This window comes from Arachis ipaensis, chromosome B3 (assembly GCF_059453495.1).
Source record: "Arachis ipaensis isolate K30076 ecotype BB chromosome B3, ASM5945349v1, whole genome shotgun sequence".
In the NCBI taxonomy this organism is placed as follows: Eukaryota; Viridiplantae; Streptophyta; class Magnoliopsida; order Fabales; family Fabaceae; genus Arachis; species Arachis ipaensis.
Window position 1 is genome coordinate 30,138,800 of NC_142438.1, and position 72,089 is coordinate 30,210,888.

The 72,089-nt window shown below is 33.3% G+C and overlaps 1 protein-coding gene across 1 annotated transcript; it reads right to left on the bottom strand.

Moving 5' to 3' along the window:
• Window positions 1–39,162: 39,162 nt before the first annotated feature.
• On the bottom strand, window positions 39,163–46,777 carry LOC107632775 (peptidyl-prolyl cis-trans isomerase FKBP62-like). Its single transcript, XM_088506880.1, has 12 exons — window positions 46,547–46,777; window positions 45,374–45,547; window positions 43,297–43,420; window positions 42,791–43,051; window positions 42,633–42,707; window positions 42,470–42,550; window positions 42,351–42,364; window positions 41,476–41,598; window positions 41,235–41,381; window positions 41,019–41,157; window positions 40,518–40,625; window positions 39,163–39,224 (listed from the first exon to the last, which is right to left on the bottom strand). Exons 1-12 carry the CDS (start codon window positions 46,775–46,777, stop codon window positions 39,163–39,165), a joined length of 1,539 nt encoding a protein of 512 aa, XP_088363006.1.
• Window positions 46,778–72,089: the final 25,312 nt, after the last annotated feature.

The following is a 72,089-nucleotide window of genomic DNA, read 5'->3' on the forward strand; positions in this document are numbered from 1 at the left end:
TGATTACTTGACTAACAAGAAACTAAAATATATGATTCTAAAATTTAAAGATTGAACCTTTCTTAATAGGCAAGTAGCAAACTTTAAAATTTTTGAATCAATCACATTAATTGTTAGTAAAGATTTTGAAATTATGAAATGTAATTAAGAAAAAGATTTTGAAAATCATTTTTAAAGTTTTCGAAAATCACAAGAGAAAAATGAAAAAGATTTGATTTTTGAAAAGGGTTTTGAAAAGATAGGATTTTTAAATTGAAAATTTGACTTGACTCATAAGAAACAACTAAATTTTAAAAATTTTTTGAATAAGTCAACTCAAATATTCGAAATTTATGAGAGAATAAGGGAAAGATATTTTTTTATTTTTGAATTTTTAATGAAGAAAGAGAAAAACACAAAAAAGACACAAGACATAAAAATTATGAATCAAAACAAGAAAAATAAGTAAGAACACTTTGAATGTCAAGATGAACATCAAGAACATGTTTTTTTGAAAATTTTTAAGAAAAGAAAAATATGCAAGACACCAAACTTACAAATTTTTATTCTCTAGACACTAATAATTCAAGAATGCATATGAAAACAAGAAAAGACACAAAACAAGAAAATGCAAAGATCAAACAAGGAAATTCATCAAGAACAACTTGAAGATCATGAAGAACATCATGCATGAGTTTTCGAAAATTTTTAAGGAAAATTAAAAAGATGCAATTGACACCAAACTTAAAAAATGACACTAGACTCAAACAAGAAACATCAAACTTTTGGTTTTTTTTTTTTATTTTATTAAATTTTTTTAGTATTTTTTGAAAATTAATTTTAAAAAAGAAAATAAGGATTTCAAAATTTCTAATGAGAATTCCAGGAATCATAATCATGCAAGGTTAGTCTAAAAACTCCGGTCCAGGAATTAGACATGGCTTACTAGCCATCCAAGCTTTCAGTGAAAACTCCGGTCCAAAGCACTAGACATGGCCAATAGCCAGCCAAGCTTTAGCAGAACATTACATACAAAAGATAAATTGCTGAGAAAGACAAAGAAGCTCTTCTAAGGATAGTTGAAACCTCGGTCCAAAAGGTTAGACATGGCTTAACAGCCAGCCAGGATTCAACATATCTCATGAAACTCTAGAATTCCTTCTTAAAAATTTTGAAGAACATAGAATAATTTATATTTTTTTGAAAATTTTTCGAAAACAAAAAGAATAAAAACAAAAACTTAAAATTAAAATAAAATTACCTAATCTGAGCAGCTAGATGAGCCGTCAGTTGTCCAAACTCGAACAATTCCCGGCAACGGTGCCAAAAACTTGGTGCACAAAATCGTGATTGTTCATTCCCCAGCAACGGCGCCAAAAACTTGGTACGCACGTTCATAATCTCAATTCTGTTTCACAACTCCGCACAACTAACCAGCAAGTGCAGTAGGTCGTCCAAGTAATAAACCTTACGTGAATAAGGGTCGATCCCACGGAGATTGTCGGCTTGAAGCAAGCTATGGTCATCTTATAAATTTCAGTGAGGCAGATTCAATTGGTTATGAGGTTTTGATAATTAAAATATAAATAAAATATAAAATAGGATAGAGATACTTATGCAATTCATTGGTAGAAATTTCAGATAAGCGTATGGAGATGCTTTGTTCCTTCTGAATCTCTGCTTTCCTACTGCTTCCATTCAATCATTCATACTCCTTTCTATGGCAAGCTGTATGTTGGCATCACCGTTGTCAATGGCTACTTCCCGTCCTCTCAGTAAAAATGGTCCAAATGCGCTGTCACCGCATGGCTAATCATTTGTCGAATCTCGATCATGTTGGAATAGGATCCATTGATCCTTTTGCGTCTGACACTACGCTCAACACTCGCGAGTTTGAAGCTCGTCACAGTCATCCCTTCCCAAATCCTACTCGGAATACCACAGACAAGGTTTAGACTTTTCGAATCTCAGGAATGACCGCCAATAATTCTAGCTTATACCACGAAGACTCCGATCTTTTGGAATGGAGGCTAAGAGATACACGCTCGATATAAGGTAGAACGGAAGTGGTTGTCAGGCACGCGTTCATAGGTTGAGAATAGTGATGAGTGTCACGGATCATCATATTCATTATGTTGAAGTGCAAACGAATATCTTAGAATAGGAATAAGCTTGAATTGAATAGAAAAACAATAGTACTTTGCATTAATTCATGAGGAGCAGCAGAGCTCCGCACCTTAATCTATGAAGTGTAGAAACTCCACCGTTAAAAATACATAAGTGATAGTGGTCCAGGCATGGCCGAATGGCCAGCCTCAAAGGTCTAGGGACTAAACGTCCAAAAGATGGTCAAAAAGACTTTCTAAAATAAATCACTAAAAGTTGTTTTTATACTAAACTAGTAGCTAGGGTTACAGAAGAAAAGTAATTGATGCAGAAATCCACTTCTGGGCCCACTTGGTGTGTGCTTGGGCTGAGCATTAAGCTTTCATGTGTAGAGACTCTTTTTGGAGTTAAACGCCAGGTTGTAGCTTGTTTCTGGCGTTTAACTCTGATTTGCAACTTGTTTCTGGCGTTTAACTTCAGAATAGGGCAGGAAGTTGGTGTTTGAACGCCAGTTTGCGTCGTCAAAACTCGGGCAAAATATGGACTATTATATATTGCTGAAAAGCCTTGGATGTCTACTTTCCAACGCAATTGAGAGCGCGCCAATTGAGTTTTTGTAGCTCTAGAAAATTTATTTCGACTGCAGGGAGGTCAGAATCCAACAGCATCTGCAATCCTTCTTCAACCTCTGAATCAGATTTTTGCTCAGGTCTCTCAATTTCAGCCAGAAAATACCTGAAATCACAGAAAAATACACAAACTCATAGTAAAGTCCAGAAATGTGATTTTTATTTAAAAACTAATTAAATCATACTAAAAACTACTTAAAAATAATGCCAAAAAGCGTATAAATTATCCGCTCATCAATATGCTTTGAATCACATTAAAAAAATTATAAATCTTGACTAACTCATGAATTATAATATGTGTAACAAGCTTATACTTATATACGTAATATAAAGTCTAGAGTCTCATAGGTCAACTGAATGATAATACCTGACAATTAGCATTAGTCATGACGTGTTGAGAATTAAGTCGTTACATAAAAGAGGTTGGTAGTGAGCAGTTTCCATGGTGGCTACAAGAAATAGAGGGATGGAAGATGACTCAAAAGACAACGGCAACAGTGGAAGAAGTGGTGGATCTAGTGATCAAATAGGGAAGGATGAATGTGTATATCTGTTGCTTTGTCTATGATCTGTATGTATTTTACAGAAAAGAAAAAAGGATAAAAGGAAAAGGTTGAGTGAAGAGGAGAGAGAATAGAGAAGGGAGAAGGAGGCATTGTTTGTCATTTTCATCAAGTCTGTTTGTCAACTTCTCATCACTTTTCATCAATGAAATGGAATCACTTGACGGTAGGTTATTTTTGTCAAATTTTAAAAATATTTTGTAATTATTTTATTATTAACATCTTTTTTAAAACTTTCTTTGTCGGTGTCTGAATTTTTTGGATATCATTTTGATAGTTAACTCAAAAAATGAAATCAGATTTTCTTTAGAGAGATAATATTATTTTAATGAAATACATGTTAAAATATAAAATATATATTAAAATTGAGTTGAACAATATATATATATATATATATATATATATATATATATATATATATATAAATATATATTAATTGATTTAGTGATTGATTTTTATATGTACGTGACGTGCTTTAAAAAATACTATAACAATCATTTTTATGTTTAATTTTTAATTTATTTTAATATTTATATTAAAGTAATTAAATTTGAGAATTCAATTAAACCCCTAATTTAGTTTAAGTAAACTAAAAGTCAGAATTATATATATATTAAAAAATGATCACAAATTAATTATTATGCAACTTTATTATCACTAATTCCGCAAATTTATTATTTCGCAAATTTATTATCACTAATTCCATTAAATTGAATAAATATTACATTCATGATTTATATATTAAATTTGTTGTTTTTTCATTAACAAAAATTTTTTATACCAATATTATGTAAATGTTATTATATTAAACATTGATAAGCAATTTAATATCAAATTCTTTTTTTTTTTTCTTTTGAAGAATGTAACCGCTATAATGTACAGCACATAGCAGCAAAGCATATGCTACATAATAATAAAAACATTTAACAAATGAGATCAAAGATACAAGATATAAGATACAACATACATATTCATCCAAGATTTTTTGTTGTGATTATACAATTTAAACCAGTAGTGTACTAAATTATCAAATTTTTTAATGCTAATTTCAAAACTAAAACTTTATGCACAGTTAGTTATTTTACTTGATAATAATATACCTTTTAGAATAGAATTCTATTCTAACACTTAAATAAATTACAAATTATTATCAAACAAAAGCAAAAATTATGTTGACACTGATTTTAAATTTAAACATTCTTATTTATTTGAATTGAATTTTTATGTGTAAAAAGAATTTCATCTTTTTTATTTTTAATAAATTAAAAATATGTAAAAACATAATTGATGATAATAAATTTGTTATTCTTTATACATTTAACTTTTTTGGTTTATATATATATATATATATATATATATATATATATATATATATATATGTCCCAGCAATAATTGTGAGAAGCTATATGACTCAATTCCAACATAATTACTCGAATATAACTGACTCTTTTGGATACTTGAATATTTTTCAACTCTTCTGATCTGTAATCAATCCTATTTTTGATAGGAGCAGTTGACAGTCAAATTCTATTTTTCTCATTATTTTTGTATATTCTTTTTAATAATCCATATTTGTAGTAATGAAATACTTTTGTTCCTCCCAAAAATAAAAAAGAGTAAAAGACAAATAGGTCCCTGACCTTTTAAAATGCGGACATTTTCGTCCCTCAAGATTGAAAAATATATTTCGATCCCCCACGTTTTAAAACGGCCGACAATTATACCCTTCCGTCCGTTTTGGGCCAAAAACAGCAACGGAGCCAGCTGACATGGAGGGGTAGTAAATGACGTGGCCGTTACACTTGTTGAAGTGGATTGGGACGAAATCTTAGTGGACAAATTTGTCCCTTATGTGCAAAACGATGCCGTTTCCACCAGTGAGCCCTATTTCATCTAAATGCTAGGTGGAAGTCATGGCCGCTGCTGGTGCGATCGTCCATGATGAGTGAGGGGGTTCTTCATGCACAAGACCTGGACGAGGATCTTCATGCGCTGTTGCAGGAGGATGTGATCGAGATGGGGTTGTGCCGAAGTGCTTCTGCGGCGTTTATGCCATTCTTTACAAGTCAAGAACAGCATCTAATCCCAAGAGGATATTTTTTGAGTGTCCATTCTTCAAGGTGAGCGATTATTTTGATAGTAGTTGGATGAGACTGTTCTGTGTCTAATTATGGCGTTATCTGAAAAATTGCTCTAGGTTAAAGAACGGTGTTGCCAGTACTTTGTCTGGCTTGATGAACACTTGAAAAAAATTAAGGCCATGGAGTCTGAAGCATTGGGTGCTGTGGATGATGTTGGAGGTGTAGACGTTGAAGATCAAGTGGTGCAAAGTCAGGAATTGAAAAAAAATTCAACTGGTGCAAAGTCAGGAACTGGAGAAAAAATGAAAGAGTTGGAGAGGAAACTGTTATGTATGGAGAATGAGAAAAAAATGAGTATGTGGCATATTGCTTGATTAGTGTAGTTGTTTTTGTTGTTTCTGTATGTTTTTTAAAGTGGTGAGGATGAATTGATGTACAATGTTGATGATGTAATGAAAATTGCCATTGTTGGCTATTTAATGAAAATTGCCATTGTTGAACAAGTAAAAAATACTGTGAATCAGCTATTATATAAGGTAGTACTTCTGCATAGATTATGACCAAAATGTAAATAACAATGTATCTGTCTTAATCCAAAACATAACAGCATAGGTTTGCCACAAAATAACAAAACATCTGGTTGGCATATAAACAAGTTTGCCAAACTACGATAAGTAGACAGTGTTGTTTAATTCATACTAAAGACTAGGACAAAAAAACAAAAATTCATTCAGTAGTGTTCAGTTCTTCTGATTGTTGGATCCAGGAGTTGGGATGAAATTCATTCCTATGGCCTCACTGCCAGCGACTTTCAAGGTCTCCTCTGATGTAGCGACACTGGCACTGGTGCTTTGAGTCTGGGTTGTATCTGGGGGTGGAGTTGGTGGTGAATTTGAAGGTGGATTTGCACTGTTCGGGGCCTTCTGATTGTCTGCTTGGGTCTGAATTTAGAGGCAGCAGCTGGAGTTTTGGGTTGCCCCATTCTTGGCAGCTGGGATGGAGGCCTAAATGGAGGTTGGACTAGAGCAGATGGTGTTGTTGCTGCAGCATTCTGGCTGATGACATCATTCTGCAAAAGTAACTGATGCGTGAGCATTTTGTCTATCTTTTCCTAGTGAATTTGCATCTAATTTGTTGAGTTTAATTAAGAATCAATTATATTTTAGCCACTATGGATGCTATTTTGAGTTTTGTGCAATTTTATTTAATTTAGGTAGCATTCGGATGGATTTGATGAAGTTTCTGCAGAGAAAGAGAAGAAGCCAAGGAGATGACCAGTGAATATCGACGCGGACACATGGCTCATGCGACCGCGCGGAATGGAGGAAATCGCAATGACACGATCGCGTGCCTGACGTGATCGCGTGGACTGAAATCTGCACAAATGACGCGAACGCGTGGACGACGCGGACACGTCATATGCGCCACGTGCAAAAAACGCAGAAAAACGCTGGGGGCAATTTCTGGGCTGTTTTAACTCAATTTTCAAGCCCAGAAAACACAGATTAGAAGCTGCAGAATGGACAGAACAAGTGGTCCCCACCCATCAACTGAAGATCTGTTAATTAATTCAAATTTAAATTCAAATCTTAAATTAGGAAAAGATATTATTTTAAGTTTAATTTTAAATATTAGATTTTAAATTTATTAGGATTAGTTATAAAAAGGGATCTGATGCCATCAGATTGGAGGTCTGTACATTTTACCTGAATCCTTATTTTCTCTTTTCCATGAGCAACTAAACCTCCACTGTTAAGGTTAGGAGCTCTGTCTATTTCTATGGATTAATTTTATTGTTTTTTCTATTTTATTTATGTATGGATTTATAATTTAAGAATTGTTTTCGCTCTTTATTTTATGAATTTGGGTGGAACGGAAGTATGACCCTCTTTCTATTTGAGTTCCTGTAAAACTTGGAAAAGCTCTTTACTTGAACAACAGCTTGAAAACATATTCTCCTAAATTTTAATTATTTGGACTTAACGGGATACGTGACATATAATCCTTTTATTTTTGGGTAATTAGAGTTTTTGTGGCATATAAACTGGAATTTGATTATCACCCTCTAATTGGAATTAATTGACCAAGGAATTGGCTGTTGATGAATTTTAGAGGAGACTAGAAAGGTCTAAGGAATTAAGGTCTAGTCACATATAGTTTGCCATAAATTAAATCCTACATGATTAAAATAGTTAGTTAGAAAAATTAATCCGAAAAAATAGATAACTCTGAAACCTTAACTATCTTCTCCATATTTTATTCCCAACTTATTTATCTGCCTATCTTTAATATTTTTTATATTGTTTAATGTCTTTTATACTGCATCTCAACACTATTTTCTGTTTGTCTAACTAATCCTATCAAATGTTATTGTTGTTTAATCCATCAATCCTCGTGGGATCGACCCTTACTCACGTAAGGTATTACTTGGTACGACCCGGTGCACTTGTCGGTTAGTAAGTGTGGTTGTAAATTACCGCACCAAGTTTTTGGCGTCGTTGCCGGGGATTAATTGTGATTAACAACTATTAGTTGTTTGATTGCTTAGATTAGGCATTTTAATTTTTATTTTAATTAAATTTTACTTTTAAATTTTCGAAAAAAAAAAATTTTTACGTTTATATTTTTTTCCGTTACACTTCCCTTTTTTTTTCTTCTTCTTTCGTTCCCCCCTCCCCTGTTACGTTGTCCTTTCTTTTTTTTCTTTTATTATTTAAATAAAAAAATATATATAAAATAAAAAAAATCTACAAATATTTTTTTTAATTTCTGAAATTAAGTTTGGTGTCCCCTTAGTTGTTTATTCTTCCTAGTTATTTTATTTATTGAGTTTAATTCTCCTCTATGTTCTTTCTTCTTTGCTTGCTTGTCAACCACATGGTGCGTTTAATCCTATTTGGTGTTTTGTGCTAAGGAAAAATAATGGAGAGAGATTATATGGGTTACTACTCACACCCGAGTAGTGATTCATATCATTATGAATGGGGAACTACCCAAATTTTGGTTGGCAAGGTCAAAACCAAAGAAACTTCAGTGCTCCATGTTCCAACTATCAAGAGCCACCACCTCCCTATTCATATCAAGAACCACCATCTCCATATACATACCAAGAACCATCATTTTTCTACCCATATCAAGAGCCACCATCTACATATTCTTCCCAAGAGCCATCCTCTTTTTACTCTTATCAAGAACCATCACCTCCTCCTTATTCATTTCAAATACCATCAGATATTGAGCTTCTCATGAAAGAATTCTTACATGATATAAAGACAAGTGTCAAAAATATAGAGAAGCATGTGCAGTCGATTATCAAGTCACAGGAAGAGGAGCAAGCAAATTCCTTCTCAAGAGATATAATGCAAGATCCTATAGAAGAAAGTGAGGAAATCAATCAAAGGAGTTCATACTCCAGTAAATTAGAGAACTTTCCACCCTCACATATGGAAGAAGAGGAAGATGCACAACCTCCCATGCCTTGGTAAGCAATGAAGAAGAGATTGAATTAGAAGAGAGCTACCAAGAAGAAGAGGTTGAAATTGAGGAAGCTTGCAAAGAGATGGTAGAATTCAAAGAAGAACACAAGGAAGTGGAGCTTGCAAGACCTCTTCCAAAGCCATCACCATCCAATACAATATTCAAGTGGGTAAAATTCCTATCCTTAACCTTTACGTTCCCACTTGAATATGGGCTACTAGAGACGGATGGTCAACTTAGAGCTCTTTGTGGCATTAAGAGTAAGAGGAAGATGGTTAGTGGTAAGAGTTGTCAAGCAAGGTTCAATATGGTTGCATGCTCCAAATTGAAGTGCAAGGATTGGTGTAGAACTCAATTGAATGGGTCTAGAAGGTTGTTTAGATGTCTCTGTGAGAATTCAGATCAATTGCCACCCGGTGGGAACAATGGTGATCCACAAGAAGACGGATGTAAGAGCAAGGTTTGGAACCCTGAGATTCATTCCCACAATCAACACTCTTGGGGTCTTGTCACTTGCTTTAACTTGCTCAAAGGCGTTATGCGCCTAGTTTGGGATCCCGGTAGCCATTGGAATTACAAACATTGGTGGAGATTTCTAGATCAGTACAAGCACAAGCCACCATGACAAGAAGCTCACAACAAGTCCAACTTAAGGACTTTAACTAAAAGTGCTTGGTGGGAGACAACCCACCGTGGTGTGATTATTCCTTTTCATTCTTAGCTTTATTTTGTTTTATTTTTATTAGTAGTAGTTTTCTTACCTATTTGATTTTTATTAAGTTCTTACTAATTTTCTGATCATGCAGCTATTTTATCACAGCAACCGAACACCTCAGGCTAAAAAAAAAAAGAAAGGCACACGACGCGCAAGCGTCATTGACGCGAACGCGTCAATCATGTGTGCGTAAAAAATAAAAATTGACAGAGAGTTGCGCAGGAGTGGCACCAGAATGAAGCCTTTCGCACACACAAGCCCATGCGGACGCGTACCCCACGCGTGCGTGTCATTCATGATTTTGCCACTTCACGCGACCGCGTCATCGACGCGGACGCGTGACATGAAGAATCGACGTAAAAGGTGTCTGGACAGAGAGTTGTGCTGGCTTGAGGCAAGATGTGTGCTAAAAGCACAAATTTGGTCACGCAGACGCGTGCCCAACGCGTCCACGTCATTTGCATAAATGGCCATGCACGCGAACGCGTGCATGACGCGAACGCGTCGTATGAGAATTTGGCTCCCAAGCCATGCGAACAGAAAGTCACGCGGGCGCGCGGCTGGCTTCGCGCGAATCGCACAAAATCCAGGGCACGCGGCCGCGTGCCTGACGCTAATGCGTCATTATGAAGAATGCACGACGTACGCGATCACGTGCTGCACGCGAACGCGTCGCTTGCGCCGCCCAGTTTTTTTTTCTCTCTCTCTCCCAATCCTAATTCTCTCTTATTTTCTTGTCCTTTTATTTTTTCTTTCATCTTAATATTTGTCTCTTCTATTTTTAGTTCTTATTTGCTTGAGGACAAGCAAACCTTTAAGTTTGGTGTTGACGCTGCGCTTATAGGTTTTCTAGTACAAAAGGGAGGTGAATCATCTTCGCAAAGGAGCACAACCTGAAAAATAAAGCGACCGCTAGGATAATTAAGGTGGTTGAGTTCCTTTCATTTTTTTATTCCTCCCCTCTTTTTCTATGTTATGTTCCGGTTTCCTGTTATTTTGCTTTGTTTGTTGCATGATCCTTTATTAGTTAGAATCCTAGGACTAGTTTAGTTTTCCTATTGCTTTAATTCTGAAAAGATGTCTCATGTATTACTCACTGAGCTTAAATCAAAAATAAAAAAATATAGGAGTGATATATTGCATGAGAAAGTGGGTCTATATTGAATAATAGTCTTATTTACTTAAATGTGGTGGTATTTTCTGTGATTCTGAATGCATGACATGAACAGTGCATATTTTTTTGATAGTGAAGTTTATGAATGTTAAAATTGTTGGCTCTTGAAAGAATGATGAAAAAGAAAAATGTTATTGATAATCTGAAAAATCATAAAATTGATTCTTGAAGCAAGAAAAAGTAGTGAAAAACACAAAGCTTGCAGGAAAAAAAAACAAAAGAAAAAAAAATTAAAATAAAATAAAGAAAAAAAACAAGTAGAAAAAGCCAATAACCCTTTAAACTAAAAGGCAAAGGGTAAAAAGGATCCAAGACTTTGAGCATTAATGGATAGGAGGGCCCAAAGGAATAAAATCCTGGCCTAAGCGGCTAAATCAAGCTGTCCCTAACCTTGTGCTTGTGGCGTGAAGGTGTCAAGTGGAAAGCTTGAGACTGAGCGGTTAAAGTCGTGATCCAAAGCAAAAAGAGTGTGCTTAAGAACTCTGGGCACCTCTAACTGGGGACTCTAGCAAAGCTGAGTCACAATCTGAAAAGGTTCACCCAGTTATGTGTCTGTGGCATTTATGTATCCGGTGTTAATACTGGAAAACAAAATGCTTAGGGTCACAGCCAAGACTCATAAAGTAGTTGTGTTCAAGAATCAACATATTGAACTAGGAGAATCAATAACACTATCTGAATTCTGAGTTCCTATGGATGCCAATCATTCTGAACTTCAGAGGATAAAGTGAGATGCCAAAACTGTTCAGGATTGCAGTTGTAAACCCCACTATAAGAAGAGACATGAGCTTAATAGAACTCTCATTCTCATGCAAATTCACATCCTAAGCTTATATTAGTGTTGGTTGCTTGAGGACAAGCAACAGTTTAAGTTTAGTGTTGTGATGCGTGAGCATCTTGTCTATCTTTTCCGAGTGAATTTGCATCTAATTTGTTGAGTTTAATTAAGAATCAATTATATTTTAGCCACTATGGATGCTATCTTGAGTTTTGTGCAATTTTATTTAATTTAGGTAGCATTCGGATGGATTTGATGAAGTTTCTGCAGAGAAAGAGAAGAAGCCAAGGAGATGACCAGCGAATACCGACGCGGACGCATGGCTCACGCGACCGCGCGGAATGGAGAAAATCGCAATGACGCGATCGCGTGCCTGACGCGATCGCGTGGACTGGAATCTGCACAAATGACGCGAACGCGTGGACGACGCGGACGCGTCATATGCGCCATGTGCAGAAAATGCAGAAAAATGCTGGGGGCAATTTCTGGGCTGTTTTAACTCAATTTTCAAGCCCAGAAAACACAGATTAGAAGCTGCAGAATGGACAGAACAAGTGGTCCCCACCCATTAACTGAAGATCTGTTAATTAATTCAAATTTAAATTCAAATCTTAAATTAGGAAAAGATATTATTTTAAGTTTAATTTTAAATATTAGATTTTAAATTATTAGGATTAGTTATAAAAAGGGATCTGATGCCATCAGATTGGAGGTCTGTACATTTTATCTAAATCATTATTTTCTCTTTTTCATGAGCAACTAAACCTCCACTGTTAAGGTTAGGAGCTCTGTCTATTTCTATGGATTAATTTTATTGCTTTTTCTATTTTATTTATGTATGGATTTATAATTTAAGAATTGTTTTCGCTCTTTATTTTATGAATTTGGGTGGAACGGAAGTATGACCCTCTTTCTATTTGAGTTCCTGTAAAACTTGGAAAAGCTCTTTACTTGAACAATAGCTTGAAAACATATTCTCCTAAATTTTAATTATTTGGACTTAACGGGATACGTGACATATAATCCTTTTATTTTTGGGTAATTAGAGTTTTTGTGGCATATAAACTGGAATTTGATTATCACCCTCTAATTGGAATTAATTAACCAAGGAATTGGCTATTGATGAATTTTAGAGGAGACTAGAAAGGTCTAAGGAATTAGGGTCTAGTCACATATAGTTTGCCATAAATTAAATCCTACATGATTAAAATAGTTAGTTAGAAAAATTAATCCGAAAAAATAGATAACTCTGAAACCTTAACTATCTTCTCCATATTTTATTCCCAACTTATTTATCTGCCTATCTTTAATATTTTTTATATTGTTTAATGTCTTTTATACTGCATCTCAACACTATTTTTTGTTTGTCTAACTAATCCTATCAAATGCTATTGTTGTTTAATCCATCAATCCTCGTGGGATCGACCCTTACTCACGTAAGGTATTACTTGGTACGACCCGGTGCACTTACCGGTTAGTAAGTGTGGTTGTAAATTACCGCACCAATAACCAAATTATTCAGTTGTTCAAATGCATGGACAAGAATAAAGTGATTGGCATTATGAGTGTATTATTTAGGGGGGCTTACTGGAGACTTGTCTTACACAGCACTATTCTCAGCCAAACTTTCAGTCTGTGTCTGGCTTTGATCCTATGCAACATAGATCCAGCAAGAAAACAACATGGACAAATTAGTCCTTAAAAAAAAGTTATAATGACATCGTAACCACTGACAAAATTTAAAATGTACAGATTGATCCTAAAGCATAGCAAGGATACCTCTGGTTGAGGGGCTGATTGTGAAAGAGGAAGCAGCACCAAGGCTTGTGTGTTTTCATCAGTCTTCTTAGCTATTTTCTTTTTTGGTTTCCAGTTTGGGTTGCTTGGTGCTCCCTTACAGGTCTTATAGTTATGGCCTTTCTCATTGCACTTGCTGCATGTCACTTGAAAGCTTCTCTTAAGCTTGTCACCCTGAATATGAGCCTCAGCAGGATCCTTGTTGCGATTGTGTACCTTAGGCCTCCCAATATGTCGCTTGATGGGTCGTGGAGCAGGCCTCAACTGGTCAGCGGTTATCCAAAATTTCTCACTTGGAACTGGTTTTATGCAATGTGCATATGTCTTGTGAATAGATTCCATACATAACCAGGGATGCACATAATCATCTACCTGGTCATGCCTCTTTCTAATTGCAGCAATACCGTGAATGCATGGCATGTCTGAATCAAAATCACATAACATATTACCTAGTATTATATTAGATCAGCCTTAAAATCATTCAAAACATATTACCTAGCATTATATTAGATCAGCCTTAAAGAAAATCATTCAAAATTAAAGATATACCGGTCAATTGCCAAACATTGCATGAACAAGTGTGTTTGATCAAATCCACATCTACTTTGGTCTGCTTTCTACTAACTTGAAATCTTTTTCGTTCGTTATCTCCCACCCACTCAGCAATCCACCTGCTGCTGGGTTTTATCCGCCTCTACAACCTTTTCTCCTGAACGGGTGCAAGCTTTCCACTATGGTGCTCTAACAGCCTAATATGCTTGGTCATTCTCCGTATTAGGTAGCACCTAATTTCCTCACACATAGTCAAAACTGGCTTCATTATGTACTTAACCACTTTTGCATTAAATACTTCGCACATGTTGTTAGTTAGGTTATCCACCTTGGGGCCATGACTGAAAAAAGCCTTAACCCAAGTAGCTGGTTCAAACCTCATCAGATACTCCCATGCCACCTTATTCACCCCCTTCAGCTTCTCCATGGTCTCTTTGAACTCTGGTTCAGTGGTGCACCTAGCACAGTCCTATACTATGTCTCTAATGTGCATATCTTTGAACCTATTTATGAAGTTGTTTCACATGTACATGACACAATTCCGATGATATGCTCTCGGCATTACCTCCTTTAAGGCTGGTAGTAGACCCTGCCAACATATAATATTGTAAACACATATATGCATCAGTTTAAATTGCATTCACTAATATACAATAACTTTAATTGCAAACACATATATGCAGTATTCAAAATTTTATACACTACTATGCAGTAATATCCATTTCAAACACATACATGCACTAAATTCTATTTCAAATACATACATGCAGTGATTTAATATACTACACTAATATGCAGAAATTTAATTTCTAACACATACATGCATTATATTAATATCCTACACTAATATGCAGTAATTTAACATGCTACACTAATATGCAGTAATGTAGAAGTCTAACCTTTTGTTGGTCGGACATAAAGTTCTAACCTTTTTTTCTCATCCTATCATCTTCCTCATCAACACTGAAACAGTCCTCATCTGAAATAGTCTCCGAGTCAGTCGGAGGAGGTTTATACATTTCATCCTCCTCACTTTCTTTCCCATCATCAGCTTCTATGGATGGTGATAGTTGGAGCTTTCTCATGATGCTATCCACATCAATAGGGTCATCAAACTCTTCCACCCCTGCTTCTGCTGCAACACCTTCTTCCACTATCTGTGGCTCATCAACGGGATGGTCGAAGTAAATGTAGAATTTATCCGTGGTTAAATTCTTCATCTTGTTCTCTCGAAGTTCATTGATGCTTGCATCTCCTCTCAGAATGTGCAGTCCAGCCTCAAGATCACTGCTAGTTGGGTCAAACCAATACACTGCCCTATATGATGCATACCCCAAACCCTTGAATAATGTTACCAAATCTCCAAAATTCATGAAGTCTAAGTCCATCTTCGAAAATTTTTCAACTTTTCCACCAATATACTCAAGAGTTCCACTGGGTTTTCTACCAAAACGGCCTCCGTGGTGAAAAATAGGTACCACATACATATCATCCATCTGCATTATCCACAAGTATATAAATCAGAGATTAAACTCTATCTAATCAGAATTTCGAAATCAGTTAACTTCACATACCTTTTCCTCATTCTTTTACCCCAAAACAAAAAAAAACATGTAGTCCCCCCATATCCCAACCCCATGCATTCTCAATTAAACAACATACATACTCTTCATTATCACCCTTACCTCTGTAGATGATGGCAGCTTCTTCTCCATGCAAAGCTTGCCGTAACCTTCAACAACAATCACGTCGACTGACCACACCACCCCTTTCAACTGTAGAAAGTCGTTCTTTTTTTACAGGGAGAAGGGCGTTCCTGTTCTGATAGGGTTTTCTGTAATATGTGGAGTAACTCTTGGGTGTTATGGGGATTGCGAAGCTTCAAATATGGGGGATGGTGGAAACGGCGTCGTTTTGCACATAAGAGACGAATTTGTCCACTAAGATTTTGTCCCAATCCACTTCAGCAAGTGTAACGACCACGTCATTCACTACCCCTCTATGTCAGTTGGCTCCGTTGCCGTTTTTGGCCCAAAACAGACGGAAGGGTATAATTGTCGGCCGTTTTAAAACGTGGGGGATCGAAATATATTTTTCAATCTTAAGGGACGAAAATGTCCACGTTTTAAAAGGTCAGGGACCTATTTGTCTTTTACTCAATAAAAAATGATTGATTAAAAATATCTAAGATCCATATTCTCTAGATAATAATATGAAGATTGCAATAGATAATAAAAAACAGAAGATAATAAAAAACAGAGGTTTGCAGTAATGATTTTTCAATTTTTACACTGCGAAAAGTTCTATTTTTTTATTATTGAGAATTCTAGGCATCGATTAATATATACATTCAAACATTTTTGTAAAGAGGAATATATAAATAAGAAAAAAATTTATAAAATAAAATAATGCATGTTAATTAATAATAATATTAATTAAGTTGTCGAAAAATCACTTTAAGGTGTCTTAAATATCTGAATGAAAAAGGTAACATCTCTTCCATTGATTGTTTTGATAGACTAAAGACTATTTTTTTTATAAGTTGGTCTAGGAACTAGGATCAGTCCCAAGTTACACATGGAAAAATATCTTGAGATCCACTGGGTTCTAGAAGGGGTAGGATTACAAAAAATTGGGAATGGCTAAAGTACCAAAACTTGATGTGCTCATGGTTAAAATCTATATCATAAAAGTGTATTATAGAATTGAATTAGCTATTTGATTCACTTAAAACTTATAAGTATGAGCATGATGCTATCTTGGAAGAGATTACTCAAAAGACAAGGTCTTTGACCCTGTAATCAAAAGGAAAAAGGCTTTGCTAGTAAAGAATGAATATGAGAAAGAACTCTCAGATGATGAGTCAGGAGGAGAAAGATGAGCTTCCATGTTTAGAGTGCCAAAAAAGATCCAACTTAAACAGTGTAGAGGCAACCTTGTCAGAGGTAACAAGAAATGGAAGAGAAAAGTGGAAGATGTCGTCAACTACATTTGTGGGACAAAGGACACATCAAACCTAAGTGTCCTAAGTTGGTTAAAACTCTAAAAAACAACAAGAAAAGCTTCAAAAAGAAGGTTGTGGCTACCACTCTTAGTGACTTAGATAAAGAATATGAGAATGATGGAGATCCTGATGATATCGCCAACATGTCTTTTATATGGTTGACAATGATTCAGACCAGGAGGTAATGACTTCTGAACCTGGTCTTTCTTTTCTAGAACTTGAGATCATGTACGAAGAGCTTTTGGAGAATTCTCAAATGTTGTCCAATGCATATCTTAAAATAAAGAAAGTTGAAAATTCTAAAACATTTAACATATGAGACCTTAGAACCAGATCTAAGGATTGTTAGAAGGTAAATGAAACCTTGAAAAAGGAAGACAAATCAGTGCTTTCAAAAGTAACTATTTTTAAAGAGGAACACTCAAATTTAAAAGCTATCAATGAGTGTATCAAGAGAGAGTTATATTATTTTAAGTCTTAGAAGAAAGAATCTCAAAAGGCAGAGCCTTAAAAGATAGAACTTCATATTGAAAAAATTCACAAGCTATCCCATAAAGATAATCAAACTAAAGAAATGGAGATACTAGAGACCATACCTTTTTATGTTTGGGTTGGTGTATGTAAAGAATGCATATTTTGTTGCATCTATTGAAAACTTAAACATGACATAAAACAATATCATTAATTTAAGAGATAACATAATGACAATCCAAGAAGAAACCTCGTAGGAAACCTCAGAAAGAGGACCCTATGAAACTATAGAGGAGAGCTCATAAGAAACCTTAGAATAAGGGTTCTAAAAAACCTCAGAAACAAGTTTCATAGACTAAAAAATGATGTAAGACTGTCTGGGTTCCTAAGCCTAAGGTTTCTGTTAATGTAAGTATGTCTAAACTCTCAAACATCCAAAAGACAGAAAAGGTATATGGATAACAGATGTTTTAAGCCAATATTTTTTGTATAGGTAATGTGGATAAGAATGATCTAACTCATAATCTGCTAAGTGTTAGTCAATTGTGTGATAAAGATTATAGAATTATTTTTATGACCAATGTGAGATCATCAACAAAACAAATAGTTCTAGTGCTATGATTGCTAAAAGGATAAGTAATAATATGTGTTATACCTTGAGTATCTTATAAATCAGAATATAGGATTATTGTTTTCAACCATTGATAGCAAATGATTGTGGCATAAGAAGTTTAGTCATGCTCACATGAAACTCATTTCTAAGTTATTTTAGAAAGAGTTGGTAAGAGATTTTTCCAAAATCTCATATGAGAAAAATTCTACATGTGATTATTGTAAGAAGAAAAAATAGACCTAGGCCTCATTTAAGAGTATCAATACAATGAATACCTTTATGTGTCTTGAGCTCCTTCATCTTGATCTACTTGGTCCTATCCAAACAGTAAATATTAGTAAAAATTAAGTATTTGTAATTATTGATGATTTTTCAAAATTTACATTGATTATTTGCTTGTTTCATAAGGATGAGGCCTTTGAAAAGTTTGTAGAGTTTATTAAGAAAGTTTAAAATGGAAAAAGGCTTATAATCTCTACCATTAGATCTAATCATAGTCGTGAGTTTGTAAACTAATATTTTAAAATATTTTTTTAAAGAACTTAGCATTTTTAATAACTTCTCGTACTCCTATAACTCCTCAACAAAATGTAGTATTAGAAAGAAAAAAAGAAGTTTACAAAAAAAATATAAGAATATTTTTAAAAGCTAATTTACTAAAAGCATCCTTGGCCGAAGCAGTAAATACAACTTGTTATATTCAAAATAAGGTCGTCATAAGAATAATCCTTAAACTAACCTTTTATGAGTTGCAAGGCTTTTCTATTAGTTGCAAGCTTAGAAGCGATAAGAATCTAGCTTGTTTTTGTTCCTCTTAGAAGATCACATTGTATCAAATAGATGTGAAGTTAGCTTTCTTAATGGTTTCGTATCTGAGGAGATCTATGTGAGATAGCCACTTGGGTTTAAGGATAAAAGTATCCAAATCATGTGCTAAAGTCGGCAAAAGCTTTATATGATCTTAAATAAGTTCCAAGAGCTTGGTGTAATCATTTGAGTTCCTTCTTATATCAGAACAGGTTCAAGAGAGGCAATCTTGATACAATTTTGTTTACTCTCCATCAAAATAATTCTAGTTGTTGATATCTATATTGATGACATTAACTCTGTATTGATACAATTTTGCTAATTGAACTTATGTGAAATGCTACCAATCACCCTTGAATTATAAGCTTAAACTCTTCAATAATTAATGTATGATTCTTTATTTGTTTGAAGACAAGTAATGTCTCAAGTTTGGTATTGTGATCTATAAACATCTTTTAGTAGTTTTCATACTTAATTATCTTAGTAAAATAGTAATTTCTCTCCAAAACTCCTTATACTTTAGTCAAATATTCTTTGAATGCTTTATATTATGTTTTGTAGAAGAGCATTGAAGATTGTTGGGAAAACAAAGAGATGAAGAATAAAGAGGAGGCTATCCAAGCAAAGCAACCACTTCCAGAGAACTTTCAAGCTTGGCGTGCCATATTGCACCACGCCACCACATGCCAACTTCTCTTCACCATGAGCGTGCAAGGGCGTGTCATGGCGTGTGCACGCTGGGCCATTGTCCAGAGAGTCACAATGGAGAAGCAACAAGGGCGTGCCATACTAGGAAACGCCACCACATGCCAAGCCAAGCAAGGAAGCACTCCCAGGGAAAGAACCTTCGAAGGCGTGCCACACTAGAAAACATCAGGGCATGCCAACCTCTTCCTCCTTTAAGAAGCTCGAAGGCATGCCACACCAGCAAATGCCAAAGCATGCCAGCTGTAACACTCCATTATCCTAAGCCTTACCTCTAGCCGTAAAGCGAAGGATAACAAAGAGTCACGATAGTTCTAAAGCTCATACAGTAATAATAGTAGAAGAAAATATTAATACTAGAAACCCGATGAAGTAATAAAGTCCAAAATCGCATAAAGCAGATTTACAAAGCGTGAAGCGTTCACACACGATAACGAAAAACATAAAGGCACAAGATACAACATGAGACTTAATATAATAATAGTCAAGATATATATATATATATATATAAGTATGATAAACAAAAGAACTCTAGTCATAGCCCGCAGAGTTTAGGCCGACTAGTTACATACAGAAAATACAGAGTTTTTAAGTTAAAACAGCTTATACAACTTATCTCTCAAAGTAAGCCTCTAAGGCAACAGAGTTTAATAACAAAAGTGAGAGAACTACAACATAATAACCAAACCACAAAGATAACATAAGATCCTCTGCTCTGCAACCATCTGCAAATTCACTAAGGTGGGTTGCGACCTACATCTGAAAAACAACAATAACATATGGTATAAGAGCCGGAGGTTCTCAGTATAGTAACAGTGTCCAATATATAAGATATAAGGTTTCGGGAAATCAAAGGCAATCCTAGAACTTCACATCAACAGATATTCAAGCTTAACAAAATAAATAACTTAAACCAAGCACCATAAACATGGTTATCTAAACTTAGGGGAGATTTCTATCTAATACTAATCACACCGCTGTATCCCACAGCCTTCGCCAACCTAACCTCCGTGTGATCCCGTCACCACCGACTCCCGATCCTCCTCTACGACAGTAAGACACATTTAATGCAAACAAGTAAAGCACAGTTAATATTCAAGTATAACAGAAAAATCAACTAGCATATAGACATGTTATTCAAATAGGCATACTCAAGTAATAAAAGTAAACAAGCAGGTAGAAGATGCATATGATAAATGTCTATCCTATTTGGCTCGTGATATCACTTGTCAGTTCAAAATGTCAACCTGACACATCCCCGGGATATCGCCTTTCTACCATGACTAGGATATAGTGCCCTGCTCACTATTTCTAGTACCCAGCACTTTATCTTGCGTCCCGTGAGTTATAGTGCCCAACACACTCTTTCGAGTTATAGTGTCTGAGTTCACTCTGGCAGCATAAAGGTTATGTGAGCGGGAGACTGCCACAGCCCTCACATTTCAACGTAGGCAGGAGACTGCCTCGGCCCCTACGCCGGCACCGCTACCTCAGACAAGCGGGAGACTGCCACAGCCCTTGCCCGAGGCACGTAGCGACTTGCCAATCAGGACAATTCAGTATTCCTCAAGTTTACTAATCTCAGATCCATCTCAACTCATTCTCAAGTTCCAATCTCATCATCCATCATCACTACCTCAAGTTTTTCATCAACCCGACTCCTCGTTAGTTCACAAGACAAAACCACCCAACTAACATACCAAACCTAAGTCTCCGTCTTGTAAAACTCATATATAAATCCATTAGACTCAAACATAAACCCATCTATACTAGTTTAGGGCCTAATTATTAACCATAAGTCTTAAAGAGAAGTTAAAGAAGTCTGGAAAGTTAGAGAACCCTTAAAACTAAAGAAAAACACATTTTCAACAAAACAGGGGTTGTGTGTACGTACACCCCTATCGTGCGTACACACACGTTGAAAAAGGTACGTCCGCGTACGCATACACGAAAATTAGGTCATTTCAGATATGCATACCTGGGCTGCGTACGCAGGAGTGCTGGACAGAGGCCACCATCTGCGTATGAGGCATGGGTCCGCGTACGCAGGTGATCAGAATCCAAAAAAGTTAAGTTACAGAAATTTCAATTTTAGACCCCAAACTTTAAACGTTCATAACTTCCTCTACAAAAATCAATTTTCCTCAAACTTTATATCAATTTAAAGCTCTTTAAATCATATTTAATTTAAAATAATTTCTAACCAATTTTAAAAGCTGTGGCTCAAGTTATGATCCACCAAAATTCATCAAAAATAATTTTTTACCAAAGGAGATAATTCTCAAATTTTCTAAAACTTCCAAACCCATCCAACTCAAACATACTCAAAACAATCCCAAAATCATTATATACACTCTTCAAACATTTATCAATCACCTAACTATCAAAATCTCTCAATACTCCCCTCCTTCAACTTCAATTCCTCCTAAATTCACACCAAAATTCCTCAATCATCCATTCTCAACAAGAACCACAACAACCAATAATCCATATCATCATCAAGAATCATCATCTACCAACTTATATATACTTATCATCATATTCATACTCATATAACTTCCATCTAAACCACAATCAAACATAGCATTTATATATAATTAATCATACAACCACATTATTCAAACCTATCTTAAAGGCCACTAGCCTAAATTTCATGAAATATTATATACTACATAAAAAAAACTGAAATCATACCTTGGCTGATTACTCTCCACGTACAAAACCACTTCACAACAAGCTTTCAAGCCTTCACTCAACACCAAACAACATCAAGAACACTCTATATCATGAAAAACAACAAGAATCAAAGTTAGGATTTATGACATTCAACTAAACAAGGATTTAGTGATATCTTACCTTGTCCAACGAGTTTTAAGATAAAACCCACTACTCACCCAAGTTAGATTACATCTAACCAACAAGAACACAAAGAAACTTAACAACCCAAAGAGCCATTTTCGAAAATAACATAGGGCAGAGAAAATGGGAAAAAAGGAGTGAGTTTCTTACCACTTTGTTTAGATAAAAATGAAGAGCTTGACGAGAGCTTTGCGTGGCCGCAAATGGCTCGTCAATCGAAGCTCCGTAACTTAAGATATGGCCAAAAGAAGGAGGAGATGAATAGTGCTCTTCTTCTTCCTCTCTTCTCTCAAAACCAACGCTCCTCTCTTTGTGTGTGTGCTGAAAGCTCATTGAAATATGCTTTTATATGTTGGGCTTTTGCCCAACTTGGACCTGGTCCAACCGCGTAGCATTTTTGGTTCGTTTGGCCCAACTTTGGGCCAAAACCTTTAGAATAAGCGCCTGATTTGCTATTTGAAAAACTCATCTAAGGTTTTCTACTGTTTTATTCTCTCTGACACAGTATTAGACAGACTTAAGCTGGTACTGCCAGCTAATTTATCGGTACGCATTTTTACGCGAAAATTTTCAAAAGAGAACATTTTTTCACTCAGAAAAATCCACTGAATCCGAATCTCACATTTGTATTTAAAAAAACATTTTTATATTTTTGAACTTATTCCAAACAATTAAATTATTCTATTCTACTTAAGCGATTTTTCATGAAAACTCCGGTTCTTACACCATCTCCTCTCTTAGCTAACAACTATCGAAGGCATGTCACACTGCTACATGCCCTCACACGCCAGCCTCTTCTCTCTTCATGGGCGTGTAATGGCATGTTTTGGCGTGTGCACGCTGGTCCATTTTTCAGGAGAGCACTCCAAAGTCCACATCGAAGGCATGTCACACTGCAAAACGCCATCACACGCTAGCCTTATCATTCTTCATGGGCATGTAGTGGTGTGTCTAGGTGTGCAAACATTGGGCCAAAACCCAGGGATCCCCAAGAAGGCCACAACAAGAGCATGCCACATTGCACCAGGCCCTCCACACGCCAAGCCTAGCAAGCCTCTCAAGTGCCACGTTGAACCACGCCATGCTCACACCCACTCTTTTATCTTTGGGCCAAGTTCCAAGACTTCAAAAGAGCCTTGAAGTGCCATGCTAATTCATCTAAATATATCACAACTTCACCCAGACACAAGATTAAATATCAAGCCCATAAGATTGAGGAGAGAAATCACTAAGCTATGAATTTTAATCACAAAGAGAGCCGAAGATTAATTAGAAAGATGATTTGATTTTGTATGATTATGTTTTTTTTTTAATTCAACTTTTAGGTTTTATTAGAGGGAGATATAAAAAGTCCCCAAAAACTTTGGAACTTGACTTTTTGACCCTCAGTTAGTTTTGAATCCTTACTTTTCTCTTTTCACTATGAGTCACTAATCTCTTAAGTTAAGGTTAGGAGCTCTATTGATTCTAATAAATTGATGTTATTACATTTTTATCTTTGATTATTGCATTGATTCTTCTTAAGAAGTAAGTTTTCATTCTTTATTACAAGGGTTTTAGCATATTAGAAAATAGTTTTAATCTAAATTGAGTCCTATACTCACCTTAAAAAAGTTGTTTGTTAGGATTAAGTTTAAAAACTTCTCTCAATTCTATGGGTTTTGAAACTAGCTTGATAAATGATATCAAATTAACTAGGTTTAATTCTCAAGAATTGTGTGGCTCCTAAATTAGATATTGTGCTTAATCTCTCATCATAACAAATAGTTTAAGGAATTAAAAGTTTGCTAAGTTAAGAAAAATTGAATTTTCAAGGAATTGAGATTCCATAATTATGATTTGCCGTAAAGATATCATTGCATGATTAAAGTAGATAGTGAGAGTATTTGTTCTGAAGTTGATATACCTTTGAAACCTTAACGTTTTAATCATATCACTTCTACTCATTTACTGTTAGCTTTATTTACATTGTTATTTTAGTATTCAAATCACCTCAATTCAAGTTTTTAATTGTTTGACTAGAATAATCAATTAATCATTACTTGCTTAGTCCATTAGGTAGCGTTTGGTGGAGAGATAGAGACGAAAAGACTGAGATTGAGAGACAGAGATTAAGAGATAGAGATTGAAATAAATTTCAGTATTCTGTTTGGTGCAAAGTGGGAGACAGAAACTAAAACAAGAATAAAACTCTAATTTAATTTGCACAAAGAGTAAAATTAGAATTAATTAATTAAAATGAGGGTATTTTAGGTATAAAATATTATTAAAGTTTCAGTCTCCATCTCTAAAAAATTTAGTCCCATGTGTCCCTACTTTTTGGAGGTACTGAAATACTAAAATTTTAGGGATAGAGACAGAAATTTTAGTACCAATCTCTAAACCAACAAACATGATACTGAGTTTCAGTCTCCCAGTCTCTATCTCAGTACCTCAAAACAAACGTTACCTTAATTCTCGTGGGAACAATACTCATCCACTATGGTATTATTTAATATGATTCGATGCACTTACTGAGTTGTGGTATTGAACAATTCCGCATCAGCTATGCACTTCTAAGATATGGCAAATTAATGCAATTGCTTTTGATACTTCAAGATCACTTCTAAGATTATATATAGGTTCTGTAGTTTTTCTCAGGTTTAGTTATATCTAGTTTTCTTTGATTATTTAAAGGAAAATATTTTTTTTGAAAGAAAAAGCTCAACACTCAAGTGGAGCAAAGTAAGATAAAGACAAAAACTATAAAAGATAAACAATTCTTATAATATCATTCCGTAGCACATGAAAATGATTGATTCATGCAGTCTCTAATCCCTATTGTCTTGCTGTAAAAAATGACATCGTTTCTGCATAATCAAATAATCTATATAACTAAAAAGAACCCAATTAGCCAATACTTACGCGTCTCTTTTCTTATCAGTGCAGATCTCCAATTTTTAAAGTGCTTTTTTAAAATACCAGAAACAATTCACTCTTGTCCAAACACCGAAATCCAAAATACTTGAACAATTAGATAAAAATAGGTAATTTTTAAAATTATATTTATACTTGTTGATAATTAAAATCCTATCCGAGATGCAAGTGGAGATAACAAATTTACCCTTCTCAAATCTTATATAATTTTAGTTTGCAATTAATTACTTAAAGAAATATGCTCTAATGCTTTCGAAACTGAGCAAACCATTTGTAGATTTACCATGAATTTATAACACGCAGTGGAAGAAAAAAAGATAATCCTTAAAATTTATTTTGTGCTTAAATTTTATTCTAAAAATAATACATAGATCAGATCTAAATACTTTTAAATGCTTTAGTAAAAATCACTTTCTCCTTCGATGGTATGAAGGCACTATATGTATCCACACTAAGACTAACATTTGCTGTCAACTCTTTGACCAATGGACATCTGATCTAAATTGAGAAACCTCTTACAACTCTTTGCACGCTTTGTCCAAGAATTAGGTTCACATACGTTTATGTGTGTAGAGGTAAAGGAATAAAACCCTTGTATTTTATTCTCATCTCATTTCTCTACTCTTAGCATACATATATATATCATGAGATTTGTTATTAATTTTAAATTTGAATCTCAATTCAAATTTGAATCATATCTTACTATTTTAAACTTGAATCTTTCAAATTTATGAATCATATCATAACTCAATTTGAAACAGAATCAGTTAGGATCTCATCCAAATTTAGAATTTAAGTTTAAAAATAGAACAACTAATTATTCTCAAATCTCATTTAATATTCTCAATTATTATATTATTATTATATTCTTGGTGCTAGCAAAGAATATAATAATATTCTATTTGAATTAATATAATTATTTATTTGATCAAATCAAAATAATAATTAAATAATTCTACAACAAAGATTAAAACACTCGTTAGTTGTGATCCATAGGTTTAATATTAAGCGGGTAGTAAATTAGTCATACTAAATTTACTAATCAAGGTTGGCATCTAGCAACACTCCTCAACGACCCGATAGTTTGAAGTAATTTATTTTTACTAAGAACCTCAAAAGAACAAAGTATAATTCCTTCCATCTTTCTAGCCCTTGGTTAACCTTTAGAGTATGGTTTAATTGTCAAACTCTAACTTGTTACCATTATTATAATGAACTGTGAATGACCTAAGAAACTCATTTCTTCATTCATTCAATCCCCTTGACCAAGGTTTTATTCATCTCAATCATTATAATCATAGAGCTCAAACTATTTATTGAGAGTTGACGAATTCCTTATTGACTAATCATTAATTCCACAAGTATTTAAATCATACCCAATATCTATTCAACTAGCACCCTAGGATATTAGGTGTCCGGAATCAAAGTATAATAAATATATTGTTAATTACTATGGTAGTCGCAGGTCAAAGGAAACTCTATCACCATATTCATCTTGAGATATCCTATTGACAAATATGCGGTAATTATAACCATTAAGAATTCTCAAATTGAGTTAGTTCAATGGTCATATCTCTATATGCACCATCTATATATATAATTTAATAAATGAGAATTATTAATATTCATCCAATGAAAACCATTATATATATATATATATTGATCTTTTCGGATTATTAATGTCCTTTTTTTAATAATCCTATGACCAAGAACACTTTAGATTAAATTATAAAAGATTCATCTCTCAATATTGTGATTACTATCACAATGATAAATCTCTAAATTTAAACAATGACATTATTTATATTAATATTTTAATATAATAACAATAACAAATTATTTGACACGTAATTAATTGAATTGTAGTCATACTACTTATTTTCAACATCATTAGTAGTGATGAATTAATTGAATTTTAAGATTATATATATTATTTGTTAATTCATTAAAATTCAATGAGATGTGGAGCTAACACAAATTTGTTCCAAGTTATATTTTTATGTCTTTTTAATCTACTAAGAAAAGATTTAAAAAAATATGAACTTAAATTCCTTTCATACATAAATAAAAAAGTGAGTCAAATAAAAAATGTTGATAATTTCTAAATATCATTAAAAGTGAGTGTCAACATAATTTTTTATTTTATTTAAAAAGAATATAATTATGAAGTAAATAACTAAATAGCATAGAGTTTGTGAAACCAGAAGGAAAAATTCTGATAACTTTAGAATACTACTAGTTTAAATTGCATTATCACAATTAAAATGTTTGATAAATACATATATCTCATTTGTTAATTTCCTTTTTTATTATTATGTAGCATATACATACTTGCTGCTACGTATTGTAAATTATTACTGTTAGTTTCTGAAAAAGAAAAAAGAACTTAATATTAAATTTCTTATCATAGTTTGATATAATAAAATTTACAAATATTGATATAAAAACTTTTCATTCAAGAAAAAACACAACAATATAAATAATGAATATAATATTTATTTAATTTAATATTATTAGAAATAATAAATTTGATATATTAAAATTATTGTACTTAATAAATTATTAACTTAAGTGAAAAATTGAAGAATTAACTACTAAATCGGTATTCAAAAAATTCAAATGCCCATAAAAAAATTTTTAAAAGATGTTTTTAACAAAACAGTCCGTGAATTGATTTGAAAATGTGACAAAATGATTAATAAATATTATTTTTTTATAAATGACAAAAACAAATTTCGTGTTTAGCAACGACTTATCTATTTAATTCGAATTTTTGTGAAAATATTTGAATAAATATTCAAAAGATACACACAAAAATTCGGAGCAAATATTTTATCTTTAGATTTTTTTATTTTTCAAAAAAAAATTGGCCATTCAAAATAAAATTTTTAAAAGAATTTACTTGATATAAAATTATCAAATTTTGAGGATAAAAATATCTTATTTTTCTAATAATATTTGCAAAAAAATTGCATCAAAAAATAATCTCTAGTGTCTTTTTTTATAATATATATATATTTACTATCTAATTTTTTCGTCACATTTTTAAATTTTTCTGAGATATTTTATCATTAACATTTTAGAGTTATTTTTGTTAGCAACATAAATTTTGTATTATTATTTTAGTAATTTACTTTTTTTTTGTGACTATTTTAGTAATTTACTTAAAATAAAAAGAAGGATATTTTAGAATGATTGAACAAGATTACATGAATTAAAATGTGACAATAGGCCTAGAATATTGACAATAGCCTCTCTCCCGAATTAAAAGTTGGAGTAGATATTTAAATTAGTTTTTAAAAAATATTAGATCAGACAATTAGATCAGACATTTTAAGTTTTAATAATTTTTTATTTTCTAAAAATAATTGAAAATTATTTTCATTAGAAAATTAATTTTTTGTCACTTTTAGTCAAATTTTTAATATATATATATATATATATATATATATATATATTAGACTAAAAAATTTCTAATAAATTTTATTATAAGACAATAATTTATTAAAAAATACATTTTAAAATAAATTAGTTCCTATAAAAACAACGAAAGAACCAATATGTTTGATAAAAATAATTCTCAAGGATTTAAAAAAAATAAAAATTTATTAAAAATTAAAATATTTAATCTGTAATTTGTTGAGATTAATTTTACATATTTATTTTAAAAGTTATCATTTTAAAATAAACTCCTATTTAAGTGAATTAGTTTTAAGGCTAAACACGTAAATGCAAATAAAATATCAAAGAATTGATATTCTTAATCGTTATCACTAAATTCAAGAGTTTATTATCTGTTTTTTTAAATATTTTTTTAATAGATTTAAAAAATAAAAATTACCCTTATTTTGAGGAGAATTGAGTAGAATTTGCACTTTTTATTTGTTATATTAAAAATACTATTTGTATATTAAAATTAGTCATTAAAATCAACTACCAATGTATTTATGTATAAATACATATATGTTTTAATTTATTTTCATGCGTATTTATATTCTAACATATATTTTATACTGATTGACTTTAATGGCTGATTTTAGTGTACACATAGCATAACTCTTGTTATATTATGATCGATAATATTTTTTTTTTTTGAATTATGGACGACTAGGATTTAATTTTAAATGTAAGACGTTTAATTTGGAATATAGAAATCAGATCCTCTAATTTTTTAGAGATACAAAAAATCGAACTCTAAAATTTTTAGAGTACAAAAATCGAATCTTTCGATTTTTAAAATTAGACCTTCCCATATCTACTTCAAAAATAATAAAAAAAATTAAAATTCAAAAATTAGAACCAGTAATTTCTATACCTTCCAAAATTTTAAAAAATATTCAAAATTACAACCTTAAACTATATCACTTATCACCAATGTCACATCAAACAAAAGAAAAAAAAAAAAAAAAGAGCCTAGAATTTGCTTCTTAGAACTTAGAAGTTGGGAACCGTTGGTTTTATCCAAAGGCAGTGACCGGTTGATGCCCTTTGATAGAGTAGACACCTTTACATGCCACTACCACACCTTTTGAAAGGGACACCCCTCACAGCTTTTTCTAATATCTCTCTCTCTTTTATGTTTTATCTCTGGCTGTCGTTATTGCTTCACTTAAAAGATACAACACCATATCATACATGTCTAAATTTACTTCCTCACCAAAACCACCTTTCTGCTTAGTTTGCAAAATTACTGTAGATTGCATCTGAGAGGGCCTCCCTTTTCTTGCTTTTTGCGGAACAACATTGCGTGCTTATGCTTTTGCATGGTTGTCCTTTCCCTTACCGTAAAAAAGATCGTTGTCCTTTCCCTTCAAAACTTGAAATTACTTTTATAACCTACTCATTAGGAGCTAAAAGCTCAAAACCAAAAAAAGATACTTGTAATTCTTGAAGGGGAAGAGAGTCACTGAGTCTAGACGATATTATGGTTCCTAAAGATATTTAATTCTTTTTTAGCATAAATATAAAAGTTTAATTAATATGTATCATAAAAATACATAAAAAGATTAGGAAAAGTAGAACCGCACATGAATCGGATAATATCCGCATATTCGCAGTAATTATCGGCATCTGATCTGAATTTTGTGGATATTATCCGATCCGCAGAGCCATCGGATCAAATCCGATCCGATCCACACTGTGGTAGGATCAGATTGCGGATTTGGCAGTGATATCCATGGATCTGATCCGCAAATCCGCATATCCGCACATCACATATAAATAGCATAGTTTAAAAAAATAAACCCTAATGTGATATGAATTTTAGTGTGTTATTTTATGAATTTTATGATATCTTATTTTTTATTTTTTATGTTGTACTTCGATTTAGAATAATTAAACTTAAATCTTGTGTTATTATTTTTTCTTTTGTTATTCAAGAGAACTTTTATTGATAATATTTTAGAATTAAATATGTTTAAACAGGTGAAAAGTGAATTTCTTTTTGTAAAAATAGCCAAATGAAATTTGAAAACATTTTTTTTAATTATGCGGATATACTCGATATCCGATCCGATCCGCATACTTGCGGATCGGATCGGATTGGATCCGACCTGAAAAATTGCTAATATCGTATCCGATTCGATCCGATGAGTGCAGTGCGGATCGGATAGAATTTTAGGCTATATCCGATCCGATCCGATCCCCCTAAGGAAAAGTATAGGTAACCAACAATTTTTTTGAACAATGTGTGAACAATGTGAATTAAGAGGATTAAAAGAGTAAATTTAATTAATAGCATTAAATTAGGGTGTAGTGTATTTTTATTTGATTGGTGGTTGTTCATGTTGTTCAAAATAGTCATTATTTATCTAGTATTCCCCAAAAGATTATTATTATTAAAATAAGAAAAAGTCTAGCTAGGATAGTAAACGATTTTTTTTAATAAATCTATTTTTCAACTAATTAGCTCTAAGTTGACTACACTCCTAATTAATTCTCTAGCGAAATCGTTAAAATAAATACAATAAAAATTAATTTTTTTATATCTTTTTAAAAATTTTTTAATTAATAATTTTACCATATATCCTAAAAACATGTTATTTTAAATATAATATACAATGCTTTATAAACATTCCATAGAAATTACTATAAGTTTGTATTTTATTTTTTGAGAAATTTAATTATGCAATTCACATATAAAATCAAATTTTGTTTGACTGCAAGAATTTAGATACTATTTTTAAAAGTCTATATTTCTTATAAAAAGTTCATAGAATATTAAAATTTTGTAATCCATTTTAAAGAAAAAGAAATGGATTGTGGCTTCCCGCCTTCCCCTGTCAGTCTTCCTTGCAAACCGTGTGTAGTCCATTCCTATTTCTACACCCCAATCTAGAGATAGTTTTAAAACAAAGTAAACAGTATGTGCATAATTGAATTTTTATTCAGAGAACAATTGTTTATTAAATTACCAAAAAAAATATTTAAAAATTGTTTATAGTTATTTTTATATTAATTTTTTTCCTAAAAATTCCATATCATTCATGAATAAAATTAATACATTAGTAGATTATGGGTTGTCAACCCCACTTAGAAGCCATGAAAACTTGATCTTGCTAAGAGTGGCAAATGGGTCGCGATTCTTCGGCTCAACTCACTTAACTCGTCAAAAAAGATAAATTTGGACTAGAATGTTGAGCTTGTCAAAAATATAAAGCCTTTAAATTTGCATTGTTTATCTCGTGGGTTTTGGCGGGAGACTGTTTTTTTTTTTTTTTCTTAAAAATAAAAGCTCAAATTTTAACCATTCTTCTTATTATTTACTTTGAGATAATATATCGATACCCAAATGATTTAAACGCTAACAAAATAGTACCTAAAAGACGTTATTGACAAAAAATTTTTTAAAAGATTTTAAAATTTGACAAAATAAATAGACGTTAATTCCTTCTGTTTCCATTAACGAAAAATGCTGAGATAGCTAACTCTCCCAACAATATATTTACCTAAAATTTTTAATTAATTTAAATAATACCAACGTGGAAAAACAATAAATTCCTAATAGAAGAGAGAGAAAGCTAAAATAGAGGAGAGAGAAAGGAAACGAGAGTGATACCGAGTGAGGCAGCCATCGATAACGCAGAAAAAGAAGACGAAGATTTTAAAGCGTAGCCATATCTCGATATGGGCACGCTCTAAAACCGTAGTTATATTTGGCACATATGGCCACACTCTAAAACCGTAGTCATATCTGGCACATATGGCCACGCTTTTAAAGCGTGGCGATAAGTCACCAAAAACGTGGCGATAGAGCAACCAGCACCCTCGCAGATGTAACCCTTTCAAAAGCGTCTCAATAGCTCTAAAAACGTGACGAAAAGCTATTGCTTCGATTTTTCAATTTTTCGCTACGCTTTAAAAGCGTAACAAAAGACGTGTTTTGTTGTAGTGACAGGTTGAGAAGGCTCGATACAAACAATATATTTTGTCCGCTTATTATAAACATAAGAACTTCAAATGAAACATAAGAAAACTAATTAAAAAGATATAAAAAAAATTACTAAAGATGTCAAGGTATCATATATATATATATATATATATATTCTTACATTGGTAGAATACCCAATCTGAGTCACTTCACTTTTTAGTTTGAGAAGGGTAGCAGAAAGAATATCTAAAGTTATTAGATTAGCGAAGAATTTAGGGTTTAGTTTGAGTTACTTTGTAGTTCGAAGAAGATTTGAGCAAATAATATATCATGTTTTTTCTAAGGTATCCAATCTAACTCTTATTTGAGAAAGTTAGTAAAATATTAAAAATCCTTAAATTAGGTTGTAATTTAGTCTGAGTTAAAAGTACAGGCTGAGAAGGCTCTATACAAACAATATATTTTGTACACTTATTATATTTGATGAATGCTCAATTATCATTTTAAGCTGAACAATTATATATTGTGGTGTACTTCTTCTTAATCCTTATCTCTTGCATTTACTACCTACTTATTTTTTTATGTTTAAAAGCCTTTCTGTTACATCTAAGATAATTGAAATAACCACCTTAAAAGTCGTCTAAAGTTTGCCAAAATCAAAGAAAGTGTTTTTTTGAAAACCCAGTATCATTGAATCTATTTTAAAAAGAACTCAAAGCCATCTTGTCTATTTTACACTAACTTGCATCTTCTTCACACAAGTCTAAAGACTTGAAGTACTTTTAAGTTTTTGTTTTAGATAAAAAAAAAATTTCAAAGTACAATTCAATCCCTTCTATTTAACTCCCTTTCTCGTGTGCTTTTCATAGTTTTAGTTGAATCATGCTTTGACTTAAATTACTTTCTCAACCCTTATCAAAGTAAGCATTGACTTAAATGGAATTGTAGCCCAATTTTAAAAGTAAAGATAATATTATTTTTTCTCAAATCTTCTTAGAACTAAGTAGTGATTTAGATTGAATACTACATCAATTTAAAAACTCTAGATATTCAACTCACTAATATAAGAATATTATAAATTCTTTCGTTGAGCCTTCTCAGGACTAGAGGTCACAAAAAACTAAATCAATTTACATAATGATTAATGAATTACATAGACTCATAATGTTTACATAGGAGTGTTGAGAAGTTTGAAAATTAACAACTCGATTGGAAAATCTATCTTAATTTTGAGTTAGTTCAAAGATGTTATCAAATGAGTTTATAAATAGTACATTTTATTATTTATTAAAATATAAATTATTTTAAATAATTAAAAAATATTTAAAAATTTATATTATATTTTAATATTAATAAAATATAAAATATTACTATAATTTATCTGAAAAATATTTTATATTTTATATTATATTTTAATATCTTATAAAATTTTAAAATTTGTGTGTTGATATATTTTGTATCGTATCCTATGTTGGTATCTTATATCCGTGCATGATATCGGAGGCTAACATTTGGGATATAAGAATTTAAACTCTCACACGATAATATATATATATATATATAGCTAGCCATTTGTGGTGATGCTTTTAGCTATATATATATTATTAAAATCTTCTAGGTCATCATTATATTACTGTTTTCACTAATAGAATTCGAGTGTAGTGTTACATAGAACAACCATAACTTCAGGAGACCGGCTCTTAAAAGAGAATACTATATTATATATGAGCCGCAAGAGACTAATATTTAATTTGGAAAAAAGGCACTATATATATCATGACTCATATGTAACAGCTATCCCTAAGTAAAGACATATATACGTTGCTATCTGATGATCGAGAAGTTTTATTCTTCTCATGTAGTTCATATATATTGGAAAAATTACTAATGATTCCTTAAATCTTGACAAAATTAAATCGTCATGTTTTCTGTCCAACTAGCTTTTAATTTTGAAAAATCGCTTCGACACGAAAAATATTCGTGTCACGATAATATGCAAAAAATAAAAGGTCAATTAAGAATTAAGATGTAGTTAGGGGCCTCGTTAGCATGAAAATTATATAAAATTTTGGTGCATATCAAACATCGAGTTGCTTATATATAATTTGAATTTGTTAAGTACGAATAGGCAGGGTGCCGTCTCAATCATGCATGGCATTGTGGGGTTTGAATCGTGTAACTACTCATTATATGTACAGCTAGATGGAAAAATCCAGGTATAAAATAATTAGTATCTTATTTTTGTTCATTTAATTTATAATCATTATAGGTTAGATTGTATTCCCACTTAAATAATGTACTTATTTCATTTTAATAAGCTATAAAAATTAATTAAATTGGTGTCTCTAATAGAAATTAATTGAAGTATATAATAAACATTATCAAAAAGAAGGAAACTAATTATAGGTGACAAAATACATGCAGACAAACATATATACATTGTGATCATGACCAATTATAACGTACGATAAATCATTATTCTAGTGAGCAAGACCTATCAACCAACATCAAGTTTGAAAATGCAGCAAATATATTAAACAATCAATAATTGTACATCTAATGATTATTAAGATCATATTAATCAAGTTTGTTCGTAAAAGAATTTATTAATATATACTGTCAAATCAAATAATAATAATTAAAACTAATTACTTTATATTCATTTTTGAGGTTCAATATGCAATTAATGAATGCACTGTCGTTTCTTTGAACCTTTTGCTGCACGAACCTCATAAAGAATATAAAGAAAGTATACATATGTAATATTATTCCATCCTTCATAATCAATGCATCAACATCAAATCTGATTCTTCATACATTATTTGCATGGTACACACTTCAATTCTTTTTTCTGTGTCATTATTATACAGCTAATGGTGCATCAAGTAGTGTCGGGTGGATATAAAAGGCGGTATTCGTGTGCAAATTAACCAATAAAACAAGAATTTAATTTGAATGCAATATAAATATAAAATACATGTGAATTTAACTACGTAATTATGTATTAATAAAAATAATTATTTTTTATATTAATTGTATATATAATTATTTAAAAAAATAAATATAATTAAATAATTATATAAAATATTTTATATTATTATGAGTGCATCAAAAGTAAACAATAAAACAATATGAAATTAAATTAAAGAAAGAAAAAAAAAAGTAAAATATAAATGAATGATTTTTATCTAATAATAAATACTTTTTTCTTTCTAGGTTGAATCTCATATTTATATTTTTTTTCCGGCCCCAATCTTGTTATTCTACTATTAATGCTGCATCGTGACTAATATATTACAGTTTATAATTCGGTCAAAACAAATTTATTTTTCATGCCGCTTTCACGTTTAATAAAAATTATAAACAAAAATGCTATTTGAATATTAAAATAAATTATTAAAATTAATTATTATATATTTGTATATATTGTTTAACTTAATTTTAATGTATGTTTTGTATTTTAATATATAATTTTTAGATTTTTTAAATAAATAAAATAAATATTTTAATTACACTATACGTTAATTTGAAAGTATATACAGATTTTTTATCAAGTGACTTATCTCGTTTACAATGTAAACGAGATAAGTATGACCATATCTTGTTTATATTGTAAATGAAATAAGACACGAACACGTGGCAACGTATCACGTTTATAAATGTGATATCTAAAAAATAGCTATTTAGTCATATTTCGTTTACACTGTAAAGGAGATACGTGGTATTAAAAAATATTTACACAATAAACGAGATAGAATATGACAAAAATCAACCCCTTATAAAAGGATCAGAAAATCGTTGGTATTCTTCATAAATCTCTCGATTCTTCTTTCTCTTCCGTTTTTCTTCAAAAAACATAGCAAAAATGTCTAATAGCAGTAATTTTTTTGTTGTGATGGTGTATCCCAACTATCATAAGAGAAACAATGACAGAGGGGTTATATTTGAGTTATGGTGTATCCTAACTCTGATTCGGTCAACCAGTTCACACTTAATTCACACAAATCCTAAAATCCAGTCTTCTTCTCCTTCGCCTCTTCTCCTTCGACCAGGTAGTCTCCGCCGCAGCCGGCACCGGAGCAGGCAACTAGCACCGGCACCCTGTTGTCTCCTTCAACGTTGAATGGACCTCACCTCTGTTTCTCTTCTTCTGCCTTTGGTCTTCTCCGCCGTCGTCTTCACCGTCGCCGACTCGCCGTCACAGGTGTGGGCTTCCGGTTCTTTTGCTTTTCATTTGCCTCTAGTCGTGCTTCTTGCCTCTAGGTCACAGCCTCACAGGGTTAGTACCACCCATTTCTCCTTCTTCTTACTTTGCCTCTGCCCATGTTTAGTTGTTGTGCTATCATTTCAAAAGAATAATATAAACTTACCTAGAAACCCTTATTTTAGTTTATCACTCTAGTGTGGCCTAAGAGGTATGATTTTTTTCTCTTTTTCTTTTTGACTGTAAAATTGTGATAAACTTAAGTTTGGTGCATTTTGTTCTTGTAAGTTTTCAATTGCACAGTTTTGTATGCAATGTATCAATGAACATAGCCAAAATTTCCTTTTTCTATTATGTTAAGAACATCTGTTGATAGATCATGAACAATACACTTAGAAGTGTTTCTACTTTTTTTTTCTGACTAAACATGAATTAAGTTTTAAAATTAAACGGATTTTTTGTGTGTGGAATTTGACATTGAAATTACCCAAATGCAGAAAAGTTATATATTTCCCCTGTAACTATGGTGGGTTTGGTTTACTGATAACTAAAGTTGATCTTAAAGTTGTACCATTTTAAAATTTGAAATATTTTGTCTAGTTGGGATGAGATCCAAATTGTTGTGTTTAACTTTCATGAGATCTATAATTATGTAAGGTGGAAAAAATATAAGTGGGGAAATATACACTTTTGATACTTGATGTAAAGTAGACAATGAGTCTGCTTATTAAATGCTATTAGGTTGCTCTTAAACTTCTCTAAGATGTAGTTTCATAGTGCTAATCCTTTCATAAATTAAGTACTAACTAGGCAGGATGATTGTTTATATGTAATTATGTTCATGAACTTGTGGTTTAAATTTATTCTTTCATTTCTATATGTTCTGAGATCAAATGAACTGTGCTTGAATATAATGCTCTGTAGCTATATAGCTTACAAAATTTATAAGTTCTTCTTTTAACTTCAGTAATCTTTTCTTGCTTCGGGTACTTGCCTTATCACTGAAGAGTGTCTCTTGAACAAGAATAGGAATCCTCATATGAGTAAGAACCAAATAGAGGATCAACTTAAGACATATCTTGGAGTCAGCAAGATTATATGGTTGCCCCGTGGATTGTATGGTATATAAACTTGATGCTGATCTTTTAGACTAAGAATCCTCCTATGAATTGATATTATAATGATCAGAATTTTGAATTTGGTGTAGTCACATATTTTTGTAAAGACCGTTTAAATTGGATTTAAAAGTGGTTTTAAAAGTGGGTTTTTTGTTAAAAAATCTGATTTGGAAATTGGATTTTAAAAAATTAGTTTTAAAACTGGATTTTTTGTTGAAAAATCTTGTTTTAAAACTGGATTTTTGGTTAAAAAATCTGGTTTTAAAATTGGATTTTAAAAAAAAAACCAAATTTTAGATTTGGATATTAAAAAATTGGATTTAAAACCGGTTTGTAAGTAAAACTGGATTTAAATTCTAAAACTGGTTTAAAATCGATTTTTGTTTTTTCAAACCGATTTAGAACTGGTTTTTCTCTTCAATCCAGTTCCGGTTTGGTTTCATGAACCACAAAACTAGTTCTGAAGTGAATCCAGTTTGGATTTTTAAAAATCCAAACCATGCCAACCCCTATCGATAGCCAAAAAAGTGGTTCCTCTGACGATGACGACGACAATGAGTTCATACCTAAGACTCCTGTTGGTGGATCAGTTAGATACCTTTTGCCTACTCTACCTCCAACTCCAAAGTTATCATCTGTACCCAGCCACTATCATATTTTGGAATTAGATGTGATGCATGAGGATACTCTGTATTCGAATATGGTTGCCAACAATTACAATACCGACGGTAGTGTAGAGTTTCGGGTTGGTTACAAATTTCAGAGCAGAGAGGCAGTGCTACAAGATGTGAAGAATTACAGCATCCGGGGAAGTGCCGAGTATTGAGTAGTCGAGTCCGATCGGTTAAAGTACCACGTACGTTACCAGCAATTAATGGATGGTTGTCCTTGGAGTCTCTGTGTTGCCCTCCGATGGTGTAAACTAATCAAATCAAAGTAATTAGTTATCTAACTTTCACTATGAGTAAATTATACGCCTAACTCATGTTACTAATTTGTCAATTAACCTAAACTGTGTTACCTCAATATTATCTAGTTTACTCATGTGTTAAAACACTAAATCTATAAAAGTTCTCAAAATAAAATCACATACACTTATTAATTTAAACAATACACTACAACAGTACCGACAAATAGCGGCAGTTCCGGAGGCATATTGCAGCGGTTTTTGCCCGCCATTAAACATATTGCGGCGGTTAAATACCCGCTGGGAGATCGGCCGCAGGCAAGCGGTTAGCGACGGTTTTAGCTAATCGTTGGAATAACCGCCACGTAATAAGAAATGGTTTTGCGACGATCATTACCCGCTGCCATAGGGGGTTTGCAAAATGTATAATAATTTTGCAAACCGCCGCTAAATAGCAGGAAAATGAAAACAACAATCGTTTTGCGACCGCCACCAAATTCCGGATTCCCATTAAAGTTTTAGCTTTTTTCATTATTTTGCCTCTTTTATAGTTGTCTGTTTTATTCAACTTTAATTTATTAATTACTGATTAATTTAAATAACTTCCAACCAAATAAAACAACAAAATAACATAACAAACTAAATTATATATATATGCAAACATAACATATATAATGAAATTGTCATAAGTGCATAATTTAATATAAAGTAAAATTTGATAATTTCAAGAAAATAAACATAAAATATTTAAACCATTAATAAATTCAATAGTATCTAATAACATTGACTGAAAGTCGTTATTTTTGTTGCAGGTCATGATTGCCAGAAGAAGATGGCCTTGCGTGCGATGAGCTTGGTGTACTGCCCAAATATTCCAGCTCACTACAAAAAATTATGGTAAAAACGGCGGTTTTTTTGGTATTTACGGTGGTTTGAACTGCCATTATTACCAATAATGGCAGTTTCGTAAGGCGACGTAATTCTGGGTGCCATTCTGGTTATTACGGCGATTTTTTGAAAACCGCCACAATTTCCTGGGTTAAAACGGCGGTTTTTGAATAGGTTAAAATGGCGGTTCAAAACCGCCGTTATTTCCAGGGTTAAAATGGTGGTTCTTAGATATGTTAAAATGGCGGTTTGAACAGCCATTATTACCCTGACAGAGTGGCATTTTGGTTGGTTAAAATGGCAGTTCAAACCGCCGTTATTTCCAGGGTTAAAATGGCAGTTTTTGGATAGGTTAAAACAGCAGTTTGAACCGCCATTATTACCCTGACAGAGTGGCGTTTTGGTTGGTTAAAACGGCATTCTTGTGTGAGTTTTATCCCGGGAACTTGTTCCAACATCTTTGTTTCTTGCTCCATCTTGTAAAGAGAATCTGAGATAGAAAATGACTCAAGTTCAGAAAATGATCATATACTAAGTGTATATGTATACAAAAAAGATGAAATACACTCTAATTATATATGGATATGAATGACATATGGAAAGCAGAAAAAAATAATTAAGATATATATATATATATATATATATATATATATATATATATATATATATATATTATTGATCTTTTGGGTACATTATTATAAGGTTCAGGGATGAGAGAAAATCCAAAGAACGAAAGCACAAAGGAAAAGCACAAAGGGTATGAGATGAATGGCCTTTTCTCCTTGGGACTTATAATTAGACTTACCATTAATAAGATCGGTGATGCTCTCCTTCTTGCTATCATCATCATCAGAAACCGATAATAATGCAGAGTACAGATTACTATTATGCATTACTGGCAATCCAACTGAAGCTGTAGTTGACAAATCAATGAAGAATGTTAATAGGATAATTCTATGGTAAAGAAATTTGTGTAAAGAGAAGTGTATAAATTTATTTTTAAAAATTAATAACAATAAAATGACACATTTTCCTAAACTAGTATCTAACTATCTATGAGAGTAAATCTTCATCTCTTCACCATTTTTCCCCTTCACAATAACATGCACCTTAAAAGAAAAGATTCATTAATATGGAGAGATGAATAACACAAGATATAGGATAAGAGAAAAATCATAGCTTTCTATGTCTTAACATATCAGCGGAAAAGGAAAATTCCTCTACAAAAAATGATGAGCATCACACCAAATGGATGCCAACTGTCTAGTCACATAGAGGTGAGATTAAATATAAGTAAATTGCAAACAGAAAATATACCTGTTATTAGGGTCAATCTCAAGTGCTTTCTTGATATCAAATTCTGCCAAATCCAAGTCAGTTAACTGGATATATGCTTGTGCTCTTCTATAGAGTGCTTTCACATTTGTGCTCTCAAGGTCCAAAACCTGAATGTCCGCACACAAAAAAAGTTGTTTATTATGCAAGGGTCGATACTATACAAGATGTGATACGAGAGCCATACCTTTGTACACAATTTCTCTGCTTGTTTATAATCTTTCAACTTCAACTTGCAAGCTGCATCATTCAAATTGCAAGCAATCTTCAAGTCCTTGGCACTCTTCTTCTCTTTAATGCTGAAGTTGGTATCATATTCTATGAACTTAATAGCCTGCAAAAAGGTTTTAATAGTAGAAGCCTCAAATTACAATGAAACTGAAATTGAATATATGTGTATATTCCTGTATATGTGCGTGCATGATTACCTTCTCATATCTTTTAGAAGCTTTTGCATATTTACCAGCTCTAAACAGTGCATTCCCTTCTTCTTTCTTCTTACCAGCAGCTTCAATTTTCTCTGGAGTTTCTATGTCCCAAGATTCCTTATCCTATAAGAAATCATGAAGATTGTTCCAATGTGGGTATATGAATAGATACAACGAATGGATAAAACGGGATAGTAAAATGGTATGCCATTATTCTTATTTTGCCTTTTGTGCCAAGAACAGCAATTCTCTAGACAGATTTCCCCAAAGTTACTGTATATTTGACTGCTCCTATGTTTTAGGGAGGATATGCAAAACAGATTTAAGAATGAGTAGAGAAATCCAATTAATCTTTTACACTCAATTGGCAAGGCTTGACGAAAATTAATTAGTATATAAGAGATGGTTCTAATTCACAAGTAACTTGTATATAGGAATAAAAACAAGCATAAAAGGAGAAGCATATCAAATCTGGAATTTGCAGGTAATATAAGAAAGTGCAGTTTTATTATGCTATTTTTTTCAAATAATCACTCATCAGTACTTTCTTTGGAATTATGTCCAACAGCAGTTGCATGCTTAATATGAACGTTTTAAAAACCAAAGTACCGAAAATGGATATTAAATCACAGGATCTCTATTTGGATTTGTACTGATCATATCTCTGAGAACCTGTGATTGAATTGTCATTGAACTGGAAATTTTTCAAACTAAAAACATGGCCCACGTTCTGAACAGTTCAACCAATCAATTCAACCCAATTTTTAAATTATTGGCAAGTCTTACTTTACAAAAATATAATTTCTTCCACTGAAATTGAAACACAAATATGACCAAATCTTAATAGATCTCACAAGTCTCAGTTTTCGGCATACCTTCATAAAAGATACTAATTCAACCTCATAATAAAATGAAATGAAGTTATGAACAAAATAGCATTCATATCTTTCGCCGAAACACAAAATAAAAAATCACCAAATCATTGACAACTCACATTGTGGCTTTACAGTCAAAATTACTTTTTGTCCCTTCTTCATTGTTTTGATGGCCTTTGACAATGCAGGGTAAAAGTGACCTATCATAAAGTAACGACTAACATAAGATACAACACAAGCATAAGTATAAATTGAGATAACAAAGATGTGTGCCACACTTACCGTCTTCTACTGTGAACTCTACCCCATCAGATTTCTTTACAAGTGTTCCATCTTCAAGGCGTGCCTCATAATTAACTGTGGCACCAAGAGGGCAACACATAGTAAGGTACAGATGTCGACGAACTAACGGAGAAATCAAATATGAGAAATATGCATACCCAGAACTTCATCAGGATCCTTAGGGTTCTCCCATTTCTCTCCCTCAACAAGTATCTTCTTAAACAAACCACCATCCTTACATATGTCCTTCACACTAGTCCAAGACAACAGCTCAACATCAAATTGAAGAGTTGCTTTGGGCAGAATTGTGGGAGGAGAACCGGATTCACCATAAGCTAGCTCAGGTGGGATGGTGAAAAGGGCATTTTCACCTTTCTTCATGCTTCTAATACCTTCATCCCATCCTTTAATTACTTGCCCTACATATTTGAAAGTGTCACTTAGAAATATATTAAATGATGACTAGAGGTGCATCTCATAAATCAGCTACACATTAGTAGTATCAGCTGCACAAAGTTGATTTCAAATTAACAATCAAAACAACACAAAATCCATCAAACAATCCTGCATTGCTAACAGCTAAATCATTTCATAAACCAATCAAGCAGTCACTCTTCCAAATTCCAAAGCTTTCAACAAAGATTAAAGCAAGCACATCACTCACCTTGTCCAAGTGTGAACGTGAAAGGGGCTCCCATATCTCTTCTGGAATCAAACTTGGTGCCATCAAGCAGAGTCCCGGTATAGTGAACTGACAATAAATAAATAAATAAATAAATCAAACAACTCTAGTAAATTCCTTAAAAAAATTTTCTACAAACAGAAAACATAAAGAATAGATCTACTTGTTCACCTTTCTTTCAACTTCGGATCATGTATTCTTGGGTAAGGTCCTGCAGCAATTTTATGCAAATATAAATGAAAATCAAATAAGTAATAAATAAAATATTACAAGCAAATAAAATCCATAAAGAAAGGGCACAACAGCGCACAAGGATCCTGCTTGGTGGGCTCTAGGGAGAATGTACACAGCCTTATATTTAAAATCATTCAAAACTAATAAGTAAACTTGTGCTTTAATTAAATTTGGAGTAAACTTCAGATTAGTTTTGATTAGTTATCCTCTCAAATTGTTTGAATTTCAGTTTTCTTCATGGCATAGATTCTAACAAAGAGCTGAATTTATTTCATAGCTACAACGACAATAATGAAAAGTATGCCACCAAACAAGGAGATTGAAATTTATTAATCTCATATTGCCAGAGACAAAAGGAAAATGGAGATTAGCTACCTCCCATTTAGATCCCCACACCATATCAAAGGCTTGTCTGAATTTTGTGTAACAAATTCTAGAATCCTTTTGTCCCATTTTCTTCTCCTTTGAAATGAGTTTGGTTCCTCTTTCCACCCATTATTTGGAGCATATGTATTCAACAACCGAAGGGTTTCGAATTCAACCAAGATTACTCTGCCATCTGGTTCATGCTTTGAAGCTGGCAGCAAAAAAAGTTTTCTATAAGCATTAAAGAAAACTTATTGGTTAGAATATAAAATATAAAATATAAATAATACAATAGTTTAGAAAATAATTGTAAAATCTCACATTCTACAAATAATTCAGCCACGTAAGATCATGAAGGAGAGATTAAACCACCAATTTAGAAGCACAACAAAAGCTGATATACAAAACCACCAATTTAGACACATTAACCATCACACACACATAAAAACAAACACATGGTGCTCAAAACTCAAAATAAGCTACAATTCCTATCTCTCAAAGCCCTAACAATCATACAATTAAGATTTCATGCCTAAACTTTAATTATTAATCAAATTGAACAATCAATATAAGAACAAATATATAGTAATTAATTATATTATTATACCGCAAAATAAAAATAAAAAATTAAAGAAGGGACAAGAGAAAGGACGAGAGAGATCTATAATACTTATAGAAGAACTGAGGAAGTATGGGAGAGTTGTGCTTGTTCTGCTTGTGATGGCTTGGATTTTAGAGATCTTCAATAGAAAGATGTCACCAGAGAAGACGCTGAGGGAGGCGCTGAGGATTTTGGCGGAGAAGGCGCAGAACTAGGACGGAAAGGAGAGGAAGTTGGAGGTGATGTCACTAGAGGAGATTACCACGGGAGGAGATGTCGCCGAAGGAGGTCGTCGCCGGAGAAGATCCGAGATCCGAAAGAAGATCCGAGATCGTCGCACTAGCTAGGGACAGTGACTATGGGAAAACAACTTCGACAATGGGAAAGAAGGAGTGTGTGGCTTGGAACTTTCGACAGTTGAAGACGAAGCGGTGGTGGTAGCAATGGATTGAGGAGGACGACAAGGGAGAGATAGAAGCGAGATTGAGGCATCCGTTTAACGTATATTCACAGTGTTTCAGTTAGGGATTGCTTTTTTCATTTTATATATGTGGGATAATGGCGGTTTAAAACTGCCATAATCACTAGAACCGCCACCAAATAGAAAGTCAGTTACGGCAGCAACAAAAAATGTCATAATGTTTGAATATTACGGCGGTTCTTCAAACCGCCGTAATATAAATGCCATTTTAAACCATTTTTTTGTAGTGGCTCTTCAGCAACGTCAGAGGGCAAATCGTCTCCTTGCTATCAGATTAGATATCCTAAAAGCTTCTTTGTCGATTGTCTCTTCGCCTTTTCTTCTACTACCTCAGCCTTTAATTTTGCAATCATCCTCTAATACTCTTCAGTTAGTACACTAGAACCCGACGGTTGTGCAGCAGCATTACCAAAAATTTGGGTGGGACATGGTCCAACACCTAAGGCACGAACTCGTCCTGGGTGCTCCTTTCCAAGAACTTGTGCTAGCAAATTATTTTGTGAAAGGTTCTTAGAGGATCCATCTTGGCTCACGATATTCGCAATTGCTTCCTATAGATATACAAGAAATTAGGTTATGATGATTTAAAATTAGCATGATATATACAATAAGAGAAGTTTAAAATTTTCAAACATTACTTACACCAACAACATGCGCATCGACATGGATATACGAGCCATTTTTTTTCTTATGAGTGATGATAAACAACTCTCCTCTACCAACGGGCCTTCTTTGTACTTTCTCTTATAATGTTGATATCGACATAATTATATAAATAACAACACCATATTCAGGAAGATTAAGCAAAATCTCAAAGCAAATAATTATTTATTACCACTTCGTCTTTTTTCTTGCTAATGTTTTGGAGCTCCCAGTATGTGTGTAAAGTTGCTTACTTTGATTTAAAGCGTTTTGTTTACACTTTTTCTATGAAAAAATAACAGAACAAATATAAATGAGAATGAGATGTTGAATATAAAATGTAAGGAGTCTATTATGTATACACATGTATGTTTTCGTGGAAATAATAAAAATTACCAAGGCTTACCTTTGTTTCTTCCTTCTGGCGATATTCAATTAACTATTTCCAGTGATTTTCTTCTATTCCTGAAGAGCAATGCTTAAGATTTTCCTCAAGAGTCCTTGTTTCTTCATGAAACTTATGATACAAGTTGTGTCTTATATCCTTTCAGTTTTTTCCTATCCTTTGCATAATTTCCCACTTTATCTTTCCTCTGGCATCATGCTCATACTGAAAGACCCGCTGTAATTATTTGCCATTGTCATTGACCAAAACCAATCAACAAGCATAAGATCGGTAATTTGAAGAATATCAATAACCAAAACATGCTACTTTAAATTGAAAAAGTATAACACTCACATCCAGTACAAGAAGTCGCAATTACATATAAGATATAAATGCTAACATAAACATGTGAAATATGAAATATGAAAATTTAACTAGCAATATAATTTACCCATGCAAAAGTTCTTACCCAAAAAAATTTGAATACTAAATTTTCTTAATATGTTGAAAATAAAAGATGTACCTTATTCATGTCGTATGCATGTTCCTTCTTAGCTTTGTTCACGTGCTTCCAACTTTCTTCACATATGGGAAATTGGGAATAGTCAGCGCCGCCTAAACTCCCTAAAAAACCACTTAATAATCCAACTGCCAGACCAATTGGTTGCAACCCTTTGTTAAATAGGAGTATTATCTTTGTATTGGAAAGAAGTGCTATAGCCTCCTTCACGTTCAACTTAGACCCTTTTCTCATGCAGTCCTCTAAGAAGTGTATGGAAAAAAAGTACTATCTAATCATTGCACAAAAAGGAGATAGAAGTAAAGGACTTTTCAAATAAATATTAACTAAAATAGGAAGAAAAAAAAGTATACAGATGACAGTAACTTCCCAATAATATGTATCTTTATGCTTCTCGTTGTTGCTCTGATCTTCGGCTTATTGGGCAGCAAAAAAGTCATCAATATGGTCATCAAACGATTGAAATTCATCTGCCTCCGGGTTGTAATCCTCATCCTCTGATTGATGATCAGCCACTTCATCGCGATGCCGAGTCTTTGTGCGTTCTGTGGGAGTTTGAGGGTCATCAGCTGTACTTGATGGCGCGAGCCTTTTATCATTGTGCGGTGCACAAAATGGTTCATTGACACAGGATGCCGAAGCTCTATTAGCTGAGGACAAAAATGGAGGAGCTCTATCACGTGGTTGCTCACGTGATATCTGAGCTCCTCTAATCATGGATCTAACTTTAAGGCAATATGAAATCATTTAGAATTATATTGAACAAAAATAATTAATTTAGAATATTAATTGAATTCATAAACTAGTAAATTTCTGCAAAAAAAAAATTACAAAACAGCTCAATGATACAATTGAAGGCTACATAATTTTTACATAAGGTTACGTAAAGAAATGTTAACCACAAACACTTACCAATGTGTTTTTAGCCTAGAATTCGTACTTTATGAAATTCGATTTTAATATAAAGCATGAATGTTATGTGGTGCCAGGTTCCAATGGAAAGTATGCTTCATTCAAAAGAAATGAAGTTGCTTGCATGCGCTCCCATGTTTCAGGCAAGACGTTTTGGGGCGTACAACATTAACGGTTACAAGTTTAAAACTATCAAAAAAGAATACAAGCTAAAAACCTAAAATAGTGGAGTATATGTATCATCTAATACAAGAAGTTATGCAAGCATGCGTGATAATACAGTGGCTATTGGTAGTGTTCCGTATTATGGAAAAATTATGGACATAATTGAATTGAATTATAGCTGTCATTTCACAGTGGTATTGTTCAAATGTGTTTGGGTTGATATCATTACCACCAGAGGCATCAAACAAGACCATTTGAACCTTACCAGCGTTAATTTTTCTCATCCGATACACACTGGTGATTAAGAAGACGATGAACCGTATATATTGGCATCAGAAACTCACCTTGTATACTATGTGGATGATGAAGTAGCTAAGGAATGAAGTGTTGTGGTTCATGTGAAACCATAAAATTTTTATAACATGGGAGAAGAGAATGAAGAAGCTAAAGTTGGATTTTCTCCACAGCCAGGGTTGAGTATGTCAGCGGAAGGTAACATTGGAGATTTACAATTTACAAGGGAGGATGATATATAAGAACCCACAGAAAATGCTTTAGAGAATTTCGATGATGTTGGGTAATGCTTATATGAAAAAAGTTAACGTAATTTAAAAAGGATTTTTGTGTCATGAATAAGTTAAATAAACTCAACAATGTATATTATTTTCTTTGGTTACAAAAAACTTGTGCATTTTCGATTTGCAGTTAAGTCTTTAACGTATTGTGCGTTTTTATGAATAAAAGCAGATGTTCCATTTCTTTCAATGGTTGTTTTCATCAAAAGTTAGTTTACATTAAATCTTTAATGTTGTTTTAGTTGTTGTTGTTCTTAATGTTGCAGTTTTGATAATCTTGATATCTAATATTCGATAACAATTCCAATAGTATTACGATTTTTAAACATTAGTAAACATAACATGAAAGTGGAACAGGACAAATAAAAACTGAGTTATTTTCATCATGTTGTGCAAGCACAACATTTGCTACAGAGCTTCTATCTAAGAAATTTGCCCAAACTACCAACAAGAGATGTAATTGTCAATAATTTACGTTTAGTTTTAAAATTGTCTTAGCATATTGTCGTCCATTTTTTTCTAAATTACTATTTAATGACTTGGGAGTTCTCAGTTTCTTCTAGGTATACTTATTTTATTGTATACATGTTGATATTTTCAGTATTACCTGAATATTCTGGGAAAATAGTTCCTAACAATCTAGATGGGGAAGAGTTTGATTCAGAAGACAATTTAGATGATATCTCCTCTGTTGAAATTAATAGATCCATGTAGTTGATCTTAATAAGATTCCGAAAGAAGACAATGAAACTTTAGAAGACCAACAAAGAGAAGATGATATACATGTTACGAAAAGGTGCTTTAATATGAACAAAAAACCTATGGTATGGAGATGAAATATCAGATCTTGTAAAACGTGAAGCCCATAGATTCTTGATAGAGTATTTTTCTCCAGGTCAATACGATGTTGAGAATATTTGACCTTTCATTATAAGAGTTACGTTGATTCCATTAATTTAATGGTTTGGGTCGCAGTTTTACATATTTATCTACTTTTAGAATTTCTTGATTTAGGTTTATTAATGCATAACTTCGAAGAAGAGTAACTTTAATTTATGCTCGTTAGAACTTTATTTTAAGTTTATAAATTCAAATTATGACTTTATTTTGTTCTCTTACATTTATGTTTGAATGCAAATTTAAATGATAATATAGTAAACGAAGAAATCTTATTGGTAAATTTGTTCACATGAGTTAACATATATAACTTATTTAACTTGTGAACTTTTTTACGTAAAACGATACTAGAAATAGTGTTACGAGTTTAAGTAACAATGATTTAAATATATATATATATATATATATATATATATATATATATATAGTTTAAAAAAGTAGTGATAACTTAACTAGATTATACCCAGAGGGTTATTACTAAAAAAAAATATTAAAATATGTAGTTAAATGCATTTTGCGGCGGTTGAAAGAAAACCATCGCAAAATATAAAATAATAATTCAGCCCAAGTTACATATCGTAGAGGTTCTCCTAGAACCGCCGCTAAATATAAGGTTGATTGCAGCCCCATTCCTAACTGACGCGATATGCGCCGCAATTATTTCATTTGGCGGCGGTTTTATAAAACCGCCCCAAAATTTCCGCCACTATCTGCCGGAAGTGTTGTAGTGATAAAGATAACACTAACCTCAAAGTTGATAGCTCATGTAATATGCCAACCAGCGTTGAGGCGGTTGATGTCAGGGTCTCGTATGTCTGTGTGTGCGTCCCTGTATGCCATAACGTCTGGAAAACTAATAAATATCAAGAAAACAGTGCAAGAAAGAGAGATGAGAAAAATGTGGGGTTAGGAGCACTGTGAATGACTACCATTTATAGTTGCTCTCTGGACTTATCTCGTTTATGTATGACCATATTCTTATTAAATGAGGTAAGGTTCGTGTCATATCACACTTGTAAACGCGTATTCGTGTCTTATCTCGTTTACAGTGTAAAGGAGATATGGCCATACTTATCTCGTATATACTATAAACAAGATAAGTTACTTAATAAAAATCCATAAATACTCTCAAATTAACGTATATTCGTAATTAATATATTATTTTATTTATTTAAAAAAATTCTATATTTTATATTAATAATTAATTTAAGTGGCTGATTTTAATGTCTACCTAGCATGATCAAATTATGAATTGAAAGCCTTAGCTGCAAGACAATAAGTCACTAATGAGTACAACAATGATTTTATATATAAACATATATTTTTATCGTAAGATTTTAAATTGATGTAAAATTTTATAAATTGATCTAAAATATATAAATTTTTAATTCAATAATAAATATTTAAAACATAATTCGAATAAAAGCTACTTTAATAGAGTAACATTTATTCGAATCGTGTACAAAATTGTAAGTCAAATTAAACAAGTAGTAAATTCCTACCAATTTTCACGTTGATTAGGGAGGAAAACAAAATATACCTTATAAGATATATATCACAACCAGAAAATTGCTTATCACAAATAGATTTACAAACAGATTTGGTCTTTTTTACTAACAAATTTTTGGTTACCGACGGATTTTGTCCCTCTGTAAAAGCTTCGTTGGAAATTACTTACTGACGGATTTTTTTCTGTCGATAATTTATCGACAGACTTTTTTCTGTTACCGACAGAAGTTTCCTCGATAATGGTCCCCTTTTTGCCCAAAAACTATCTGTCTGTCAGAAATTTACTAACAGATTTTTTTCCATTACTGACAATTTTTTCTCGGTAATCGTCACTTCAATTTCGCTTAAACCATTTGATTTTCTGACAAATTTTTCGTCGGTAACTAGCGTCAAATTTTTCGAGAGATTTTTTGTCGGTAGTTGAAACCTGGGAAAGCACTTTCAACTCTGAATACAGATGAAAATCTGTCTGTAAATCTGTCAGTAAGGTAAAATAAATTTTTTTTAGATTTTTTCATTGCAAAATAAACCTGATTTAATACAAAATAAATATAAATTTAAATAAGTTCATCATATTATCAAACTAAAAGAAAAGTACTATAAACAAGCAAGTCAATATAGTTCAAAACATAAACAAAATGTATAGATACATCAACTATAATAATAAGTAACAACCATACATCAACAAAGTGTATTGATACATCAACTATAATTCAAAATATAAACTCAGTGTATTATTCAACCATACTACATCAAAAATAAAAGAAGATTCTGTTTTTCAAAATTTCACAGTTTATTGGCAGCATGCAGAAATCTTACAACTGATTCAATGCAGTGCAAGAGCTTATATTATGCGGAATAGGCCCTGCAAGATGGTTGTTGGCAAGATTCCTGAACATAAGAAACAGGAGGAACTTAATACAACTGACACACAAAGAAGTGAGTCTATTTTTTTTTCTTTTGAAACAAGAATGAATCATACTCACATTTCAAAAAGGTGTTCAAGTTTTCCAATCTCATTAGGAATTCTATCCACCAGTTGATTTCCATTTAATTGCATACAATAACAAATTAATTTTCAATAATTACATGCAGTGAAAAGAGGACCAAGATGATACAATCAGAAACAGACTCACAAGTAGCTCAATTTCTGTAGGTATTGGACCAGTAAGCTTGTTTCCATGAAGGTACCTGTATAATCAATGTGCTCAGGCAAGAACAAATAGTGAAGCAATTTCAATCTTCTTTTAAAACTATGATTTTTTATAACATTTTTCCTTTTATTATAATGAAAATCTAGCTTGATTATATAATCTTTAAGAAATTTGGTTACAAATGTGAATATGTAATATCGCAACTTGTAGTACATCACGCTTAAATCATAACAGTGCTAATCGCAACGGAGTTTTCAATTTGTGAACTTATAATAATCTTTACATATACCTATATATAGTTCTTATGGAATATGAGATTGTAGCATTAGTCGGTTATAATGTCCAAAAAGATTAATTTTAAGCATCACAAGGCTAGTAAGGAGAATAAGTAGCAAATATAGATATAATAAGCACAAGTCTAATCTACAAACAGTCATAGCATACACAGTGCCACAAAGGCTTAGTATATACATCACAAGAATTTCAGGAAGTCACAACAACCCATATATAGTCATCACTTACAATGAAAGATGTAAAGTATATAGTATATGAACATATAAAACCACAAATCTTGATTCATGAAGCAGCCCTTAGTCTAGATCTCCGGTTAACTAAAATAGGAATATCCTATCTCTCAAACAAAATGCTAACAAGAAGAGAGAAAAAATACTCTAGCCTCCAAAACGTCATGTCATATCGGATGCCTTCAAAAGTAAAAAAATATCTCTCAACTATATAATTTTGACCAAGCATAATATAATACCTGTATCTAACTATCTACCGTACCAGCATATTACTCCCTACATTCCTCATCAATTCGTTTGACTTGTTTAGAACATTCATAAATCAATGTAACAGGATAAAACTTGTATCCAATACATTGAAATTATATCATATCTTATATAAGTCAAAATGGAGGAAGTACAAAGCATCATATATAAGAATGCATGTCTAGTTGTCCACTTCCCATTATTGGACTAGCAAGAAGTGTGTGCGTGTCAAAAATTATAGAAAAATATTACTATTGGCTATTTTGTTACGACTGTTGTATACTATATTACTATTGTGCATTAATATTCTCCACCAAAGCATGAAACAACTTAAAAAAGAAAAAAGAAAAGCATGGATGTGACAACAAAGAAAAAAGTTGACAAACCTATAGATCATTAGATCCTAGCTAAAATTGGACAAGGGATGTACAGGACATAAAACAACAGTTATTAGGACAAAAAACTCCTTTAAAATCACAACTAAAATTAATACAATTTCTAAATAGAAGCTAGAATTGTACTATGGGAGGAGTTATTTTAAAAAAATGCAAATTTGTGATAGTTGGATGGAGGACTAAATTTGGAAAAATAATAACATAAAGCACGAAAAACAAAATGCAAAGAAGAAGTAAGTAGTGTCCATCAACAAAAAAACAATTTGATATTTCTGCTAATCAAAAAGTGAGTGACTAGTCACATACTTAATAAGTTCATGCAATAGACAACTACTGACTAGCCCCTAACAAAATTGACATACTAGATTTTGGGACACCAAACAAACTATTCAATGCAAGTACGGGCTACCTAGCAAACATATAACCATAATGCATTCAAATATCTAGAATGATATCAAGTCTATGAAAAAGCTCAAAGAAGAATAATGAGCAAATAGATTGTAGTATGTCTTTATTTACTCAAGAATTGAGAATGTAAACTAGTGACATGAATACTTTGCAATACAAACTTGATATAAAATCATCAACATATTCAGCAGAAATCTTTCCATGAGCCATTACACCAACCTCAATAACAGAAGCATACAATTGATCATTATTTCATAATACAATCTTCCAAGCTGACATGAGACAAAAGGTATTTCCTTATCATGTTGAAAACAAGTAGTCTACTATTGCATTTTATAGTAAGTGATATAATCAACACTACCAGCTTATGAAATAGCAACATATTTTCTATACAAAGCCTAAAAAGAACCATATTAATTGTGCTTCATAATACATTGAAACTTGAGAATCATGTAAACTAAAGTTCGAAGGACAAGTACCTTGCAAATTGTATAAAAGACAACATTGGTTTCAACAAACTGGTTCTTAAGATCTCCATTCAAAGTTACAGGAACACCAACCACCTGCACAATCCCGAATACCTTAGTCTTTTATGACATAATAAAAAAACTAACGAGTTATAAACCAATCAATTTGAATAACAAAAGATATTATGCTATTGTTTCGCACATAGGTCGACATTATTACAGAAGTCCAGGGCCACTAGTAATATACCTTTGTAGGGCATTTTGCTACTACAAAAGTTTATACAAGCTACGCAGCATCCGTGTTTCATGTAACACCTAAAACATCATACATCTCAATGGTTAGAAATCTCTTTTGAAGCTCAACGCTAAGCAACATATGAAGTTCCAAAAAAAGTAAGTATACCTCCATTGATAACAAGGCCATCAAGCTTCAAATTGTTGCATGCAACAAGTATAGCATTAACTTGTTCTGTTGTCCTAATATGATCTTTTGTTCGTCCAAGCAAATCATAACCACTTAAAAAATTAATAGCCATAGAAAGATAATAAGTGAAAGAGCCTTCGGTCGAAAGCAATGGCCTACCACTAAGTGTTCTACCTAAAAACCATGAATTTTAAGTCAAAAAATCTTCGATTGCAGAAAAAAATTAATCAAAATCAGAGTAAACCTGCAGATTCATAAAGCAAAAAGCAGAGTATGATAAACCTAAAACTGGCACAGAAAAAATAAACCCTAAGGTTTACCATGAAGAACAGAATCACAAAATCAGGATATATATACTTGAAATTCGAGATGGTTACGAGAAGAACTAAGAGAGCGAGTTGAGATTAGATGGAAAAGGTGCCAGAGGAAACAATGCGATGAGAGCGGCGGCGAAGAGAGCTTTGCGATGATGGGAGTAGACGCGACGAGAGCGGCGGCGGAGGGAGCTCGTGCGACGCAAGGGATGACAGAGAGAGATCGTGCGACGCAAGCGGTAGCGGCAGCAGCAGAAAAAGCTCGTACGATGGAGAGAAGAAGTAGCTCGTGGACGGAGAGAGGAAGAAGCTCATTTTATTTGTGTAGAATGTGAATAGAGCTCGAGAAAGTGGGGGTAACGTTAGGTTTAATTCAATATTTTTTGACGCAATATTTTAAATTACAAATAGATTTTCTGTCTGTAATAATTTATTAAAATGCTGTATTTTTGTTCATTTAAATACAGACGGATTTTTTGTCGGTAACTATTTCCTACAAATAAAAATTAATTTTTCCGATAGAATTATCGATAGATTCTCTTTTTTGTCTGTAATTTATGCTAATTCATTTTCTTTTGTTTTCGAAAAAAATTCTCTCGCAAAATCTGTCTGTATTTTCGTGGGATAAAATCTATTAAAAATATCCATTTGTAGTAAGTAGTTTTCTAGTAGTGATATCACGAGAATAATGTTAGTAATTTGAGTTAAGTCTTAAATTAGTCTCTAAATTTTCAAATGACTTAATTTGATACTTAAATTTTTATTCCATAACTCATATTAGTCTATCGAATATTTTTGCTTAACAGCATGCTAATGTGAATCATCAATATTATATGTCAAAATGTGGTTCAACCACGTGTAAAAATATAATAATGTGTCACTTAAGAATACGTGGCATTTCAATGTGAAAAGTTGTATCATGTGTTATAACATTGTTTGTCGTCCATGGATTACAGCATGCAGTGACAGATCCAAAAAATTTTGACAGTGAGGGCAATATATATATATATAATATAATATAATAATAATTTTTATAATAAAAATATTATGTGTACATAAAAATTAGTTATCAAATTATTTATTAATCATTATGTATTCGTATATAAATATATGTATTATTTAATTTATTTTTAATGTGTATTTTTTATTTCGATATGTATACACAGGTAGTTATTTTCGATGTAAATATAACATGATTAGTTTTTATAATATCTAATTTTACAAATTAAAACATTAAAATAATCATTTATATAAATAGGGTAAAGTATATTTTTTGTCCTTAAAGTTTAACAAAAGTTTTAAAAATATCCATAAATTTTATTTTGTTTCAATTTTGTCCCAGAAGTTTTTGATTTGCATCAAATATACCCCTGACGGCTAATTTTTCAAAAAATTTAAGATCGATTCAACAACAATTTCATAAGAATAACTCCTCAACACAAGCAAATCAAGCATAATTTTCATGCATTATTGTTATATTGGTCTTAAATTTTTTGAAAATTTAGCCTCCGAGGGTATTTGATGCAAATCAAAAACTTTTGGGACAAAATTAAAACAAAATAAAACTTAGGGGTATTTTTAAAACTTTTGCCAAACTTCGGGGACAAAAAATATACTTTACCCTTACAAATATCTGTCTTTTTATATAGGATAATGCTACATATTCATAATTTTTTTGTTAATTAAGTCCAATCAAATTTGTCTAAGACAACAAAAATCAGTTATGACTAATATTATTTTAAATTTTATTGTTTAACTTAGTTAGACTTAGTTCATAAAAAGACTTGGATGTGTAGTATTTCTTTTACATATATATAAGTAAATACTTATTTAAAAATTTACTTCTTATACAATTAGAAGTCAATTCTTATTGAGATTCACAGTTGAAAAAGTTCTTTCAATTAATGTAGTTACAGAAAAAAATTAAAACTAATATAAAAAAAGATAAATAATACTCTTTCGAGTTGATTTCTAAGAAAAACACAAATTTCATTTAAATTGAGAATTGATCATTCTAATAACATCTAATATGAAATTTTTAAATTGACTATGATGTACCAAAAGTTGAGTAAAAAATTATTGTGGGGTCAAATTTAATAATTTAGTGGGGCAAATAAATATTATTATCATATATTACTCAAAAAAATTTCAAATCGTAGTGGGGGCGATTGTCCCAACACTCATATAAATACATCCGTCCCTGACAGCATGATTTGTCCATGTTTCATTGACATATCATTATTATAAGTGACTTTGAATTTTGTTAAGTCACTCAATTTAGTTCCTAAAATTAAAATTCGTGAATCAAAATAGTTCCTACTAGACCAATATTTTTTAATTTTTTTTTCTTAAATTCAAAATTCTCATTATTTTTTTAACCTACTCATTTTTCATTTATTTTTTACACGTAACTTAGTCTATATAAAAATAAATTTAGAATTTTTTTAAACTATTTTTCAAACAAATTCTTTTTAATAATTTTTATATATATGGTTATTTTTATTAATTAATTACAGATCTAAGTAGTCTCATGTATATTTTGATATGAGTATGTATTTTAGTGTGAGATGTATAAATATTCAAAATTATAATTATTCTAATATTTTTTGTTCATTTATTAAAAATATATTTTGTTTACGGATAATTTTTATTATTTAAAAAATATTATATATTATTATTATGTATTTATTTTTATGTTATAATATTTGACTAATTTAATTAAAAATGTAGGATTATATATATAAAGTGAGGGACATAATTAAGGTTATGCTTATATAGAGTAGTTATAGGTATACAATGTTGTTACATTTCTAAGGTGATACGATAGTAAAGATAAGTATAGCCTATTCTTTTGATTTCTAGTAAGCATGAGTGATGAAAATCGTAGCCTTTAGTTCTCAAGCACATCACTTGAAAAGCACAGTCTATTTTAAACGCCAAAAGCATAATTTTTTATACAGAAAAGTGTAGCCTTTGAGAACAGATAATGTCTGAATAGGCATCCCCTACTAAAGCGTCTCCAAAGCAAAAAAAAAAAAAAAGCATAACTTTTGTCAAAGACATCATTCTTTTTATTTTTAACTACACTTTTCAAGAGTAGTTGAATGGATGATTTTCTTGTAGTAAGATAATGGTTCTTAATAAGTTAGATAAAAATTAAATAAATTTTCTGTAAGACTTCGAATTTTTGAAAATTGAATATTAAATTATTTGTGATTTAGTATATTTATTTATGATTTTATTTTCAGAAAATTATTTACAAAAAGATAATTAAATCAAAGTTACGAGAGTTTGAGTTTAAAATCAATTGGGATTTATATAGTTTTCATAATGATCGATTATTTTCTTATTTAAAAATTCAAAGTTTTAGTAATTCAAAAATAATAAAAATTTTATATGGTTTAAATTGAATATTGAGATTTTGAATTTTATTTTGATGAATAAGAGAAAATTTATTTGGTTATCTCTAATTTTTTAAATTAGATTACTTATTTGAAAATAATTTATAAGTTGATAAATAAACAATATTTTTGAAGATGGTTATATTGAGTTACAATTGATTTTCAATTACTACCCTACCCTTACCCCTTCCCCTTTTTTTAATTCAAAGAAACCCTAACCATAAAACTACCCACACACTATCATTAACCCTGAACAACACACCCAACCGCCACTCTCACTTCTCCTCTCTCTCACACACACACACACACACGAGCTGAAAGAAAAGAAAAGAGAGAAAGAGAGGCAACAAGAAGAAGATGGGAAGGAAGGAAGGATGGTGGTAGCGGGGCTGGGAGCCGCCATCACCGTCGAACACGAGCAAGAGGGAAAGAGAGACAAACAAGAGAGAGAGAGAGAGAGAGGCCAAACAAAGAGCAACGCGCAATCAAAGAGGAGAAGGACGCTGCCCCCCCCCCCCCGTGCACCGTCCTCACTAGAGTAGGGCCATCGTCATGCCTGTCGCAGGCGTGGAGAACCGTCGTCGTCGCTGATGGGGAGCCGAGGAGAGACAGGACGCGAGGAGATGGAGAGAGTGTGTGGTGCTCATTGCCACCGCGCCTTGCTGCCAAGCTGCCATCGTCGTTCCTCGTTGCTACCAGAGCCGCCATGGAGCCGTGAGGAGTTGACGTTGCTGGAAAACACTACCGTCGGAGCCACTACCCATTTGCCCTAGCTTCCCTAGCTTATGTTGGTTATGTCCTTCCCGGTGAGGGACACTAGAGATGTCGCTGCTCCATTTTCTTATTTATCTTAATTTCAATAAGTTGTTTTGCTCTGAAACTCTTATAGTTGTTGTTCTGTTATATATTATTGAGGATTTTGCGACGTTAATGTCTTAGTGTTGAGTCACGATACTTGCATGCTGTGTTTAATGGTTGTTCCTACTGTAGAAAACGGTCGAAATTGATGTCCTTCTCTATCTTTTTTTCCAGCAACAGGTTCTCTCTCTTTTTCTATTCTTTTTCTTTTTTTATTTTATCATTTTTTATTAGGGATAACTTAGTTCAGAATTTTAAGATTTAGGTAAAAAAGATGATTTTAAAACCAAATAGAATGTTAAGATAATTGAGAGGATTCCTTCCCTACTGCCTCATTGTCTCTCTCTTTGTTGTGCTCGCCATGGAGCAAGAGAGCAATGGAGAGAGAGACCAAGTGAGAGATAGAGGAACAAAGAGAGGGAGATCTCTAAAATAGAAACAACAATGCTATAATCAAAAGGAGAGATACAGGAGAAGAGGAAGGTGGCGATGACACCGATGATGGAATATGTTGCGCACCACCGTCATCGATTTTGCTCCTGCGCCAACGCGTCCATGAGCAATTAGAGGAATGCAACACCAAACGACAGTTTCATGATCCACGACAACATGGCGGAGACGACGTCGACACAAGAAGATCAGACAACAGAGTCAGAGTTACGTAGGTGGCAGAGCATGGTTGCGATCATCTTGGATAAAAATAGAGCTAGTTCATTGCTATGGAAGCGTGTGAGAAGTGAGAGGAGGTTAACACATTGTTTTCGGACCATGATTTGGAAGAAGAATAATTATTGTAGATGCAAGAGAGAAAGAAGGATAATGATTCAGGGCTGAGAGTTCTGGCGATAGACTCGAGCTCCGCTGTAGTGATGGTGAGCGTGTCGGATGATATGGAAAAAGTGTGGTGATAATGGTAAAGATAATGGTGAATAGGGTTGCATTAAAAAAGAGTGGTGGTGTTAGATGAAGAAAAAGAAAAAGAAAAAGAAAAAGAAGAAGAGAAACTGGGTATGTTGGTGAAGAAGGTTATTGAAAAAGAGTTGTTTGAGAAGGGTATTTTAGTCCGAAAGAAGATTTTAAAACTAAATTGAATGTGAGGATTAAATTTAAACACAAAAAAAATCTTGGAAACAATTTTAATTTTCAAACTAAATCATATTAGACAAAATCCTAGTTAACCCATATATATATATATATATATATATTGCATCGTCTGCTTTTACTAATATAGGAGGAACTAATGAAATCGAACACTACAACCAAAGCTATCATTAAGACAACTTTTATTTTGTACCTTTCTAATTTTAAATTGCTTAGCTTCAACACATTTTTGCATACGCATGACTGCATGAGTGTAAATTTTTAAAACTCACATACGTGGACCATCTTCGCGTATGCGAAAGATTTGGGCAGTAGAGCTTGCTCGCATACGCAACCCATGTTTGCATATGCATGGGTGTGGGCAGTGGCCAACTTCTGTGTACACATGAGATATCACAATGTGAAAAAACAGATATGCTGTAAAAACCAATTTTTCAGTCCAAATTTTAAACATTTATATCTTTTTCCAGTTAACCATTCTTGAACCGTTGGACAGATCGATAAATAAAATTTCATAAAAGTTCAACTTTGAAATATTTTCTACTCCGAGAACCAAGTTATGGCCCGCCAAAGTTGGCCAAAAATCAGTTTTAACCAAAAATAGAATTTACCAACTTTTTCAAAAGTTCACAAGCTAAAAATAGTTTTAACTCAACAAAATAACCCCAAACCATTTCAATCCACACATTCACAATTAACCAAACTCAAACCTACTCCATTCACACATTTTAACTCAAAATTTATCCACTTCACATCTCAATTTCACTACTCTGACAATCATTATCAAATCTTACACACTCAAAACCAAATTTTCCATTCAAATTCATGCATCATCATACAATACATTCACCAACTTACCATTCTTACCTTTTTCGGCCTTCGACCCAATATCCATCAATTCAATACATAACTCATAAATGCACAATTAACCATCCAATTCAATAATTTCAACAACACATCAACTACACACATCAATCCCAACCAAATACACAATTTAAGCTTATTCCTATGGGTCATATCTAACCTAGGATTTCATATTACAATATACGATATTTAAATGGAACTTAAACCATACCTCTTGAAAGCCAAAATCAAGCCTTTCACTTGTGAATTCCCACCAGGCCTTAGCTCCAAACTTCACCAAGGATCAATTTAATGGCTCTAACACCACTCTACATTATTTTCATACAATTTACACAATACTCAATACACTAGGGTTTCATAAAACACCATAAATACAAGAGAAGTGGTTCTTATCTTTTGCCCACTAGAATATATGATGAAACCCAGCTAGAGCTTATTTTAGAGCACCCATAAACCATCAAAATCACAAGATTTCTCAATACCTAAAGCTCAAACTCAAATTTAACACATACTGCAAAAATGGGGTAAGAGAATTCAAAATTGTTACCAATATTTTTAGATAAAATTATAGAGGATGAGATGGGCTTCGCTGGCCACAAACAGTGCGGTAATCAGAGCTCCAGAGAGAAAGTTTTGGTGGATTGAATGTTGGTGAGCTAGAATTTTCTCTCTTCTTCCCTCTCTTTTCAATTTCAGCACAAAGCACTAAATGAATGGGTGTTGGTGATGAATGGCCATTAGTAAGGGTATATATATGTTGGGCTTGGGCCCAACTTGAGTTTGGTTCACATATATGGCCTGTTTGGCCCAGCTTTGGGCCAAAATCTTTAAGATTAGCCTTTTAAGTTACGTTAATTTTTAACTTTTTAACCTTCTTTACACATAATTAATTTTCTCAGCCGCAGTATCGTACAGATCTAAGCCGATACTGCCGGTCAAATTTTTAATGCGCGTTTTTACGCGAAAAACTATGTTTTTCGACTCAAAAATTCTCTGAGTCAAAATATCATCTTTAAATTTTCAAATTACGATTGCTACATTTTCTAACCCATTTTACCCTTATTTAATTAATTACTTATTTAATTATGGTTTGACCGGATTTCACGTTCCACTTGCTCTGGGTCAGTGATTGAGACACCTGATAGTAGCAGTAGTAGTGGTTTATTCCACTTGCTTTGAGTTGAGTCGGTAAACACCCGCCTGTGTAGTACGCAGCAGTAGTGGTTCGTTCCACTTGCTCCGGGATAAGCGGGTAGTATGCAAGGAGTTATAGCTCAGTCCCACTTGCTCGGCGAGGTGGTGTTTCTGTCCATGGTTTGCTACTGGACATGTCGGATTTGGCTGTATAACCGACAGATGATATCTTCGGCCATAGGGCAGACATATATCATATGTACTTGTATGTTTTATTTGAGTATACTTTGTTTTGACTTGCCTAATTGGTTAACTGTAGTTAACTGCTACTTATCCTATCTGCTGTACTTGCTATCTATATTTTGTGTTTTTCTTGATTGTATTGTATGTGTTTGCATCTGAGAGACCCCTCATATGGTGGAGGCATGATGGGGGTTCTTCCACCTGGTGTTTAGGAGATGTGAAGGAAATGGAAGGTGAATAGTTAGATTAGAACTAGAATCCCTTAGATAGATTACCGATATTTCTGGTTAAGAAACAAATTTTAAGTTTGATTCTGAGTGTCAGAGTTTTAGGAACGCCTCTGCCTTTTTCGAGACCTTATATATTATCTATGTGGGCACCTTTACCATACATGTTATTTTCTATATGCAGGATATGAGGCGCCTTGCTGAGCGTGCTGGAGACTCTTTCAGAAGTGAAGATATACTTTTGAGGTTTTTTTATATTATGTACTTAGCTTTTATATATATATATATTCTACTGTTGTATTAAAAACATATTTTGTCCTTATTAGAAGTTGACTTTGGAGAATTAGGATTTTATATTTGCCTTTTGATTTACTTTTTCGGGTTGTATATATATATATATATATGGCCTTTACTTCACAGGTCGAGTTTAGAGCTTGATTTTGTATCTATCTTTTGAAATTCTATTTATATACTTGTCTCTTTGATTTTCTATATAAGCCTTCTATCTAATCGCTTTTCGAGTGTAACTCATTTTCGGTCTTGTTTTCATCCTTTCTTCCAATGCTCCTAGTTAAACTATTCTTCATATATATCTATTTACGTATTTTTTTTGTTTTAGAGGTCGTAGCGCCTCAACACCTTTGATTTACGTCCTAAACATAAAGGTTTGTGTGGTAGAGTGTTACAAAGAATAGGATAGTTGATGCGAGCGACAATGACCTCTTGTTGGAGTACTCTTATCACTCATCATTGATATGAAAAAAAAAAGAAGAATGAGAAAAATAGGAGGAAGAATAACTAGAAATTAACGTTCAAATGAAAAAGAATTAGGGTTAAATAGAGAAATAAAGACTAAATCAGTAATAAATTGCAATCTGTCAAACTAGCCATTAGACCTTCGAGTGTGGCACATGATAGCTACGTCAATATTAAAATTATTGAGTAATCACTAAAAAATAATAAAAAATTATTATGATATCCAAAACTCAATCTTAAATACTATTATAATAAAAGTTAAAATTTGAAAAACTAAGGCCCAATTTGGAAAAATAACTTAATTAAGCTCCTTTTGAAAAAATAGCTTAAACAATAAATGATTATATTAAAAGTAGCTTATAAATAAGTTATTTTGTGTTTAGATTTTTAGTTCTAAAAGTCCTTATTTTAAAATGTGATAATAAGTTACTTTTGAAACTTCCCAAACGGGCCCTAAGGACTTCTCTCATAATACAACTACTTTTGATCACATTTCTATAAAATAAGCACTTTTAGAGCTAAAAACCCAAATACAAAATAACTTATTTATAAATTACTTTTAATATAGTCATTTATTATTTAAGCTATTTTATCAAAAGGAACTTAATTAAGCTATTTACCCAAACTGAGTCTAAGGGCTCATTTGGGAAACTTTAAAAGTAATGTTTTTGAGCTTTTGACTTATAAAAAGTAGTAGTATTAATGTCTGGTACAATTTTTAAAACCAAATTGTAACTTTCTAATAAGCTATTTAGGAGTGATAAACCACTATTTTATGGTTTATCTTGTATTTAATTGAGTGGTTTCATCAAGTCTTTACCCACTTATTCATATGATTTGCATGATTTTACAATTCCTTCCTAGTTTTGTTCTATGGTTGAAAACTTGCTTCCTAGAGATCTTTAATTTGTATATTTTAACTCTCCTTTATACCATTCGATGCCGTGATCCGTGTGTTAAGTGTTTCAAGCTTCATAGGGCAGGAATGGCTTAGAGAATGGAGAGGAAGTTTACAAAAATGGAAGGAACACAAGAAACTAAGGAGATAACCAGCGAGCGCGCGATATGAAGAAATTTGCAGCAACGCATGTGCGTGCCTGACGCGTACGCGTGGATTGGAGTTCTGCAAGATGACGCGTGCGCATGCCTGACGCATACGCGTGACAAGGAAATTCGCCAAATGACGCGCACGCGTGACTGACGTGCACGCACTGCAGAAATAACAGAAAACAATGGGGGCGATTTTGGGCCGAGTTTTGACCCAGTTTTCGGCCCAGAAACACAGACTAAAGCCAGGGAACATGCAGAGACTCAACACACATTCTCATTAGGATAGTTTTTAGTTTTAGATCTGAATCTAGAGAGAAATTACTCTCCCTCTAGGTTTTCTTTACATTTATAGTTTCATACTTTTATGCTTTACTTTGGATATTGAAGAGTCATCACATCCGTTGAAGATACTATTCTAGTTTGTTTTCTTACTTCCTATTTATTTATTCCATATTCTTAATTCTTGTTTAGAGTAACAATTGGATTATTTTCATGGATTGTTAATGCAAAGAGTACTTTTCCTTTAATTAAATTTCAGATTCTTATTTTATTTAATTTATCATGTCTTCTTCTTATACTTCTATGAGCGTTATATTCATGTCAATGGAGTAGAATTCCCACTTGACATGGGGGTTGATTAAGAGGAGACACTTGAATTGGAATGCTCAAGTGATTAGTTAAATTGGAAGTTGTTGGCTAATTCTGTATTTACTAACGCTAGACCTTCCCAAGGGAGAGGACTAGGATTTGCGAATAAGAGTTAGCTCAATCACTTGACTTTCCTTTATTTAGTAAGGGTTAACTAAGTGAAAACAACAACCTCTTTACACTACACTTGAGAGAATTCCAACAAGGATAGAACTTCCAATTAATCATTCCCCCAATAAAGGCTTTTTAATTAGAATATATATTTCTCTTTTAAATTACAATTGTTTATTTTCTGTTACTCAACTCTCAAATTTCTCGAAAAACTCCTGATTAATAACTTAGCACCCTTTCTAACAACTCGTTGGGAGACGACTTGGGACTCATGCTCCTAGTATTTTTATTCTAAACTTTTGTGACAACCTTTCTAAATTGATGAGGCGGATTTTTGCTGGTTAAGAGCTTTATTCGTAACGCTGTTCTTATATTATAATCTCTTAATTGGTCTAATCTCCGCCGCTCATCAATTTTTGGCGCCGTTGCCGGGGAGTTACAATTGTGTGCTAAATTACTAATTAGTGTACATATTTCTATTTTATTTGCATATTTTATTTTATTTTATTACTATGAGCTGTATGTTTCTTTCATTGAATGACGCGTTCACTGCCTGATCCGAGCTTAGCTGCATTTGATCCTGAAATTGAAAGAACTCTTTCACATATTAAGCGAGCTCGGCGCAGGTTAGCCTCAGAGGGTAGTGAAGTGATTGTTATCGATTCACCAGTCTCATTTGAGGGCGAATCTGAACCGTCATCTGAGAGCGAAACAAGCTCCTTTACTACTTATTCAGTTGATTCACGTGCAGATAAAATGGCAGCACCTAGAAGGATTACTCTCCAGGAAGTTGAAGCCCCAGACTTTACTCTGAAACTGTATCAAGTGCGTCATCCAAATCTGGCTGAAGATTTTGAATTGAAGACTGCACTAATCAACTTGATGCCCAAGTTTCATGGCTTACCTGCTCAGGAGCCTATCAAGCACCTAAGGGATTTTCAGACAGCCTGTTCTACTGTTAGGCGTCATGGTACAAATGAAACTTCTATTCTGTTAACCGCCTTCCCGTTTTCTCTGGAGGGAAAGGCGAGGGAGTGGTACTACTCCCAACCTGAAGCAACTGTCACCAACTGGGATATGCTCAGGAGAGAATTCCTGGAAAAATACTTTCCAGTTAAAGTTATAGATAGATTGAGAAAAGAGATCTTCTGCATTGTTCAAGGAGAATCAAAGACTCTTTATGAGTACTGGGAGCACTTTAAAAATCTTTTGGACGCATTCCCATCATATGATTGACAAGTTAGTATTGATCATCTACTTTACCCAAGGCATGAAGCCTCGGGATAAAACTACACTAGATGGTGCTAGTAACGGTTCTCTGAAAAAGTACAAGATCACAGATGAAGTATGGCAACTGATCAGCGACTTAGCTGAGTCCACTCGGAATCACAGGCACAGGAACAACCATTCAAAGGCTGTTGCAGAGGTTTTCTCTAGCATTGAGACTTCTGCTTTTACACAGAGTATATGTGAGATGACCAACCTACTAAAGCAGATGCAGTTGAATCAACAACAAACTCAGCCCCCCACCACAACAAAGCCAACAGTTAATTCCCCAAAGAGTATACAGAATTTGTGCTAATTATAGTCACTACACTGATGAATGCCCGCAGCTCTAACAAGAAGACAACACTGTGGCAGCTACTCATAACTTCTATGACCGCCTGAATCAAGGATACAATCAATAAGGCGGCAACTACAACCAAGGTGGGAACTATAACCAATGATGGCAGGACAACTCCAATCAAGGTTGGAGAGATAATTTCAACCATGGCTGGAAGGACAACTATAACAGAGGAGGCAGAGACAACAATAAAAATCAAAGGTGGAATAACAACAATAGACAACAAAATCAGAACCAGCCTTACAGAGCTCCTCACATAAGGCAGTTACAAGGACCCCAACATAACCAACAATAGGTCCCACAGATCACCTATCCCCCTTCCTCATCAAATGACGAGATACTTCGTTCTCTTGCACAAGGACAACAAGACATGCAGACTACGCTGAACTCTACTCTAAATAGTCTGAATGCCATTTTACAAGCTCTCGTCTCCCGAATAGATTCATTACCTGCTTCCACCAACCAGCCTTCAAGCTCCAGTGAAATTCCTTCTCAACTCTTACCTAATTACAAGGGTGGCATCAATGCCATCACTTTGAGGTCCGGAACCACACTGTCAGAGAGGAATAATGAGGAGCCAAGCCCACCAGAACACGCCCCAGCTGAGGATGTGGTAGAAGTAGAAGATGCTGAAGAGGAAGAGAAAGTGCAAGACATGGTTGAAGAAGAAGTAGCTCATCCAAGGAATGAAGCACCAAAGGAAGCAGAAGCTGCAAGTGGCGCCATTCCTATCCCATTTCCACACCTTGCATGGAAGTCCAGAAAGCAGATGGAACTTGATCCCAAAATGGTAGAAATTTTCAAAAAGGTTGAGGTAATTGTTCCCCTTTTTGATGTTATTCAACAAGTACCTAAATATGCAAAGTTTCTAAAAGATTTATGCATACATAAAGAAAAGATTAATGAATTAGAAACTATTCCTTTAGGTAGTTCTATATCTGCTTTAATGAGAAGTATACCTGAAAAATGTAGTGACCCAGGTCCATGCATGGTTAACTGTACCATTAGAGATGTAATATTTTCTGATTGCATGTGTGATTTAGGAGCGTGTGTTAGTATAATGTCATTGTCTATATATGATGCTTTGAGGCTCCCTCCTTTAAAAAGGTCAGTAGCTCATTTTGTGTTAGCAGATAAGAGCATTATTACAGTAGTTGGAATTGCTGAAGATGTATTAGTGAGCATTAAGGGGCTCACATTTTCCATTGACTTCTATATCCTGGAAATGCCCCCTAATGACTCAGGAAGACCATAATCAATCCTGCTTAAAAGACCATTCCTGAAGACTTCGAAGTTCAAGCTGGATGCATTCTCAGGAACTTACTCCTTTGAGATAGATGGCAGAGCAGTGAGTTTCAGTTTAAATGAAGCTATGAAGCACCCACCGGAAGATCATTCTATCTTCCAGTGCAACATCATTGAAGAAACTGTAGCTGAAGTTCACCAAGAAGAAATAGAAGAGAAGCACATGGAGCAAGGTCCAAGTGTGGGGACACCCTCTGAACATAATGAGGACACTTTACCATTATCATTAGCCCCGGATGATCCAGAACCTAGCCATGAGCAGAAATTGGAATTGAAGCCCCTCCCTCCACACCTCAAGTATGCTTACCTTGAGGATAATCAGAAGTTCCCAGTTATCATTGCAAGGGAACTCACTTCCCAACAGGAGAAGCAGCTGCTCAGTGTGCTGAGAAAACACAAGAAAGCGATTGGGTGGAGCTTGGCGGATATAGTAGGCATCAGCCCTCAGGTTTGTAAGCACAGGATATTCTTAGAAGAGGGATAAAAGCCTGTCCGTCAACCCCAAAGAAGATTAAATCCCACCATCTTAGAAGTTGTCAAGAAAGAAGTGACCAGGCTACTTGAAGCAGATATCATGTACCCCATCTCAGACAGTGAATGGGTCAGTCCAGTACAAGTGGTGCCCAAGAAGTCCGGAAAAAAAAAACAAGAGAAAGAGAGAAAAGCACGCGACGTGCAAGCGTCGCTGACGCGTACGCGTCATTAGTGCTTTCGAAACAAAGAAGAAAAGAAGAAGAGAGTCACGCGGGAGCTTGGCTGGAGGCGTGCCTTAGGCACAAACACGCCCACTCGAACGCGTCCCTGACGCGTCCGCGTCACCCACGCGCATGACCCTGTGAAATCGACGTAAATGGATGTATGGCAGAGAGTTATGATGGAGTGGGGCTGGAATTGTGCAAGAAGCCCAAGCCCTATCACGCGTACGCGTCCCCCACGCGTCCGCATCGTTTTTCAAAATAAGACCATTCACCCGTGCGCGTCTCCCACGCGCACGCGTCACCCTGAATTTTGGCAATGTGCGTATGAAACAGAGAGTTATGCATACGCGAGGCTACTCTCGCACCAATAGCACAAATTAAGTCACGTGTACGCGTCACGTGAAAATAGCGCCAACCACGCGAATGCGTGATTCACGCGTCCGCGTCACCTACGCTGCACAGTTTATCCAAATCAGCACCAGAATTCCTATCTTTTCTTCCCCAATCCAAATTTTTCTTTTCCCTTCTTATTTCTTTCCTATTCCTTCTTTCTTCTTTATTCTTTCTTACTTTTTTTACCTTCTCTCTCCTTCTTTATCATCATCATCAAGGTTCTTTTTCTTTTCTTCTTCCCTCTTTACTTTTCCATTATTATTTTTATTTATGTTTTTTCTTCTTTTTCTTTTCACTTTCATTATCTATGTTTCTTTTTTCTTTCTTTTCTTTTTTATATTATTTTAATTGGTGTTAGAAATTTAAATGGGTGATTGTTTTCTTCTATAATTGCTTGTGGATTATTAAAGAATTGTTTGACGATTAATATTACTTCTTAAGGGTTGCTTGCATGTTCAAATTTAATACTTTTAATAACATATTTACCATGCATGCTAAGTGTTTGTGAAAAAATCCGTGTGGCATTGTGTATATTTAAATACTCTATTCTTCTACTCTAATACCTGTTTTTCACAAAAGCCCTTTTTATATTTTATTGATTGAATATAATTATCAATACAAACAGATTGTTAGTTTGAAACACTTGATAATCAAATTGGGCAATTAATGCTTGATCTATGCTACTCATGCCTTTGTCGGCATGCCAATAAACACCTTGCATTTAATTGCCATAACATGCACTTGCTATATTTCCATTGATGAACTTTTCACATGTAGTCGCGACCATGTGTTAACGACATCCTTCTTTACCGTGCATTGATTATCACTTGTACCATTCTCTTCCTTACTCTAACCCTTAGCTTTAAATGTTACTTACTTTTTCCCTTTTCAGGATGGCTACCAAGAAGGGTAAAGAGAAAGCTACTCCCAAACCACCAGCAAGGAAAGGAACAAAAAGAGCACTAGCTGCTGAACTATCTTCAACAGCAGTAAATCCCTCAACAAAGAGAGTCAAGAGGATCATCAAGGTCGATGAAAAAGAGAAAGCTTTTTCAGCAAAGGACACTGCGCGGTTCACTAATCGCTACTGTGAGCAGATGTTCCCCATCCTGGCTGAGCGGAACTATAATAATGAGTACCTTCTCATCCTCCCGACCAACATTGTTGAATTTGTTGAGCCCCGAATTGAACGAAGACAATGGGTATTCCTACGGAGACAGCCACGGCAGGTCAATCTTTCATGGGTAGTTGAATTCTACTCAAACTTTCACATACCAACCCTGCAGTCTATCTATGTCCGACAGAAGCAAGTCCCCATAACTAAAGAAGCTATTCAGCAAGCTTTAGATCTTTCGCCTGCTCCAGAAGGATTGGACGTATTCTAAAAAGTATCTTTTAAGCGCCAGACATACCAATTTGACTGGGACGCCGTTCTCAGAATTATAGCACAACCTGGCAGCAGATGGATTTATGGATATCATCGATCCCGACCTAAGGGAATATTGGCTTCAGCACTCACCTTGGAGGCTCGAGTATGGGCACAGATTATGTCTCATTACGTTTTTCTGAGCACTCACGAGTCCTCCTTCACTGCAGACATGGTTGTTCTACTATGGTGTATCCTTACAGACCAGCCTCTCAATTTACCAAGACACATCCGGAATGCTATGGGACACGTACAAATTGCGGGCAACCTACCTTTTCCCGCTTTGGTTTCAGATCTAGTCTCAGCAGCCGGAGTCTCCTACAGAGTTGGGGACACCAAGACCATGATTCTGCGGGATGATCAGTACGTCCCCAACGGGAAGTAGGGGTGTGCATGGGCCGGGTGAAACCGGGTTTGATGTGACCCAGACCCGGTCCGAAATATATACCGGGCCTATTTGTTAGACCCGAACTCGACCCTAGACCCGATGAAACCTATACACTTTCGGGCCACGATTATACCGGGTGAAAATCGGGCCGTTAATATTATATTACCTTGATACCTTTTTATAAGTTAGCATGTAAAAATATCCAAATTTCCAAGACTCCAACCATTATTTGACATGGTAAAATTCACTTAGAAAAATATAATAAGAACTAACTCTTCTCTAAAATTAAAGTATAACCATAATCAATACTAATATTGCCTAATAACACCAAATATTTAAATCAATACAAATAACACAAGATTATGCATTAGTCTAAAGTCTTATGCATTTTAAACATAAAATATTAACTTATAGTCTTATATATAATGACTAATAACACAAAATATTAAGGTTTACAATACTTAAATTTCACATAATAATAGCCATCATCCATCACTAATAACACAAAATATTAATTGTGTATGATGACCGGGCCACCGGGCCGATTTCGGGTGACCCGAGCTATGGCCCGGACTCGACCCGAAATAATGACCGAGTCTACTTTTGAGACCTATATCCGACCCTAGACCCGATGAAATCACATCAAATTAGCCCCTAAAGTGTTCGGGACCGGGCCGAGTCTTCGGGCCGGGCCGGGCCATGCACACCCCTAACGGGAAGTACATCAGACCTCCAGCAGCCACTATCAACCGGACCACAGAACCGGCGGAAGATATTCTTTCTCATTCCACATCACAAGAACCTTCAACAAATCAGCTACTCCTACAGATAATTCAAAGATTAGACCGACTAGACCGGCAGGGAAAGCAAAGAGAGCGCCGTAACAAGCATTGATTTACATACCTCAAGGAGCTGATTGTTGGTAACCACCCACCTGAAGAAGGCCCAGACACTCCGGACTCCACTTCATTTACCAGCATAGGGAGCCATGACGGCCCCAATTGTGGAGATGCTGCTACCAGCCCCCCTTTGTTCCTGACTGATGGCACCGAGGACGGTACCAAGCTTTAAGTGTGGGGAGGTCGGTCAGTACCTGACTTCCGGAAGTAATTTCTCTTTCTTAACATTAATAAGTTAATTTTATTTTGTTAGAATAGGATAAATTGCATAGTAATAGGTATTTGCATGCATGTTCTAATTGGTTGAAAAATAATAAGTTTTCTTTTCAAGACTCTATTTTGAAAAATTTCACTAATTTAAATCAAAACCTTTGTGTTAAAACCTGTTTGAAGACTATAAATTGGAACATAAATGATAGCTAAGAACACA

Coding starts and splice junctions, on each gene's coding strand:
- LOC107632775 (XM_088506880.1), bottom strand. CDS start 46,777: ATGAGAAAAGGGTCTAAGTTGAACGTGAAGGAGGCTATAGCACTTCTT. Junction 40,626..41,018: donor TAATAACAGGTATATTTTCT/GTTTGCAATTTA, acceptor TGTCAACTACAG/CTTCAGTTGGATTGCCAGTA. Junction 39,225..40,517: donor CATCACCGATCTTATTAATG/GTAAGTCTAATT, acceptor CCCCTATGGCAG/CGGGTAATGATCGTCGCAAA.